This window comes from Amphibalanus amphitrite, unplaced genomic scaffold (genome assembly GCF_019059575.1).
Source record: "Amphibalanus amphitrite isolate SeventyFive unplaced genomic scaffold, NRLGWU_Aamphi_draft 001017F_arrow, whole genome shotgun sequence".
Lineage (NCBI taxonomy): Eukaryota > Metazoa > Arthropoda > Thecostraca > Balanomorpha > Balanidae > Amphibalanus > Amphibalanus amphitrite.
Genome location: NW_024882511.1, coordinates 1,204 through 73,292, shown reverse-complemented (window position 1 = coordinate 73,292; position 72,089 = coordinate 1,204). Strand labels below are relative to the sequence as shown.

The 72,089-nt window shown below is 51.3% G+C and overlaps 1 protein-coding gene across 1 annotated transcript; it reads right to left on the bottom strand.

Annotated features, from left to right (window-relative positions):
* Window positions 1-19,240: 19,240 nt before the first annotated feature.
* Window positions 19,241-63,526, bottom strand: LOC122369223 (neuronal acetylcholine receptor subunit alpha-7-like; the record flags this gene model as incomplete). The annotated part of the gene is made up of 9 exons (XM_043343787.1): window positions 19,241-19,873; window positions 28,283-28,392; window positions 35,709-35,795; window positions 39,538-39,732; window positions 44,200-44,272; window positions 44,544-44,724; window positions 49,557-49,666; window positions 53,587-53,631; window positions 63,338-63,526. Coding segments are annotated over 9 exons (1,470 nt in total), but the record flags the coding sequence as incomplete, so codon positions are not given.
* Window positions 63,527-72,089: the final 8,563 nt, after the last annotated feature.

Genomic DNA, 72,089 nt, shown 5'->3' with positions numbered 1-72,089 from the left:
CCTCTTGAGAGCCCCTTGTTGGTCTCTGAGAGCCCCTGTCGGTCTGTAAAGGGTTCGAGCCAGCAGCTCTAAGGGTCCCACACCCACACCGATATATGAATTGCTATGAGGTATTAATACGATATCTCGGGAGCTAAGATGCTTTATATTGAATGTGAGAACGTATCGTAGACAAGTTGTCGCAGGTACGGTACCTTTAGTACAAGTAAGCTATGAATTTTTCTGGAACATTGGTTTAAAGGGCGGGCACGTGATCTGTTGTAAATACATGTATGTCTACTAACCACTGTATCTGTTGAAATGTTATGCTTTTTTGTTAGTTATTTTTCTTTGAGTATGAATTTTAATGTGAATTTATTTAAACTGTTCATCCAAAACATTCATCTATCATCTATGATTTATTTTTAAAATAGCTTTAAAATCCGATGATTTCTTGTCACAGGTTAAGTGGGTACCTACTGTTTGACCCAAAGTCATCTAATAATTCCAACACATAATATCTTAAATGCGAATTGACAATATTTCACACGTCAAGCTCTCTTTTGACTCTATTGATAAGGGTGAAAAACGCGTGAAAAGACGTGTGTATCATATTTTAATAATCATGTACATATTCATTTTTATTCTCTAAACATAGGTACATTTAGGTGCATCAAGGGAGGTCAAACACGCCCAAAGACGTTCAGGAAAACGAATGACTAACAGCAATGGAAATATCATTTACTCACCTTTCTTTTTCCTTTGAATGCGGAAAAAGAACGCGCTATGACTGGGCGAATTTCGAGACTGCACAGTGGCCCTTTTTCAGAATTAGCACGCATTAATTCCCACATTACCTGAAAGTGGTGCAAGACATCACCACGTGATCAAGGACGTATTCCCTGCCAATGCAAAGAGAAGAAAAGAAACGAACTGCCCAAGGAGATTCGGCCCAACAGCGACAGGCCGCTCGGCCCAAGATTTGGCGCACGTTCGCACGGCTCGCCCGCCGGCCCAGGCCGCTCCGAACGCAAGTGTGGCGAGCCCGCCAGCCGACCGCGCTGCACTGACCGCCAGGACGCCTCAGGGCGTCACGTGACCGCATCTACAGATGTTGCCAGCCACCGTTAGTCGGCCCCGGCCGGGCAGCAACTAAGGTCAGCGCGATGCGAACAATACAAACACATAGGCGCTTTTGACGTTAGATCTTAAGCCGACCACGGGACTTGTGCGGCTTGGACATCAAACGCGACAAGAAATCGGACAGTTTTTCTTGGGCACAGCGTCATGCCTACATGACATTTCAATTAGCACATCTTATGGCAAAAGTCAAGCCACATTTAGGCGCACTCCAGGTGACACCAGCTTCGAGCCAGGTCAATGAGCTTAGTCGTATCGAACAGGAGCCACAGCCGCTCGCGGACTGAACTGGCTCACGTTATCCACCGTAGAAGCAAAATGGCGCAAAATGGCGCGATGCCCTTTGGTGGACATGGTCAGAAGAGACCGGCGATTCGAACGATGTATAATACGACATGTTCCAGAGTGTGCTACTTAACATAAAGCTTCATATGTATGCCGCCATCTCCAGTTAATAATTGTCCTGTTATTGTGTCCACAATATTCGGCAAAAGTGGTCTATTTAAGTTTATACAATGAAAATAGTGGTTTCTAGGGCTTCTACGTAAACTCAGCTTCACAGCCATGCCACTAATTTTTAATATTCTCTCATCGAAAGTCTTACAAATTGACGTTCATCTCACCCTACTTTTTAGGGTCCGCCGGTGGTGTCCGCGCGCCTCTCGACAAACTTCGATTTTGCGGTCAGTTTTACCAAAGATAATTATTTTTTAGGAGGTAAAAATGGCACCATCGGATAGTTTGGAATGTTTTGCACACGATTAGACTGCTTTTTACTCAAAAGAAGAGAAAAAATATTTTGAATTTATGCGTGCTAATTCTGAAAAAGGGCCACTGTGGACTGGCCAAAAGCAATCACAGCCCGCTCCCAATATCCCGCTTACTGTCCCTCCACCGGCACATTACACAATGACACGTGTATCTCACCTGCATTTTATACTATGTATTTCGCTTGCAATGTGGTATGTGCCCTTTCCGATCGAAGCATGTGCCCAATGCCACCTTTGGGACGCAGTAAAAAATCCTTAAAATATGCCCTGGTGGTTCGTGGGTTTTCTCATAATTGCGACTACAGGGGCTCTGCTCTGATTGAACCTTCTTGGGAAAAACCGGGATTAGAGGTTGTGAGAAGCATAGTGGAAGTGTCAGGCACGAGCGTTCCATTAGTATTGCGAAACAACTCTGATCGTTTTGTTACTGTACCCAAGCACGCTGAGCTGGCTCAGTTGGAGGTAGGATTTTCAGAGGAGCCTAAAGTAAAAGAGTCTGAGCTTAAAGAGTCTGTGAACTTGGAAGAATTAGTGAACTTAGAGGGAGTAGATATAACGTCATCACAGAGAGCTGCCCTTTTTCGAGTCCTTAAAAAGTACAAGTCAATGTTCGATGGTCACGTGGGCCACACCACTCTGGTGGAGCACCGTATCGATACGGGTGACAGCCCTCCGATCAGACAGGCCCCACGTAGAATTCCGCCGCACCTCAAGGAGGAGGTGAAGGCTCAGTTAGACGAGTTAGTCAGTCAGGGGATCCTAGAGGAGTCAGAGGGCACGTGGGCGTCGCCCATATGCGTGGTTCGCAAGAAGGACGGGTCGGCGAGGATAGTAGCCGACTTACGCCGATTGAACTCAGTGTCTCGAGTCCCCGCTTATCCGATAGCCAGAATAGATGATACGCTAGACGCGCTGTCGGGATCGTCGCTATTTTGTACTCTTGATATGAACTCGGCTTACCATCAGATGTCAATTGCACCGGAGGATAGAGAAAAGGCAACGATCGTGACACCTTTCTCGTGTCTGCAGTACACACGGGTTTGTTTTGGTCTCGCAGGGGCGCCAGCGAGCTGTGCTCGTCTGCTGAACATAGTACTAGGAGATATTGCACCGGAAAAATGTGTCAGTTACTTTGATGACATCATTGTGCACGGGTCAACCTTTCAGAGTGTTCTGGAGTCACTGGATTGTGTTTTGAGTCGTCTCATGGATGCAGGGTTGACTTTGAACTTGAAAAAGTGTCAGTTTTTCCGGAAAAAGGTCACCTATCTGGGACATGAAGTGTCAGGGGAGGGTATCAAGGCCGATCCTGTCAAGGTGGAGAAGGTGCGTGACTGGCCTGTGCCCAGATCAGCCAAGGAGATGTCCAGTTTTCTTGGGCTAGCTTCGTACTTTAGAAGGTACATTAAGAACTTTGCGGATATTGCAGCGCCGCTGTTCCGCCTCACGATTAAAGATCAGAAGTTCGAATGGTCGGACAGCGCTCAAATTGCTTTTGATTCATTGAAAAAGGCCTTATGCGAGTCACCAGTGCTTGCGTTTCCGCGTTTTGATTCAGAGGCAGGTCCATTCATTTTGGAGACGGATGCCAGTGGTGAGTGTATGGGAGCCGTTTTGCTACAGGTGCAGGATGGTGTCGAGCGTCCAGTCGCTTACGGCAGCCAGACGCTGTCAAAGTCACAGAGAAATTACTCTACCACGAAGCGTGAGCTATTAGCGTGTGTACATTTTGTGCAGCATTTTAACCACTATCTTCAGGGAGCGAGATTTCAATTACGTACTGATCACAGTAGCCTGCAGTGGTTATTGAACTTTAAGAACCCAACCGGCATGCTAGCCAGGTGGTTTGAAGTTTTGGGAAATTATCAATTTGACATTTCTTATCGCCCGGGGGCCACTAATACAGCAGCTGATGGTCTGAGCCGGCGCCCCGAGAGCACAGCTGACGCAGGTGTGCAGACTGAGGAAGCGCAGTGCCATCAGATCAATGCGAGTCTGTGGTCCACCAGTTTCATGAAAGAAGAGCAAGGTAAGGACGCAACAATTTCAGAGATCGTGAAGCATCTTTCCTCGGGACAGCGTCCACATCGCCGCAGTGTCGACAGGTCCTTGCGTCCCCTGCTGAGGCAGTGGTCCAGACTGACCCTTCTTGATGGTGTCCTGTACCGAAAGTACCGCAGGAGGGCGAGAGATGAGTTTCAGCTGCAGCTGGTGATTCCGCGATCTCTTGTGACCGGTGTGCTGACGTCACTGCACAGCGGCCCGACCGCCGGTCACCCCGGACCGGACAGGTTACACGCAGCAGTGACCCGACGCTTTTTCTGGGTAGGGATGTCAGACGTCAAGGAGTTCTGCAAGCGCTGTGAGCGGTGTTCATCCAGAAGTCAGCCGGTGCCGAGACCGAGAGCCGCGCTGGGTGAACTGCATGCTTCCGAGCCGTTCGAGACGGTAGCGATCGATTTTCTGACTAACCTACCAGTGACGCCGAGTGGTCATAAGCATTTGTTGGTGGTGATCGATCACTTCACTCGCTGGTGTGAGGTGTTCCCGCTGAAGGATATGACGGCCACCACAGTAGCGTCCACTCTGGTAAGTGAATTCTTTTCCAGGTACGGGTGCCCGAGAAAGCTCCATTCGGATTGTGCCGCCAATTTCACGGGTCAGGTGATTGCCGAGATGTGTCGTCTTTTCGGCATCGAGAAGACAAAGATAAGTGCCTATCATCCAGAGGGTGACGGTAAGGTCGAGAGGATGATGAGGACTCTGCTCGACATGCTTTCGAAGTATCTCGACGCCAATCACGATCAGTGGGACGAGCACCTCCCATTGTTGATGCTGGGGTACAGATCGCTCGAGCACAGTGCGCTGGGCTACAGTCCGTATTTTCTCATGTTCGGTAAGGAGCCGCGCCTACCTGTGGAGGCTGAGCTCCAGGTTCCAGTCGCGAGCAGATCTCAGACCGTCACAGAATATGTAGATAAACTACGCGAGTCTTTGAGAATTGCACACAAGCATGCGCTACAGGTATCTGACGCTTCACATGGGAAAAACAAACGGTTCTACGAAAAACGAATGAATGAGTTTGAATACAAAGAGGGAGATTTGGTATTTTTGCACAAAGCTGTGGTTCCTAAGGGACAATATTACAAGTTTGTGAGACCGTGGAAGGCTGCGGTGATTGTAGCAAAGGTAGGGGACTTGAACTATCGTATCAAGGTCACGGGCTCCAGGAAAACATTACTGGTTCACCATAATCGTTTGAAGCCGCGAACTGAGCCGATAGTTACCCCACCTGTGCCAGAGGTCACTGAGAGTCAGGATGGGGCTGGTGCTGATGCTGCGTCACCGGTGACACGCGCTCAGACCACGCCGCCAGCAGAGACAGAGTCGGTCTCCGTGGACTGTGGGTCAGCGGATGACCCGGCTGGTGTCACAGCCTGGGCACGATTGCCCATCATCGGCACAGCTGTGCAAGGTAAGGAGCCAGCGATTGAGGAGCAATCGTCCGGCACAGTTCAGATGGCGGTGCCGACACCCGAGTGTCCGCCGGTACCCCCGCGGTCTGAGGTACCGCCGCCGGTGCCAGCCAGACGGTCCGAGCGACGGACTCGACCGCCTGATCGCTTTGTTCCAGGCTTGTAGATAGCCTGATTAACATGAATGCTACAAAAGGCAAGAGGTAAGAGGTGCGCTCAAATTAACGTAAAATCAGTCGCCCTGATTTTCCTTTAAACTAGCTCAGCAGACAATCAGTTGGCTCCTGGCGCCGGAGTGCGATAGATTTGTTTAACTCTTTATGGAAAGAGAGTGTGCGCGTCGAGCTAGATTCGGTCAATCCCTGGGGACGTTTCTGATTGACATGTAAATGTCATTAAACTCAGTTTGAGTAGGAGCCCTCTAGCAGCCTGTTCAGAGCATCATGGCATGGGATGTAAATAGCATGGTCTGGTTAACCTGTGTTTGGGATGGGACCCAGGGTACCCATTGCCATCATTGACGGTTAGCCATACCTGTTCAGCACAAGATAGTTGATAAGTGAGCGATGCTGTGCGATGATGTGTTTGTGTTTTTCGTTGTTGTTGCTGACTGCCAGTCAAAGTCAGCCGGATGCTGCTGCCTGCTAGGCATCATCTAGCGACCACGGTGTTATGGTGTCGCGTGGCGCGTGCTGCAACTGCTGATGTTATCGCATGTGTCAATGAGTGTTTCTAGATGTAAGTGCACGCCTTTCATTCAAAGGAGGGAGAAGTGTAATCGGCAAGCTTTGCGCCGATTAAAGTTTATCTGTTTCACCGGCGAGAGGAGCCCGGTGACCATATGATGTCTGGACAGGAATTTAATTCAACGGTTTTGCGCGTGATCGTCTGCCATTCAATTGTTGCTACAGGTATGAACTCGAAGCTGTCCTAGATACTGCAATTAAATGTGTTTATTTATGTGCGGCATATTATTAGAATGGTAAACACTCTTATTCATGCTTAGAGGTTTTACTGACCAATTAGTATAATGTTTTATATAGCGGATGCCGCGATCGGAGCATCTCATGTGCACTATGTTTTCGCCCATTCAGCTGATCACGGAGGTGTTCGGCTGACTGTGGGCGGGGAGTCTGGATCGAGAGCTGAAGGAGTGAGGTTGCGCTCCTGGCTCTGTTATAATGTAACCTAAGCTAAATACAATGTAATGTTCTTCACTTTTGATTATGTCGATTCACCTTCAGTAAACACGGGTTTACACATATTAAAGTGCAATGTTTGTGACAAGATTATGGAAATTGTAACCTCAATAATGAAATTTCATGCTGTCAAAGCTATGAGATGTTGCCTTGAGTTTGAAATCAGACAAACATGGATTGAAGCTGTTTTCTAAAAAAAACTGCTTTTTAGTAATTTTCACCTCATAATTTGTATTTATTCAATCTCAGAATGGGAGCAAGGCTGAATCACAATTCTCTTTTGGGAAATGCTCTACAAAACTGCATTGTTTTTATTTCTGTGGCATAATTTTGTACCTAATTCAAAGACTTTCTCTGGTGTAGTTTGTAAGATTGTTTGAACTTCTACTTTCTGACCTGTATGGTGCCAATAAATCCTGCAACCTATTTGGCTTATTTACCCATCTCTCTTGCCATTTCTACATATTTCATGTCAGTCTTTTGCATAAATATTGTGTAGTTACACTCAGAAAACACTTTGAGAACATTTTTGAATAAGGGCTCATATGAGTGCCAAAACAGGGCTCAAATCTATATTATGATTTCTGTATGATTTTAAAATCGGGATCAGTTATGCGCCCTTTTCGGGCTCAAAGTACATTAGCCCCGAAAGCGGCATCAGTTCGTCTTCCTTTTCGGGCTCAATTCGAGCTGCGTTTTAGGGCTCCATACGACATTCCGCCATTCCGTCTTTTGCTGTTTTCAGTGCCATGTGTTGGTGTACCTACCGCCGTGATTTCAAAATGAATGGTAAGTTATTAGTTATCAGTTATCGCTATCTTTTAGAAAAAATCAAGATGTTGATGCTCATGCCATTTTAATCCCTTATCAATTAAAATTGTGGTGGCATTTGTTCAGAAAAGGTCTGATCTACAATTGTGGCGCCGTTGATACGAATACGCACGGGTTTGATTATTCGTTTTTCTTGTATTTGCGCCACATGAAAGCATCATATCTGGATTCAGGATGTCAAATAGTGTAAGAATGTGCAAAAATTTTGTCTGGTTCTTCGTGATGATGTGATTGAAGCAATGCTTTCAAGGGTAGGTAAGGATTTTGTTACTTGTTCGTAATGGTTATCTTGATGCTCAACTAAAATTAATCCTAACCTTGCCTTCTAACCTATTAAGTTAAACTTAGTACCAATACCTACCAACCTACAACCTATTTGGATCTTTCATATACTTATAACATGCTGCTGCTTCTGCTAACATGCTGCGGAATGCTGGTTGACATGATGGAATGCTGGTATGACAGTGTTCCATGTTTCAGAATTTTAGGTGAATAACCACACATGATGGGGAAAATGTTTTCATCCTAAAAATATGACAAGTGGCTTTATTTCATCTTTGCTAAAAAAATATGTCAAAAGTTTGATTCAACAGCCAGCTGCCAGGTTACGCATGACTTGACAGTTGATGCATCTACTCTACATCATTTCATTTCAGATCCTGTGAAGGTTCTGACAAAATCTGAGGTAAAAATGGCATTATGCAGTTTTGCGGAGAGACTAAATCTATCTCATTTTGTCTTCAGATTTTTTTTTAATGGGACACCCAATTGAAATCCAATTTTAGAACACTGTGACACCATGCCTGTGTGCCAAGTAAGAGGAAGGGTCTACAAGTATACATCAAGATAACCAATTATGGACAAGTTGAGACTTGAGTCATGAGCTCTTATTTGTGGTTACAATACCTTCAACTGCATGATTTTGCACAACTTCCATACAGGCATCCAGACTGGAAAAGGTTCAAGTCCATACTTATTCTGGTGCTTGAATATGGCAGTTCAAAGATGGAAGGCATATGATGCTACAAAATGAAAAAAATAATTCAACTTACAAAAAATAGGTATTCATATCTATCCTAAACTAAACTAACCTAAACTTACCTAACCTAATCCAACCCAACCCAACCACCCCAACCAGCCCAGCCCAGCCCAGCCCAGCCCAGCCCAGCCCAGCCCAGCCCAGCCCAGCCCAGCCCAACCCAACCCAAAACCTACAGTCTAAAACCTAGAGCTAAAACCTGCAGCCCAAACTGGAAAACATCCATATGGTACGCCGGACGCCCGTGAAGCCGTCATGCGCCGAAGTTCGGCGCAAGCTATTTTGCAATTTGCGCTGAAATTTCTGCATTATTTGCGCCGAAGGTTAGTGCCCTTTTGCGTCAAAATTAAGCCACTTATACAAAAAGCACGTTAACATCTGCTGGCCAAGGTTTTATAAACCAGACAGAACGCTCTGGGCCTTAACCACTCCTGACTCCCATGTTTGAGCGTCCAAATTAGTTGATGTTTCCATGGAAGCTGAATACCACAATACGTGTAGCGCACTGTAGCATCGTGCCGTGAAATAAGGCTCGGGACGGAAGTTCCGGGGTCACAAAAATTGGTGTGGCGGTGTTGTCGCGGCTGGCGGGCTCCAGCAAGGGGTTTAAGTTTACGACACCACTCTTGTTTCAGGAGAGGTGTCAGCGATTCGAGACTACTTGGGCATGCGGGCAGCGGGGTCGGCGTGGCTGCCTGCGGCTGCGGCCACACATCTTGGCGTCCTGGAGGCGGAGATACTGATGGTGGCATGAGTCATCACTGGCTGCCCGATTTCCATGCTCCAAGACTCGCCGTGAGGGCCGAGGCGGGCGTCGTGCCGATGGAGAGATGAGGAGGGATGCGCTGGCATCGCGCCTACTGGCGAAGGCGCTCTCCCTCCCGTCGGAGGACCCGCCGCGTCGTGGCGGAAGCCCCCCCCCCCCAACCGTGACTGAAGTCAGTGACCGGCTGGAGAGAGCGCGGGGGAGCGGTGTGGGACCACTGGAGTGGCGCTGCCCGCCGAGGCGCGCTTATCCACGAGACTGCCCCCGTAGACGCCAACAGACGGCGTCACGGTCCACCTGGACCTGCTGCCGATCGGGGCGTCCGCAACAGCGAGGAGGAGTGCTGCGGAGGCGTGGCTGGGAGCGCTCCCCCAGCGTGCGACGTGGGCCTGGGTCGACGGGTCTGCGACCGGGGGAGTAATAGGAAGGCGGCGCTGGGGTCCTCACCGAGCACCCAGACAGTACAACATTGGTACTGCGGGAGGCGGCGGGGAGGATTTGCTCCATTTACCGATCTGAGATGGTGGCGCCCAAAACGGCAAAGCAACATCTCCTGAAGCACCCGTCCTTCGAGGAAGACCCCATAATCATTTGCTCCGACTCGCAGGCGTCGCTGGCGACGCCACGAGGTGGACAAGTGGCCCAGACACTCCCCCCCCCCTCATCCCCTAGGTGCCGCCATCTGGGAGTATATGATGGCCCTAGTGGCTGTAGGGGGCCGAAGAATCCACCATAGAAGGAGGGCGGCGATAGCCCGATTAAGCTGGGCGTCCAGTGGAGCCTCGGCTCTATCATGGGCATTGGGCAAGGACTCTGCGAGCACCCCCGTCTCCTCCATCTTCGACGGCACTCCAGTCAGAAAGCTGTCCCCACCCGAGTTTCCCAGCAGCATGGGCCACATGAAACCGAACAGCGCCGAGCCGCTCGACGCTGAGGACCAGGCGAGAGTAACAGTGAAAAGGTGAAACGCTCGAAACGGCGCGCGCCGCCGGCCGAGGGCGCCGAGCCGGCCCAGGCCGGCTGCGGGTCAAACAGAAGCCGTCTCCGCGGCGGCCGCCCAGTGACAGCGACTCGGACTGACGTCGAGGCACCGCTGCCGCCTCCGCCGACCAACCCGCCGCCCAGCAAGGGCAGTTTGAAGGCGGCTGCGCCGGTGAAGGTGGCGCGGCCTGGCAGGGGCCGCGGCCGGCCCACTCCCAGCTACCCGTCCCGCGAGGTGCTCAGTACCACCGACTCGTCCGATTCTGAGGCAGCGCCGTCGGCGGGCCGCCGCCAGCAGTGACGACGACCGGCTGGCGGCGTTCGCACGGGACTTGTCCGACTCCTGGTACTCGGACTTGCCGCCCAAACTGGACGCCGGCGGCGTGAGCACCAGCAACGCCAATAAAAAGTCCACCTTCATCCGGCTCTTCTCGCACCGTGTCAAAAGGACTACGCCGCGCGGCCGGCCGGCCAACTCGAATGAGCGCAGCGAAGGGCACACGTCCCCGACGGCGGCACTGGCGCCTCCCGCCGCGCCGCTGCCGGCGTTGCTGGCAACGCCGATCCAGGCCCATCGATTTCTACTGTTTTGTTGCCTACGTGCCGCTGCCGCCGCTCAGCCAGCACAATGGCGTGCCGGTGTTGCGCTGTCGGATCGAAAAGCGGCTCGTGCAGCGGACGGACGGGTGCGGCCCGCGCGATGAGCCGCCGCCGCACACCGAGCTGCGCCGCGCGGACATTAAGGTGGAGCTGGCAGCGGCCTGCTCAGTCCCCTCAACGGCGTCGACCGGCTCTCCGGCGATTTGCGGTCAGAAACGCCGCCGCTTCTGGGACCAAGGTGTCAGAGCGCGGCGCTGCCCGTGAGACGTTAAGTTAGCACAGGCAATGTCGTCTGCACTCCTTGCAGTTCATGTTGAATACACAACCATGTTGCGAAGTAATAGGCGCCGGGTTTTTCAGTTCATAGAACTTTTTCCCTGGCTATTACACCCCACAACCGAACACTGACACCTTGCACAAGTATGACTGTGTGTATGAATGTTAATAAATACATGAACCAATGTTGTGTTTTCGGTTCCAGTACCTTCTTTGGGCACCTCGGCAACAAGTAAGTAATCCGTTAGCTTTGCCACACCTAAGATAGGCTCCCACGTTGTTATTTGCTCCCGGGTTAACATAAACCGGTTTAACGTAACTTTTGCATCCCGGCCAAAATTGCCGGTTAACTGTCCCACCGCTCGAGACTGGCGCTAGGCTGGCCGAGCAAAAAAAAAAAGTTTGTCCGCGGCTTCGTCTTATTCGCAGCTGCTGGACGCGGGGGAGGGGGGAGGAGGGGCTGCATCGGACGAAAAGCGGGCTCTGGTATTAACTAGATTTTTTGCCAGCTGGCGCCGTATGGTGGCGCTAGCAGAGCTTCTTACATATCAATGCTAGATATAAAAGAATGAATATTTACCAATCAATTTTTCATTTAAAGCCATTTGAAATATTTATGTCCATCCTTCTACCGCGCTTAGGTATATCTAAAATTAAATACCTTTCGTGCGTCGCCAGCTGGCCAGCCAGCTGACGCAATCCAGCTTTTACCAAAGCCCCGAAAAGCGATGACGTGAGCCCTAATATTGGCTTCACCACACAATTTGAGCCCTCAAACTGGAATCAGGTGAGCTCGAAAATGGGGATCAGGCTGAAAACTGGTATCATAGTGAGACTAGTTTTAGAGCTTGACACCGATAATGGGTACTGACTGAGCTCTGTTTCTGCGATCAATGATACCGATTTAAGGGATCGTATGAGCCCATGTGGCGCTAGCTCAGAAAGTATTCTCGAAATGTGCTGTCTGTTTTGAATATGGTACATTAGCCCGAAAACTGGTCTCTGAGTCCGAAAATCGGGACACTGTTTTCTCAGTGTAACATACTTCATGATATACAAATGAATGGTACCTATAGAGGCTTGATGTGGGTAAATGAGAACCAATGCACCTATATTTTTTTTTTACAATGGCATCAAGTCCTCTTGTCACGGCCATGGATATCACAGAAGATTTTGCTGAACTGCGCAAGAGAATCCTGTGCAAGGAAATGTTTTGCATGATTAAGCTTAACAGCATAAATTTTATTTTCCCAGTTGCATTGGAGCTCTGCTGGAGTTTGCTGATGACAGGATGCTGAAGGGCTGAAGCTGGTAGCTCTGGCAGGAGTCCAGTGTCCACCAGCTCAAGATCCTACGCCGCGGCGCGTCGCCGCCGCGCGGCACTCCGCGGAGACGGGGACGGCGGTCATGATTGAAGACACCGCATTTCCCGCCTGGACGATCGGAGACTGGTAATCCCTCCGGTGAGCCGCACACCGTGGAGCTACTGCACCGCGCGTGTCCACCCGCAGCGCAGTGCCAGCAACGGTGCCGTGAGCGCGACATCTGCGTGCATATGACGCAGTGCGACTGTCACGACTCGCGGCTCAGTGATCTGTCAGTGTGACAGTGCGGCTCGCGCTCGTTTTAGCGAGGTGCTCTGTTGTATATAACCACCTTGATGGAGATCTATGTGCTGCCGCTTGAGTTTCAATGTACAGTCTTATGCATCAAACTAGCGTAAGTAAATGGCTGTCAGAGGTCAATTTGAAGCGCAATTAGTACCCATAACCCAGCTGGGTTGAGCGAGTCATGTGAGTAGTCCCGATGAACGTACTGTTTCGATGTCGTCGGTCGTAGACTTTTGTAAACCATTCGTTTCGGAGCTCTGTGTTGTGTTGTTCGGGACCGCAGTTGGTTGAGCAGTTTGCTTTATGCGTCGTACGCTGACAGAACGCTGGTCGTACACAAGTCATGTGTTTCCTTTCGCCCCTAATGGGTTACTGCGGTACTTATGCAGTTGGAATGTGTCTCGAGACACTAACTGGTTGCACTTGGTTGTGAAAATGACACTAGCTGGTCGCACTTGGTTCCAAGCTGCGCTTGGAAATCGTGCAATTTTATTTGCATTTTGCAATGCAATTTTATTGCTGTTACCGTATTGGTAGATAGTGTCAGACTCAGAAGTTGGCCATTTGATACGAATTGTCACTTGTCAGACGCTGTTGCCTTAGTACTGACAAATTGATGGGCCGCGTTTGTGTTCCTGTTAATAAACGGATCTCAATATAAGGTGATTCAGAGGTAGGAACCTGAATGCATTCGTTCAGACTTTTCATTTTATGGGGATGCACTGTTTCATGAGGATGAGCAAGAACGAGCATGGCTCTGGTTGAGCGAAGCGCAATCGATATTTGTTATCGTGTTTGTAGACTGTGGCCACATTTACATCACTATTCAACACCACGCACCAGCATTATTTAAACTGCTTGAACCTATACTTCATTTCGCTAAAATTCGGGGTCGTCAACCTACGGTCCGTGGCCGTTACGTTTGGCCAATAACTAGATTTTATACATATTAACTGGTTCATATAATCACAGCATGATGCCCCGGACAATTTTTATTTGATTCACGGATAATGAATGTAGGTATCCCAGTACCGCACAAACTGAGACTGAAACTGGACAACTCGCTTTTCGAGGTTCAAGTATTATCTTCAGATGTTATGGTATGGTAAGCATTTAATGTTCGAAGAAAATGGTCAGCGTTAGCAGTGCTAAGCGGGTATTATGAGCTTTCAATTATTTCAATATTTGTTTAGGCTATTATTCTTGTGGTATCTCCTGTCAATTTCACGCGTAACATATAGTATTACCTATCTTATACAATCGCGGTAACTACATATTTTCTGCCGGTTACTGTTATTATCATTGATTCGTGATGTTTCGCTACGAGCGTGGCTCGATTCACATCGTTATGATATGGGCATTCAAGATTTAAGAATGAAAATCTTCCATCAAAATGTCAATATGCAAAAAAAGTTCTAAAAATTGCAGCAGTTTTGTGAATCAAAAATAGCTGTAAAATAGGCCTATATAACTTAAACAACAGTGCGCCGAGAAACGTCTAAAAACGCGTAAACAAAAACTAAGATGTAAAAAAATAACTGCACCCCAAAAATGGAGCTATCGAGCTCAAATTTGTTATGTCGATAAATGACCTCAACCCTTGCCAGGCGATGAGTAATGCACCCTCGCCCTACATATTTTTAAAAATGGCGGCGCATAGCGGCCATAATTTTGCTCCCTCTGGGCTACCCTTTTGACACGTTCCCTGAAAATGTCAGATCCCAGTCATTTGAAATTGGACAAGTTTTAAGAGACCCTCCCCCCTTAGCCCGCGCCCCGCTGGGCTATTCAGCAATACGCGCCCTGCTGGGGGGGGGGGGGGGGGGGGGGCAGATTCTGCCCCCCCCTCTGTCTAACTTCCGTACCGATGGTCGTAGAAAGACGGGGAAAACGGCAATCGAAAGCTCTCAACAAGGCGGATCTTACGAGCCCAAATATTTTTGCTTAAGTAGGTTAGAGGTTAGGTCAAGGTCAGGTCAAGGGTACAAAAACAAAATGTAAGTTTCTACAGTATCGGCCTTGCACCGTAGTTGCCGAAGAATGGACTGAGACTGATCGCCCAAAACGTGTTCTTAGACTACCAAGACAATATTCGTTGCATACAATGTCATTCAAAGGTCAAGGTCAATGTCAGGCCAGGTCAGGTCAGGTCACCAAAAACAAAGTATAGAAAAGGGCATGTGCGACACATGTTTTATGGGTCATTTTACTCATAGAATTCAATAGGCACACTCAATAAGTGATATGGACCACCTCTGGATGAATTTCAGGTCGAGGTCAGGTCAAGGTCAGGTCAAGTGAGGTCAAATTTTGAAGTTGGTTGTTAAGGCCTAAAAAGGTGTCTGTCTGATGCAGTTTTTCACGGCGAATCGAATGGTGCTACTTTTGTTTCCGTACGATGTCTAGAATTTAAAAAAAAATCATTTTTTTCAAAATTTTTGTGTGTCGTGACGTCATAAAATTTTGAATAACTCCCACATTTTTGAGCCGATTCTTCTAAACATTGGTATGTAGGTGGACATAGACTACTTCTCTTATATGTATTCCGGTTTTTTTCGATACACTAAAAATTTTGGACTTTATAATTATTTTCCAAAAAAAAGTCAGTTTTTTTTTAAGAAAAAAATTTGGGCCATAATCCATAATTTTCACAAAAAAACGAGATAGCCATTTGATAGACAAATTAGAATCACGTATAATCTTTTTGTTACGTCTTCATTTTAGTTTTAATTATATCAATTTGCAACATATAACATGAGCATAAGGTTATTCACTCTATTTACACTATTAATCATGCTCAGAAATACCATAGCTTTCCTCCAAGAGGTCTTGATTCTTTTAAAAATGAAGATGTTAGCGGGTTTGAAATTTTGCCGTTTTTGAGGCGAAAATGGCGAACATGATGTCACTTAAACGTCAATTTCTCAAAAATTATCCCACGGATTTCGTTCAAATTTTCAGGGAACGTGTCAAATTGATGTATGATAAGGTACTGAAAGTTTGACGTCGCTGGCGTGACGTGTTTAGAAGTTATTGGTGAAAAACGGGAGGGGGCAGATTCTGCCCCCCCCCCCCCCCCAGCGGGGCGCGGGTTAAAGTGACCATCCCACCTTAACATTAGTTTTGAGTTGCGATAGCTAAATTGGTGGCTATGGCCTGAAAATACCGGTTTGGGCACTCACAACATCGAAAAATGCTTTAATTCGGAGATATGGAATTTCAAACTTGCAGTTTTCGGATTCTAAGGGGATAATGCATTGGAATGCCCCTTAGAATTTGTGACGTCAGCGCAGATCTAACGATTTTAAATCTTTTACTAAAGCGTTTGGTAGTAGAGTTGCAAAGTTTCCCCCAAAGGCTGCTACCGGCACCGCCCCGCCCCACAATTTTTTGGGGGGATACCGGCATGCTACCACGCCCAAAGCAAAAACACCACCAAATTACCGGCATACTAAAAAACCTGCATTGTTAATTCCAGTTACAAGATGCCACACTTTCCTGAGATGCCACATTTTCCTCTTAGTGTCCAAAGTTTGAATCATATACTAATAATTTTTGTGTGTGCAAAACCAAAAATACCGGCATGCTACCGGCAAGACATGCCAGATACCACAAAAAACCCTGCGGTAGTGAAAAATTACCGGCATGCCGGTAATGCGGTAGGGAAACTTTGCAACTCTATTTGGTAGCACGCGGTGGTATATGCCGCTTTGCGCGCAACAAGTGCCGCACTTTCAAATAAAGTCGCTAGGAACAGCAGAGATCCCAAAAAGTAAACAAAAGTAAAAGTCTAATATCTTAAAAACCGGTGAATATTTTTCGATGAAATTTGGTAGATATTCGTTTTCGCTCTTTCTGAACCGAGCGACATCACTTTCATTGCAATTCATTAACTTTTTTGAAGGTGGGAGAGTCCCTTTAAGAAAGATAGTTTCAAGAAAGTTAATTGAAATGGCATAAAAGTGATGTATCATGGTTAAAAAAGCAAAAATGAATATCTGCAAAGTTTCACCGAAAAATATTCACCAGTTTTTGAAATAACTATTAGGCTTTCATTTTTGCTTCGCTGTTCTTATGACTTCATTTGAAAGCAACAGTTTGGAATCAGTACGACAGATGTTGCGCGCAAGGCAGTATATATCTTTGAATAACTTCATTAGCTATTCAAAGTTGACTTAATCTTGGGTGAAGTTTAAAAGGCTATCTAAACTGGTAAAACAATATAGCATTCCATGCGCAGTGACGTGCTGTGTTCACTGGTGCTTTTGCTTTTGCTCTACCTACTTGTCACCAAAACGTGACGGAACGTGGGGACAAACGTAATGTAGGTACATACCTACATCGTCATCATGCCGATCCATACACACGACGGCATTTTTACTGTTCCGAGATGGTTTATCGTCTCTCCAATTCACGGATCGTGCCGACCAGGAGCTAATCCCTATACGACAGAATTGCCGTATAGGGATACCGATACCGACGGCTTCTGAAATCACCGTTTCTTCCGGCGCCGTCTGACGTCACAGACGATATCGGTACTGTCTGACGTCACAGACGAAACTTGCACCGTCTGACGTCACACACGATACTGGTACTTTCTGACGTCACCGTTACAGTTTTACCTCCCGGTGGACACACAAAATACCTACACTAAAATTGAATCACATATCATTATCACCGATCGCTGTTGCGGACGTTTTACGTTAAAAAAAGGCAAAAACGAAAAAGAACGTATGGGAAGTGGTGCACCAAATAATGGGGGGGGGGGGGCGACGATTAGCCGTCAAGGGACCGGGGCAGGCGGCGTTTTCGCCGCCCGTTCCCTGACCAATATTTGTCATAAGCTTGCGAACTCTGAGAGATATTGACGCCAATCTCTCAGTAGGCAGATACCGTTTTCCCCCTCAACTAGACATCTTCTGGAGACAACAAAGTCAGAAAGAAGATGTTAAAAAGCTAAGAAGTCAAGCTCACATCGTTAAAAGCTAAAAATGGATGAAAATTAGGAACGTCATTGAGACTTTATAATAAGGTCCATTTGCATTTATATTTTGAATAATAATGGATTTAAAGAATGCATTAATATTGCATTTTGAGGCAGGCGCAGCACGTTACGTTTATTTGCAAAGCTTTAGCTGCCTACATAATTCGAACAGAAACCCTCCTTTGTATGGTTCACGCTCAGACGACTCACGTAACATTGTCGTCATTTGTATTGAAAACGGCGTGACGAATATTCAACAAAGCGAGCAATCGTCGAATCATGAAGAATGCTTTAAGAAAGCAAACTATTTACACACGAGGGCTTCGCATTTCCTCCCAATGCGGGAGCCTATTAAAGCTATGGCGATGCTTCGATGTCTCCCCTCAGTCGCGGAGTTGCCTCCCCTCAGTCGCAGAGACGCCTCCCCTCAGTCGCGGAGCTGCCTCCCCTCAGTCACAGAGACGCTCCCCTCAGTCACGGAGATCGAGTGAGCAATAACATACGGTGCGCGGCACGCCTCACGCGCCGACCCACAGACCGATCAGCCGCTCCCACCGTACCAAACAACGCGCCACCTACGCCAGACATGCTTGAACGTATGTCGCGGGCTCGGCAATAACACCATGGTGATGCATCACTTTCTACATATGGTAATGCGTGGCCGGCGCCACTGACCTGTGGGCGGCTCCGGGAGGCCGCCGCTGCCAGCCCCGGCCGGCCAACAGAGCGAGAGGCGCGGGTGACAAATCGGTATCACATGGTGTCGAGAGCCACGGCGGCACCTGCAGCCCCGCAGCACCCGCCGCGAGCGGGGGCCAGGGCGGCGCCTGCAGCCCGGCAGCACCCACCGCGAGCGGGGGCCACGGCGGCACCCATACCTAGGCGTCACCCACCGCGAGCGAGGGCCACGGCGGCACCCACAGGAGTCACCCACCGCACCCACGGCGAGCACACACTCATCAACACACTAACGGCAGATCATAATTCAGGAAGATCATAGTTATTTGCTAGCTACAAGATGTGAAGATATAAGATATCGACTAGTCATAGTGATTAGGCGAGGCTTCATATTGCGTCATCATACGCCGCAACGGCAGCTCGATATGGCGCACTTAACAAGACAACAAGCAAACTTCAGCGTTCACTGGAAGCGTTCATCGAGCTATAGGTATAAGCAATATCGACTGGAATATAGGACTTCTTAAATAAATATCCCTTCATAAATGTGTACCTAAGTTTGTTAATTACTATGGCTTCATTTATTTCATGAGAAACTCCATATTGAGGTGACCTCGTCACCGCGACCGGTGATTGCTGAGGTGACGCCAGCCCCGAACAGGAGGTGTAATGACTAGTGTAGAACCGGATTGGCTGTCTATAAGGAAAAAGAAGACGGACGATCAAATAATCTCTGTGGAGATACAGGTGAGCACAGGTGTCTCTCTGTGAGCATGGGCATAACTAGACCGATATTAAAAACGCAGAAGTCGCCCATTCGCCCTCAAGCCAATGCTCGCTAATCAGGAAGTCAGGAATAGTGGCAATGCTGAGCAGTTAGTACACACGAGTTCTCCTGAAGAGCTGTACACTAAAAACTGGAGACCAAAATGGTCCCTGATTCGCCACCCTCCCGAGGGGCGCGCACAGGCCCCGGTCGGCGGCACTCGGCGGCCAGCGAGGGTCGCGGCAGGTGGCGCTGCGGGCGCAGTCCGTTTGAGCAGGTGGCGCTGCAGTCGGCGGCGTCACGGCACGATGATGTGCGGCGCCGAGAGCAGCACGGCCACCGTGGCCACTATGGTGAACAGCGTGAACACTATGAGACACAGGCGGTCCACCACCATGGCGGCAAACTTCCAGTCGCTGGTCACCTCGCCCTGCTCGTCGTCGCGGCGCATCTTGTCGGTGATGGTGTGCAGCTCCTTCAGTATGAGCTGCAGCTCGCGCGCGCAGCCGGCCAGGCAGCCGCCGCCGCCGCCGCCGCGGCCCGGCTCGTCGCTGGCCGGCAGCCGCAGGCAGCTGGCGCCCGAGCCCGGCAGGCCGCCGGCGCCGCGGAAATCATCGTCCATGTCGAGCACGTTGGCCAGCAGCGACTTGGAGGAGCGCTCCTTCAGCTCCAGCTCCTTCATCTTGTTGTTCATCAGGATTGTTTTCCGCGTGATCTTCTCTCCTGGGCGCGACATGCGCAGCAGCCACGGCATCCATTGCAGGAACAGACTCCGCACCTGTCGACACAAACACAATGTCATCCACTGCAGGAACAGACTCCGCACCTGCCGACACAAACACAATGTCATCCACTGCAGGAACAGACTCCGGACCTGCCGTCACAAACACAATGTCATCCACTGCAGGAACAGACTCCGCACCTGCCGACACAAACACAATGACATCCACTGCAGGAACAGACTCCGCACCTGTCGACACAAACAAAATGTCATCCACTGCAGGAACAGACTGCCGTCACAAACACAATGTCATCCACTGCAGGAACAGACTCCGCACCTGCCGTCACAAACACAATGTCATCCACTGCAGGAACAGACTCCTGCTGACACAAAGAAAATGGCAGCCACTGCAGGAACAGGCTCCGCACCTGCCGTCACAAACACAATGTCATCCACTGCAGGAACAGACTCCGCACCTGCCGTCGCACATACAATGTCATCCACTGCAGGAACAGACTCCGCACCTGTCGACACAAACACAATGTCATCCACTGCAGGAACAGACTGCCGTCACAAACACAATGTCATCCACTGCAGGAACAGACTCCGGACCTGCCGACGCACATACAATGTCATCTACTGCAGGAACAGACTCCGGACCTGTCGACACAAACACAATGTCATCCACTGCAGGAACAGACTCCGCACCTGCCGACGCACATACAATGTCATCCACTGCAGGAACAGACTCCGCACCTGTCGACACAAACACAATGTCATCCACTGCAGGAACAGACTCCGCACCTGCCGACGCACATACAATGTCATCCACTGCAGGAACAGACACCGGACCTGCCGTCACAAACACAATGTCATCCACTGCAGGAACAGACTCCGCACCTGCCGACGCACATACAATGTCCTCCACTGCAGGAACAGACTCCGCACCTGCCGTCACAAACACAATGTCATCCACTGCAGGAACAGACTCCGCACCTGTCGACACAAACACAATGTCATCCACTGCAGGAACAGACTCCGCACCTGCCGACGCACCTACAATGTCATCCACTGCAGGAACAGACTCCGGACCTGTCGACACAAACACAATGTCATCCACTGCAGGAACAGACTCCGCACCTGCCGACGCACATACAATGTCATCCACTGCAGGAACAGACTCCGCACCTGCCGTCACAACTCACAACCACAATGTCATCCACTGCAGGAACAGACTCCGCACCTGTCGACACAAACACAATGTCATCCACTGCAGGAACAGACTCCGCACCTGCCGACGCACATACAATGTCATCCACTGCAGGAACAGACTCCGCACCTGTCGACACAAACACAATGTCATCCACTGCAGGAACAGACACCGGACCTGCCGTCACAAACAGAATGTCATCCACTGCAGGAACAGACTGCCGTCACAAACACAATGTCATCTACTGCAGGAACAGACACCGGACCTGTCGACACAAACACAATGTCATCCACTGCAGGAACAGACACCGGACCTGTCGACGAACATGCAATGTCATCCACTACAGAAACAGACTCCTGCCGTCACAAACACAATGTCATCCACTGCAGGAACAGACTCCGGACCTGTCGACACAAACACAATGTCATCCACTGCAGGAACAGACTCCGCACCTGCCGACGCACATACAATGTCATCCACTGCAGGAACAGACTCCGCACCTGTCGACACAAACACAATGTCATCCACTGCAGGAACAGACTCCGCACCTGCCGACGCACATACAATGTCATCCACTGCAGGAACAGACTCCGGACCTGTCGACACAAACACAATGTCATCCACTGCAGGAACAGACTCCGCACCTGCCGACGCACATACAATGTCATCCACTGCAGGAACAGACACCGGACCTGCCGTCACAAACACAATGTCATCCACTGCAGGAACAGACTGCCGTCACAAACACAATGTCATCCACTGCAGGAACAGACTCCGCACCTGCCGACGCACATACAATGTCATCCACTGCAGGAACAGACTCCGCACCTGTCGACACAAACACAATGTCATCCACTGCAGGAACAGACTCCGCACCTGCCGACGCACATACAATGTCATCCACTGCAGGAACAGACTTCGCACCTGCCGACGCACATACAATGTCATCCACTGCAGGAACAGACTGCCGTCACAAACACAATGTCATCCACTGCAGGAACAGACTCCGCACCTGTCGACACAAACACAATGTCATCCACTGCAGGAACAGACTCCGCACCTGCCGACGCACATACAATGTCATCCACTGCAGGAACAGACTCCGCACCTGCCGTCACAACTCACAACCACAATGTCATCCACTGCAGGAACAGACTCCGCACCTGTCGACACAAACACAATGTCATCCACTGCAGGAACAGACTCCGCACCTGCCGACGCACATACAATGTCATCCACTGCAGGAACAGACTCCGGACCTGCCGTCACAAACACAATGTCATCCACTGCAGGAACAGACTCCGCACCTGCCGACGCACATACAATGTCATCCACTGCAGGAACAGACTCCGCACCTGCCGTCACAACTCACAACCACAATGTCATCCACTGCAGGAACAGACTCCGCACCTGCCGACGCACATACAATGTCATCCACTGCAGGAACAGACTCCGCACCTGTCGACACAAACACAATGTCATCCACTGCAGGAACAGACTCCGGACCTGTCGTCACAAACACAATGTCATCCACTGCAGGAACAGACTCCGCACCTGCCGTCACAAACACAATGTCATCCACTGCAGGAACAGACTCCACACCTGCCGTCACAAACACAATGTCATCCACTGCAGGAACAGACTCCGCACCTGTCGACACAAACACAATGTCATCCACTGTCGTACTGACTTAAAAGTCACCGTCCAGCACAAGAAGAAGATCTATTCTGCTCTCCTCTACACCTTCCAGCCAACTAAACTCACAATCCCCCTCCCGGCACATCCACAGCTCGCAGACACACATCTCACATCATCACCAACCAATCGCGCTGTCATACGTCATATATCTCACATCATAACCAGCCAATCATGCTCCCATACGTCATTCCCGGCCCAGCTACTTGCAGGGTGTAACTCGGCCCTGCCGGCATCAGATGCCGGCGGCTATGACCAACGCTGGGTCACCGGTTCACAGCTCGACGCTGAAGCTGACTCACACTTATACGGCTCACATTCATCCTTGCGTCACGCTACATCACCCCCTGGTTCTGAAGAACCACATTACTCTACATGTTACATGTCATTCAATCAACGCATCAACTACATCCTCTGGCACACCATCGCCATATCTTTCCGGCTCTCTTCGAACACGCGTACCACGCCGCAGCGTCGCAGGCACGAACGTTTCACTCTCGTCTGCGGACACATCGGACCCGGTCGGTGGATCGGGGTCCGGGGACTGAGCGACGCTGGGCGGCCGCGTGTCCGACTCCGTCACATCACTCGGAGCTGGCGACACACACACGCCATCACACTCGCTGTCATCAGACCACTCCACCGTTGGCGCTCGCAGAGCCCCTGGCCTCGGACATTCAGGGACGGTCAACCGATGTCGGAGGTTTCGCACATGTCGTGGGACATTATCGACTTCGATTGTCTGGGCCGAAACGACGCCTGTCACAATACCCTCGTCTGACTTTACAAAACATCGGTCGCCCCGCCGCCGAACCCACACCTTGTCCCCTACCTGGTATACACCGGGTTTCTTCAGCGGCAGGGCGTCACCAGGCTCGTCTGAGGTTCTGCGGGGCGTCACGTCAACGTCTCGGCCAGGGTGTCGAAGCACCCCGTTGATTGGAGCTGTGGCCGGGTCACTGCCATCCTTCGGTGTCACGTTGTATCGATGGACTGCTTCAGCAACGGAGCAGGACTGCCGGGCCACCATCACTTTGATGGTACGATGATGGCGCTCGACGATGCCGTTCCCGCCGGGCTCGTAGGCAGCGCGGAACCGGATGGATACGTCCCAGCGAGCCGCGAACGCTAACATGACCCGGCCACGGAACTCTGTCGCATTGTCCGTGAGTATTTCCGCCGGGGCTCCACGCTCTAGAAACACGTTCTCCAGCTCACTCACAATCTCCAGAGCTCCTGCCCGGCGAAGCCGTCGCCATATGGCGTACCTCGACGGCCCGCAGTCCACCAGCGTCAGGTATGGGTGGCCGTGCACGTGGGTGACATCAATGGCCAGGCGATCCCACGTGCGTTCTGTTCCGAGTGACCCACCGGGCCAGCGCTCCGGCGCCGGGTCAATCGAGGCACACGTCTGGCATCGTCTGACCACGTCTCGCACAGCTGGTTTTGACACCCGCCTCACCCCCAGCTCACGTCGGGCGTACCACAACGTTCTCCTCACTCCTTGGTGACCGATGTTTTCGTGGATGGTGCGGATGTCACTCGCTGAGGCACTTGTGATGGCAGCGACAGCCACCGGTTGTGCTTTGGACGAATCAGTGGTTGGCTGGTCGGCAGTCTGCAGCCAGGCGTTGGGCACCCGCGTCACCTCATCAGCACGGTTGACCGCTGACGCGACCAGCTCGATAGTGACCTCCAGTTCGTACTCGATGACGAGCTGACGGAAAACAGCCACGCGCCGTCGGATAAGCATTTCGGACTGCGCCTTGGTTCGCAGCCTTGCCTTACCCGACAGCGCGTCACTCAGCCAGCGGTGCACCGTCACCGAGTCTGTCCGGAGCGTCAGGCGACGGAAGCCCCATGCTACCGCCAGGTTGACACCGTTGAGAGCGGCATCCAGTTCTGAGATATTGATGTGCACGTCCCTCTCCGATTCGGCACGCAGCCAGGACGCGTCCTCGATGATGGCGCCCGTGTCAGGGTCAGTGAGCACGACACCGCGGGCGATGGAGCTGGCGTCGGTCCACACCACGACGCTCGTCCCTGTCACACACCACTGGCCGCGTGCCGGGTCACATGCTCGAAACCGCCGTGACACCTCATCCACCTCACGTTGTAGTTCCTCGCTGACGATCGGAGTGTCCCAGTCCGGGCTGAGGCGGTTGGCAGTCCGCTTCATCCATGCAGCGGCCGGCCGCAGCCAGCCTGCGACCGGCACATGAGATGTCAGCTGGCCGGCCCACGCGAAGACAGATCGCCGCGTTAGCACGGGTGGAGCCTGCGTTGGTGACTCCCCGTCCCTACTCCACTGGAGTGCCGGCCCGTCGCTCTCGGCGACACGAAGGCCCAGCATACGTGCACCGGTCGCGACCCGCTCCGGCGGCTTGCATGTGAGCCCGAATCGAGCGAAGTGCTCGGCAACCTCATCAGCCGAAACCACCGCTTCGTTGACCAGCAGATCATCGGCGTAAGGCAGCACTGCCTCTGCCAACCCGGGGCTCTGTGCGAGCACCTTCCTGACCACAGCCTTCATGATCAGAGGCGCGATACTGAGCCCAAAGCCGACCCTGGTCAGGCAGTACCGCCGCCCTTGCACGATGACTGTCTGGTACGGCCACAGGGCCGGGTCCACACGAAGCTGAAGAAAAGCTTTCTTCAGATCCAGGACAGCGACCCGGCGTCCGTGACGTCGCCACCTTCGCAGCTCTTCCACGCAGACGTCAGCGTCGGCTGTGTGACGTGTCAGGTGTTGATTGAGTTCCCGATAATCTAACACCGGCCGCACCTTGTCCTTCGCTGCCTGAGTAACCACCATCAACGGGATCAATCCCTGTGCGGGACCGTACATCGTCTCATCGTATTCGCGCAGCCAGCCCTCACTAATCCACAGCGCCAGCTCTGCATTGAATTTTTCACGCGCACAACTCGGCACACCGTACTGAGATATCGAGTTTCCAAGCGGGGGCGGAGCCACGCCACCGGCCCATTTCCAACGGACTGTCCACACATCATCGAACACAGCCGTGAAGTCAGTCTCGTCAATCCTTAGCTCCGGCTCCGTGTCGACCGCTCGACACACCTCCCGCTCCGGCGGGACCTCACGCTGCACCACAGCAGCCGTGTCGACCGCACGACACACCTCCCGCTCCGGCGGGGCCTCACGCTGCACCACAGTAGCCGTGTCGACCGCTCGACACACCTCCCGCTCCGGCGGGACCTCACGCTGCACCACAGCAGCCGTGTCAACCGCTCGACACACCTCCCGCTCCGGCGGGGCCTCACGCTGCACCACAGCAGCCGTGTCGACCGCTCGACACACCTCCCGCTCCGGCGGGGCCTCACGCTGCACCACAGCAGCCGTGTCGACGCTCGCAACTGGGTTGTCGCTCCCGAAGCGAACGGATCCTCCACTTACACTCACGCCCTGCAGGGCGTCAATGCCGGTCATGCCCAGCAACACGTCTACGCCCAGCAACCGGGCCGGTACGACGACCGCCCGCACACTCACTGTCGCCCCGCGCACTCCAAGGCTGACCACAGCCCGCCCACAGCACAGCACCGGGCTGTCGTTGACAGCGACCAAGCTGGCGTCACTCCGCTCCCAGCAGGACACCATGCCCTTCCACACCACTGTCTCGCTGCACCCTGTGTCGACGAGTGCTCGGCACTTGCGCCCATTTACATTGATGTCGATGATGGGGGCTCTTGGGTCACTGCGGCAGCTGGCGACGGCGGAGCCCGTGGCGCTGATGTAGCGCCGTCGCCGTGCCCGTTTGGGCAGAGCCGGGCGATGTGGCCTACCTGGTTACAGGTCCAACACCGCAGTGGTGGACGGCGACCCGTCCCTCTGGCTCCCCGCTGCTGCTGTACATATGATGGCGGCGGCTGGACGACAGCCACCGATGCATTCGCTCTCTCCCTGGCCGCCATCGCCAACGTTGACCTAGCGACGGCGACGGCTCGCTCCAAGGAGAGAGTTTCATCTCCAGCACTGTTACGTACTGTTAGCCGCACCTCCGGCGGCAGACCTTGCAGGAAGTGCGTCGTCATCACTTCGTTGGACACTGAACCTATGAGGGATATCAGCCGCTTGACTGATCCCAGGTAGGCATCCACAGACTCGCCCGGTTGTAGACGTCGGTGATACAGCTCATACATAGCCGCGTCGGGTCCCAATGCAAATGCACGATGCAGTTTTTGGCGGACGATTGCAGCATCCCGCTGCTCGGTGGAGGAGAGGGTGGCCCACACCTCGTACGCCTGGTCCCTCAGGCGTGTGGGTATGACAGCGGCCAGTGACACACGACGCAGGGCACACAGCTGTGTCGCCTGCTCCAGCCATCTGACGACGTCACCGCTGCCGTCGAACTCCGGTATTGCCCGCAGATCGAATGCAGGCGCAGGAAACTCTGGTTCCATGGTATTGGTACCAGCTACCGGTGCACCACTGCCCTCTTCTACGTCAGACATAATCACAACACTTAGTCGAGAAGGCCGAAATAGCTTGTCGTACTGACTTAAAAGTCACCGTCCAGCACAAGAAGAAGATCTATTCTGCTCTCCTCTACACCTTCCAGCCAACTAAACTCACAATCCCCCTCCCGGCACATCCACAGCTCGCAGACACACATCTCACATCATCACCAACCAATCGCGCTGTCATACGTCATATATCTCACATCATAACCAGCCAATCATGCTCCCATACGTCATTCCCGGCCCAGCTACTTGCAGGGTGTAACTCGGCCCTGCCGGCATCAGATGCCGGCGGCTATGACCAACGCTGGGTCACCGGTTCACAGCTCGACGCTGAAGCTGACTCACACTTATACGGCTCACATTCATCCTTGCGTCACGCTACATCCACTGCAGGAACAGACTCCGCACCTGCCGTCACAAACACAATGTCATCCACTGCAGGAACAGACTCCGCACCTGCCGACGCACATACAATGTCATCCACTGCAGGAACAGACTCCGCACCTGTCGTCACAAACACAATGTCATCCACTGCAGGAACAGACTGCCGTCACAAACACAATGTCATCTACTGCAGGAACAGACTCCTGCTGACACAAACACAATGTTATCCACGGCAGAAACAAGCACCTGCCGAAGTGCCGACACAATCACAATGCCATCTACTGAAGGAACAGACACCTGTCGACACAAACATATTGTCATCCACTGCAGGAACAGACTCCTGCTGACACTAGCAGGATGTCATCCAGTGCAGGAACAGACTACTGTCGACAGAAAAACAATGTCATCCAGTGCAGGAACAGACACAGGTCGACAAAGCACACCGTCATCAACTGCAAGTACGTACTCTGCACCTACCCACACGACGCGCAAAATGTCAATCAGGGGCTCACTCACGGACTGAGTGCTCCCTCTGGGGAGAGGGGTGTGTGTTCCCTCTGGGGAGAAGGGAGTGTGCTCCCTCTGGGGAGAGTGGAGTGTGTTCCCTCTGGAGAGAAGGGAGTGTGCTCTCTCTGGAGAGAGGGGAGTGTGTTCCCTCTGGGGAGAGCTCCCTCAAGGGCAGTGTGCTCAGTGCTCACCCAGGGCGCCATCTCGTGCGTCTCGCCGCACCGGTGGTGGTAGTTGAGGATCAGCACGGTGCTCACCACCGACGACGCCACCATGAACATGATGCAGTTGAAGTAGGTGCCTGACAGCGCACGGCCGGGGTCAGCGGGGCTCAGCAGGGGTCACAGACAGGGTCACACGTCACCACCAGACCGGTCTGAATCGGTACTCCCACCGGACGACCTCAGCATGGGCAATGAGAATGATAGGGAAATGGCGGTCAACAGCTCAGCTGCAAAAGCTATGCCTTCCTTCAGAGCTTGGTTCGACGCAACCCAATAGAATATAAATATCTATCAAATCGGATGAAACAAAAGGTATGTTTTAAAAGCCCCCTAAATGATTCATATTATATGGCATCTTGGATTCGTGGCGCCAGTTTAGGATTGTCGCGCCTTAATTGGGCAGAAAAAGACATTTTTGATGCTCGTGACAAGAGAGTGGACAACTGCGGCACATGTGGCCGGCACTTTGGCTCGCATTGTCAGGGCCGTGGTCGTCCGGTTAAACCAGCCACTGCCACTGACCCCCACAGAGGAGCGCCGGGGCGTCACTGGCCGGCCGCGGAGTACCGATTCCGACCCGGCACCTCAGGCAGTCACCCGGTGGAACAGCCATCGGGCCACAAACCGACACAAACGACACCAATGGTCGACAGGCCAGCGATTATGGCCAGCCCTTAATTTAGACGTGTCAAACAACCTATCTATCATAACATGTCAGCTTAGATACAGCCGAATGAATGCTGATTTCGAAACTTATTTAGATTTTTTTAAGTGTTGTCTTTCTATTTCAATGCAAAGTACAAACAAAACCAATTTTTCAGCCATGATTTTCTAAGGTTATCAACATGTTAAGCAAGCAGTTAAAGTGAATCAGCCGCTGAGCCGTCAAAGAAAATATGCATGCATCAAACCAGTGCATTGCACAGCTCATGCAGCATTCGATGATCGTTTAGATTGCTTTTTATTTAAGATGCGAGAAATGTATAAACGAAGTCTGCAAATCGACAGTATCTACATTTAAATGCAAGGCACTCGTGTCTTACTTTCAAATTAAGGATTCAGAAACGCGGCACACATTTCTCACATTTCGAAGTGTTGAAGACATTTATTTATCTAGCGTTGAAGCCAACTATACGTTCTGGTAATGTGAACATCCATTAGTATCTGTTCAGAGCAGCCATTAGAGACATGCTGCGCCGGACCAGTCGTGCACTTCGTTGACACATCTCTCGAGTCTCGTTTGAGTTCAGAGCTGTTTAATGCGTGCATATTTGGTATGTTTATTTCGCTCAGGGTGGAGTCGACACACGGATTACTTTAGTAAGGAACAGAGCTAATTGAAAAACACACAATCCTTAATACCGGTAACAAACAAAGACACATTGATACACGGTAAATTAGATGCACCAGCAAATTAACATGGATTGTAATGAAAATATTGACCCCAGATGCCCGACAGATAAGTGGCCACCATCTCCCAAATGAGCCGCGCCGCTGGTCGACTGAAAAGCCCTGGCCGTGACCTCTGTCGGAGCAGAGGGACCACAGAGCGCGGTGGACCGTTTAGCCCGTATCAGATACTGCTTGGAGCCCTGACACTGGCGCAGCCTGACACCAGACCTGGGGGCGGCTCAGTCGGGAGACGGTGGTAAAAAATCGCCCACAGTCCCACAACCACCCACAGTGACTGCTGGGAGCCGTAGAGGGGAGGCCAGAGTTGATACCGAGACAGGGGGCGGGGGTGAGAGCCAGTTTAATCGTTCGGTTAGAGAGCGTTCAGCGGCCGGCGGGACCTCCAGCTAGATCAGATGCAGTGCCTGGCGGCGGAGAGTGGAATGCGAGCGGGTGCAATGCACAAAACACGGAGCATGCCGGGCGCTATACAGACGCTCTGCGCGGGCACCAGGTCAGTGTGCGGCAGTCGTTTAGGCAGTCAGTTTGTGGCAGTCGTTTAGCGGCGTGCGGCGGGTATCCGTCACCGTTTACGTCCGCCATGGACCGGTTTAATGGTGATTTACGCTGTGCTCAAGGGATGCGGTGGTTTATGGCGGGCCATTGAATACTATGCAGGGCCCGGGGATACTGGGTGACTGGGCCTACCAGAGTCATACATCTAGGAAGATAGGCGCCTGCATTTAACATATGTGCCTTCATAAAAGGGTTGCGCCAAAGTCAGATCCGGTTCACAAATGAGACGGATGACAGGAAACGGTGCCCACCATTGACGTAGGACAACTAACATCCAGGATGATAACACATCACGCTTTTATTTGTCATAACTGCCTTTTTTACTCATCACCATATCCATCCAATGCCGAATGCTGTTCTTGATGCGAGCTACTGACTGGAGTGTGTAAGGTCCGAGGTGATAAAAACAACTACAGTCCTGAGGGAAAATGCGGGTCCGACAGCTATAACCTAATGGAGTGCAACTAGCTATGGCATGAGACCGCTCCATACGATATGGCTGCTGTGTAGTGGACTGTACGATAGTGCTGCTGTACGATATAGTGGACTGGACGTTGTGTCGGTGACGGCTGATGTGGCCCCGCTCTGGCCGGGGCAGTGCGACTCTCGGCGGTAACTGTCCGCCGTCTGGTCCGAACCACGAGACGTCACATTTTCATCGAAATTGGAAACCAACCGGACAGGGCAGTGGTGTCTCTTCTTGTTTGACAAATTCCAGCCGGTCCCCGTTGTGGGTCATAAACTCATCCGCACCTAACGACGAAATAAGTCGCGAGACGCTCCTCCAATATCTGCGGACAGTTTTGCAGTCCCGCTGGGTCGAGTTCAGAAGCCTCAACTCAGCTGGGTCGGCTCAGCCTGCCGGTATTCCTGGGACCCGCTCGGCAGACTACTCGTGGCGCCCCCCCCCCCCCCCCTCCCCCGTCCCTGCTCCGGGGCTAGTGGTGTCAATTTCAGAAAACGTATGTCCAAAGTCCGTCCAATGTCCAATGCTTACGTCGATTGTCCGTCCAAAAATGTCCAAGCCAGCCATTTGTCCAAAGATGTCCGACACCTACGCAATAGTTTACACTCAACACTGCTATTTAATTTGCTTTCCATGTACCATTACAAGCTCAAAAGTGTTAATCATATCGAAAGCTGAGCCTAATAGCCAATCAATTTAAACACGACTACTTTTTAAAAATGTTGAGGTGTAGCAAGCGATTGTCCAAAGTTGTCCAAAGCCTGCAGCCATTGTCCAACTGAATTCCAAATTGGACATTGAACAAAATCGGAATTCCGAATATTCAAATTCCGATTGACACCACTACCCGGGGCGCCCGGCGCCGGACTGCGGAGGTCGGCAGCCTCTCGGCGCGGTGTCGCGGTGCCTGACCGATGTGACCTGACCGGGGCGCGGCCCGTCCGCCGCCACTGGCCGACTCCAGATGAACGGCCGGAAGCCATCTGTTATCGGCCAGCCGGCGCCTGAGCACCATTCCGCCCTGTCATTCCGCCCAGCCGGCTGAGGCAGAGACGCCCGGCCCATTCCGGCCTTTGAGCCCCAGCGAGGTGCCGGAACAGAAGGGGGACGGACGGGACAGTGCAGTTCGCCACATTGCGCCGCGGTAGTCTCCTATTCCTAGCCACCTCCACTCGACAGACGTGAAACAACCGCAAGGAGCGCAAGAAAAAAAAAACTAAATTTGTGTAAAAGAAAGCAGAGGATGAATCACAAACGAATTTGGAGGCCTTGTTAGTTGACATTGCAAAATATCAGTGATTAGTTGAGGCCGCAGTGGTTGAATCATAGCGCTTTTCAGTGCAAAATGTGGCCTACATGATTGATTACTGAACTGCGATTCAGCCGCTAGCAGCCGCCACTCCGTGGCCCAGATTTATGTGTCTGTCTTTTAATTGTTATTGAGATTTGTTAGCCTCTTTTCATCATCTACTGTCACAACTATATCGGCCAAAAACCGGATGTGATGCAATTATATTGAAGCAAGTCTCGCAACAGCCGTTGAGATGAATTGATGGTGGGTGGGGATAGAATTCGGTGACTGCCATAACCCGATGTATATTTTTAATTGTATAATTCATGTGGTTTTTTAAAGAAGTTATGCTAAGAAGCCCAAACAACGTGTTACCTGTCTGTAATTTTCTTGGCTTTCCCGAGAAGACAGGAAAGCGCGAGCAAAATGCACTGTATTCGCTTCGCTGAGACGAAGAGTTTACATTACAAGTTTGTGTTTTTGTAATGTCTTTTCCTTTCCCTACCCTACATCACCTCCGTAACAAACAAAGAGCGGCCCATTCCTGTGAGCACATTAACGCCATCGATGAGGTGAGGTGAGAGTGGCGCTACCAGCGAGGTGCCGCTAGCTGCTACCGAAAGAGGGTCGAGAAGGGAGAGAAGGAGACTGGAGAGGCAGCACAGCCCGGGTGGCTGGTCAGATTATCGGCGCTCGATTAGGTGGCGGTGGCCCGGCTACGTTCGGGTGGTGGCCGCCGGAGCAAGAGAACAGAGCATGCCAATCTCGACTATAGAACGCGGCGATCCCCGGCGAGGTCTCGGTGCCGGTCGCGGTGGCGGCATTCGGCGGCCTGCGGCTCGACAGCGGCGCCACAGCTGCTCTAAGCGGCCGGCTGGGCGGGCTCGGCCTATACGAGGCTGCCGTAACGGCCGCAGAGTCTCGCAGCTGACAGCAGTTACAGCTGACAGCGGTCACAGCTGACAGCAGTCACAGCTGATAGCGGTCAGAGCTGACAGCAGTCGCAGCTGACAGCAGTCGCAGCTGACAGCAGTCACAGCTGACAGCAGTCACAGCAGTCGCAGCTGACAGCTGACAGCAGTCACAGCTGACAGTGGTCACAGCTGACAGCAGTAGCAGCAGCTGACAGCAGCTGACAGCTGACAGCGGCGGCAGGCGCGGGCACGGTGCGGCGGCGGACCGCGGCGGGGCGGCGGCGGAAAGTGACGGAGCTGGTGGACAGTCAAACAGCAGGACTGCTGTCTGGCTAAAGGACAGGTTACATGGCTCGGGCTCCCTCACAAACGGCAGACGGCAGGGTAACAGCTGATTCCGTCCAGAGTGGAAATGTTACCTTCCCAACATAATATTCTAACCTTACTTCTTTTAATAAAATAAAAATAATTTATGAGCACAGACATTTTAATTTTAATTTAGTATTAAGCTGTGGTGAGACAGTTGCCAAAATCCTTTGAATGGACGTGTTTCTTATATCAGAAGCTGCGATAAGCGGGGACTGTACTGTTGTGGAGGTGGTGATTTCTATGGCCCAATTGGTAAGGTCTGCGTTGGAAGTAGACGGTACCTATGAGGTGAGCGCTGGCGCCGTCCTGACTCGTCACATTCACCAACTTTATGCCCTGATACAGTGAGGGCAGGGGGCGATAGACGTCTGTCTATTGACCGACTGTCAGCACTCAGCACCCGGTCCACCTCGGGATGGCCCTGATTTCCAGTATCCTCGTCATCCTAGCAATATTTTGCAACTGACCTTTCAGGAACAGATTTATAGTCCCACTCAACCACTTTGTTATGTGATAAGGCTGTAAGTTCTCAGACTCGAAAATAAAACAATTTATTGGACATAGAAGTCTTCGCCATAAAACTTCAGAAGGTTCCATGCTGTAATTAAACTGTAACTAACTATTATGCCAGGTTTAAACTTTGCATGGAGATAGCAAATGTTTGCCTCTATCTAGAAAGATTTCACATACTGCAGGTGCATAATTACGGGTGACTGTCCCTGGGACTCATCGGATTGCCATGGTGCCCAACGTTTTCTAACCACATTGTATCCTGACTTTTGTGTCTCGAAACGACTACAAACTTCTAACGGCGTCGCCGCTAAAGTCACCCGGACAAACTGTTCTCCCACGTCTTTGCACTCTCCTCCCGGGACCACTGTATTGTCCTCCCGGGATAGTGTACTGTCCTCTCGGGACAGTGTATTGTCCTTCCGGGGCAGTGTACTGTCCTCTCGGGGCCACTGTATTGTCATTACGGGACAGTTCACTGTTCTCCCGGGACTGTCCTCCCGGGACAGTGTTCTATCCTTCCGGGACAGTGTACTGTTCTCCCGGGATTTCAGACTCTCACTGTTCTCGCAGCCCTCTGGACTCTACACTGTTCTACTAAGAATCTGTAGACTGCACTTCCCAGTTCCCACCAAGTACTCTGCACTACACGCCTAGAATCTCGATTGTCTCAGGACCCTGCCCGCACGACACTCTGCCCTCCCGGGTGCTCTGCCCTCCCGGTGCTCTGCCCTCCCGGGTGCTCTGCCCTCCCGGCTCTCTTCCCTCCTGGGTGCTCTGCCCTCCCGGCTCTCTGCTCTGCCCGAGCGGTGCTCTGACCAGGCGCTCTCAGCCAGGCTGCCGTTCCCGGTTGGCAGGCACTGTGACGGCTGGCCCGCGACCCCGGCGACAAGGTGTGAGCCTGCACTGCACCCCCCCCCCCCCGGCCACGTCTGGGGGCGCCGGCCGCTCCCCCACATCAGGGCGCCCTCCCCGTGCGGCGCTAGAGGAGCCAACTCCCATACCGCGATGGAAACTCTGATGAGACTGGCATCGGTTTGTCTGCCGGTGGCCGCCGTTTGGAGTTAGTCCGAGCGTGCAGACAGGGATTGTGACGTGCCCCGGTCGTCCCCGCGCCGCCGCCGCTCCCGCCGCCGCCCGGCCGCAGGCCAACAGGCGCGACATGCACGACGCCTCACTGGCTGACCTATGAGCGGGACCGCGTCCGACGTCTCCGGCAAAGCGTCGCTTATCATCAGAGAGAACACGGTCAGCGATAGGAGGATAGTGACGCCTGCAACACAGGGACCGGTCGGGCGGGCGCAGGGACCGATCAGCCGCTCTGCTCGCTGTTCCGCACTCGGCGGCTAACGACCACACTGAAGCGGCCGGCCGGCGGTCACCACACGGGCCGGCCAACAACCATGCGACCTCGGATACTGGAGCGCTAGGGTGGGCTGCGAGAACAGACAGACACAGACAGATAGACAGACAGACAGACAGACGGACGGACGGACGGACGGACGGACGGACGGACGGACGGCAGTCAGCGCCGGTGGTGCAGAGGCTGCGCGCCGCCGTCCGTTCTGTACATACAGAGTACACAGAGGGCGGCCGGCGGAGGGTGGCGGAGGGAGAGCGAGGGTCGACTGGACTACTCGGCGGCACGGCGCCGGCCGTCCCCTGCAGGAGCGTGCTCTGTGGCTGGGGGGGGGGGCTCTCACCACAGCGCGTGCCTCTATCTGCCGCAGGCACTGCATCTGGTGCCGGCCGGCAGACCGGGCGGCGCCCACTCCCAGAGGATTCGGGAGCCCGGGCCGGCACAGAGAGACCCTGGGGCGGGGGATTTCGGCAGGGCCCCGGGTGCCCGCTCCCCTGCCGCCCCTCCCTGTTTACCTATGAGTGGTACTGCGTCCGAGGTAGTTGGCATACTGTCGCTCACCATGTTTAGAAAGACAGTGAGTGATAGCAAAATTGTGACACCTAAAACGGGAAGGAAGACGGCGGGCTTTAGTTAACAGTGCTGCGAATACACGCCCGGGCCGCAGTGCGCTGAGACACGGCTGGTATGGCACAGGTGCTGGTGCTTTCGGAAATGAATGGTCACAAGGTATGGAGCATACATACATGATACGGCTGCGGTACCCAATGCCCGAGGACATTCAGAATCAGGACTAGGCTGAGAAGAAGGCTCGTCAGTGTTGCATGCTTTAAAAAAAAGAAACAAACAGAAAACACGGCATGCAGAGTTGTTTCGCTGTCTATAAAACAGTAGTTGTACAGGCATTATTGGACTTGACGTCAGCGCTGGCGCCGGTTACGAGAACACACGGGCTCTAGTTGTGATTTACGCGGCCGCAGTCACAACATCGAGGCGGGCAATTTAGACTGGGCGGCCACCCCCCGGGCGTCCCAGAGCAGCGGGCCGGCGGCGAGCGTTACCTAGCAGCGGCACCGCCTCTGAGGTCTCTGGCATATTGGCAGCCACTTGGTTGAGGAAAACGGTCAGGGAGAGAAGCACTGTGACGCCTGGTGACAGAACACACGGTTAACGGGCCGGCCGTGACCTGACCCCGGAGCCGTCTCCGCCGCCGGGGTCACAGCAGGGTCAGGGGTCTCTGAACTGAGGGGCACACACGGCGGCTGGCCAACACCAAACGACACTGGCAGGAGATCACCATTGGAAACGAGAACAAGGAGGAAACAAAGTGCACGGAAAGGGACGAACAAAAGACAACTGAATAGAAAATAACCATTCGATAACTAATAAAACGTCGAGATAGACAGATAGATAGACAAACAGATATATGGATAGATAGATAGATAGATGGATAGATAGATAGATAGATAGATAGATAGATAGATAGATAGATAGATAGATAGATAGATAGATAGATAGATAGATAGATAGATAGATAGATAGATAGATAGATAGATAGATAGACAGACAGATAGATAAACTGATGGAATGCTTGTCACTTGTCAATGAGAATGATAAAATTTGGGCACCTATAATACAATCACAACGGTCCATTCCATATGTAAGACAATAGGGATGCGAACGTCCTAAAATGGCCGTTTTTTTCATCATAGACCAATATGGCAGAAAACACAGAAGGATCACAAGCTTATGGCAAAAATAAGTTTATCCACATGGGACATTTTCAGGTATGGGGGGGGGGGGCACATTGCACAAATGCAGCAGTCTGCAGATCCATCATCCGCCCTGCACGGGGGTAATGGGAAGAGACTGAGCACCACACACTCGGGTTCGCTGATGGACAGAAAAAGGAAAGCGCAGTAAAATCAAAAAGGGTATCTTGCTGCCAAGGGCACGTATCAAAAAAGGAAAAAGAAAAGAAAATTAAATTCGAACAAAACTTATAGAAATTAAAAAGCTGCAAACACATGCTGGGACTGAAAAGGCGTATGGCGGGCCTGTTTACGGGGATAGCATGTATGAGTACTGAGTAGTACACAGTTAACAGCATACAGGTGTGTTTAACTATGCATTCATTTACGTACAGTTTTGTTTAACCATGTATTCATTTACGTCTTTCTTCGGAATGAAATGTCTTTGAGAAAGCACGGAAAGTCGATCGGAGTCGAAACCGGTCTGGCCTGATTTGACCGACTAGTTAAAAGATAATCCGGTGTGAAAAGTCTCCACAATGTCTTTTTGCGGAGAACAATCTGGATAACTAATGTGAAGGGCATCGACATACGACAGTAAGCCTGAAACATACATACATAGATTAAACTGGCACATCAACGGAGCAGATGACAGTATTTGGCGTATACGACATATAGCGGCAGGGTGGCGACAGCCAGAGAGAGAGAGAGAGAGAGAGAGAGAGAGAGAGAGAGAGAGAGAGAGAGAGAGAGAGAGAGAGAGAGAGAGAGAGAGAGGGAGGGAGAGAGAGAGAGGGAGAGAGAGGGAGAGAGAGAGAGAGAGAGAGAGAGAGAGAGAGAGAGAGAGAGAGAGAGAGAGAGAGAGAGAGAGAGAGAGAGAGAGAGAGAGAGAGAGAGAGAGAGAGAGAGAGAGAGAGAGAGAGAGAGAGAGAGAGAGAAGAGGAACGTAGCGGGATCGAGATAGGGCTGAGGGCACGGCGAGTCGATGTTTCAGTAGGCCTGCAGAGGCGGTGATAGAACCACAGAAACACACAACCCAGGGGCACTGTGAGAACCAAAGAGCGACACCACGCAGAGGCAGATGAGAACCACAGAAACCAGGGACAGAGAAAGAACCGCAGAGTCATACATCCAGGAGGAGAGTAATAACTAATGAGCCGTATTAACCCTGGACAGTGAGAGCCACACAATCATGATGCTCGGGCACAACGCAAGGACCACAGGACTTCATTACCTGAGGTAGAGTGAGAACTATATGTAGGACCACACCAGCCAGGATTAGGATGAAATTCACGGAAACCAGGAAAAAAAACTATGGAATCACACAACCCAGGGGTAGAGTGTGGCACAAGACAGCAGTGCGTGAGGATCAGAAGGCCAGACAGAGTGGCGGGGGTCACAGACAGTCAGAGAGGCGGGGGTCACAGACAGTGAGAGAGGCGGGGGTCACAGACAGACAGAGAGGCGGGGTCACAGACAGTCAGAGTGGAGTGGGTCACAGATAGTCAGAGAGGCGGGGGTCACAGACAGAGACGCACGGGTCACAGATAGTCGAAGAGTTTTGGACACAGCTGTACCACGGTCTGCCTACCTAGACTAAGTTTCTCGCCCGACGCCGGTGGCAGGGTAAAGACGAGCAGCACCATGCCCGATATGAGGATGCCGGGAAGGACCAGGTTATGCACGTAGTAGAAGGTGCGCCGCTGCAGCTTCACCGTGTACGTGATGCTGCTGTACGGCTCGGAACAACAGGCGTACAGGATCTGGTGGCGCACGCCGGGCAGCCCTGCCGAACAGGTGTACACGTGACGTCATTGGCGATCAGCCGACAGACCCGAGGTGAGCCCGAGCTGAGCCCGAGCCGAGCCCGAGCTGAGCCCGAGCTGAGCCCGAGCTGAGCCCGAGCCGAGACCGAGTCGGGCCCGAGCCGAGCGCAGCCCGAGCTGAGCCCGAGCCGAGACCGAGCGCAGCCCGAGCCCGAGCTGAGCCCGAGCAGAGCGCAACCCAAGCCCGATCCGAACCCGAGCTGAACCCGAGCTGAACCCGAGCTGAGCCCAACCCGAGCCCGAATCAAGCCCGAGCCCGAGCCCGAGCTGAACCCGAAAAGAGCCCAGTCCGAGCCTGAGCTGAGCCCGAGCTGAGTCCAATCCGAGCCCGAGTCAAGCCCGAGCTGAGCCCGAGCTGAGCTGAGGTGAGCTGAGGTGAGGTGCCGCGCCTGGGGTTGCTCGGGGCTGGCCGCCACACAGAGGGGACGGGGAGCAGCGGCGCTACACGGGTTCTACGGCAGGGATTGGGGGAAGCCGTGCAAATTCAAGCGGCGTCAGCGGCCAGACCCATGATTTTGCCCTTTAGGATAGGCATGGCTGAAATTAGTGAGAAGCAAAATTATTCAAAAGCAGTTCTTCATGAACTGAATTTACTTCTGAATCGTAGACTATCTACTTCAATGAACTCAGGGAAGTGAAGCCTGCGACAGTAGCTCCATAAGATAGTTGTTGGGGCACGGCACCTCACCTCCAATGTACGGAGAACAAAAGACGGGTCACGCTAACAGACGACTGTGGAGGCGGCGGCGCGCGGCGCGCCCGTTTACCTAGGCTGAGTTTCTCGCCGCTGTCGGGCGGCAGCGTGAAGCCCAGCACGGCCATGGAGGCGATCAGCACGCACGGTACTATCAGGTTGGAGAAATAGTACAGCGTGCGCCGCCGGATCAGTATCTGGTACGTTATATCAATGTACGGTTGTGGACAACAGGCATACGTGAGCTCGTTTCGAATCCCCGGTACACCTAAAACACAGAGGAGAGAGAAAGCAGGTAGAACACAAAACATGGAGGCACAAAACACCCAGTTAAACAATATTTTAGACACATTTCCAAGTAAGTATGAAGTGGCTTGGAATGATGCTCTTTTAGACACTTTAAGCCATCTTACAAATCTGTGCCCACGCCTTGCTGGGGAGGAGACCGAACTCTCTTTGTTTACTTTTCAGAGAAAGTTGTTAAAATCTGGCACCCAGGCGCCCAATCGTTTCCTCAATTTAACACACACATAATACCGTTTTCGACATGAGCTCCCAATGTCAACATATTTTACTGTGGGAAAACTGACATCAGGCCTTGTAAACGCCAAAAGAGGTATGTTTTTGTCGCTTTGCGTCTATTCATTCAGGAAATGAGGTGCTTTCGTTTGTTCAGAAAATGAGGTTTTATTTGTAAACATTGAAATTTTGAAGAAATGGACATTTGGTGACCTCAAGTTGTCTAATTTCACGTATTTCAGATTACGTTAGGATTCATTTTTGACAGTGTTTGGACTGCCACCTGTTGTTTTTACTCCACAGCCCAGGAGCCGAGTCATACCCTGCCCAATCATTCCGCAGCAAGGCGTGGGAGGACCTTGCTGCCCAGCCCAGCGAGGCGCCGGCTAAGAAAGCCCAGTGACAAACTCACCGATCTATCCACGCCACTTGTGTACAGCAAGTCGTGCTCTTATCGTTCAGCCTCCCATAGCCCTCGGTGGTCCTTCACGGTTAGTTACATGCACTTTAAATGAAACTATGTACATGCAGTATTTATTGCACCACTTTATTCATTATTCTGCTTAGATTTGTATTTTCTTCTTATTTATGTGTTTGAAGAGGATTTTCTATTTATGTGCTACAATTGCTTGACTGTGACATAAAAAATTGAATATTTATTACCATACCATAGATCTCTGAACACTTTTACAGATTTCTATAACCAGGCATGCTAATGTGAATCTCAGCTGCTATTGTTCTGATGTTTGACCTCTCGGCCAAATTGGGAAGCTTTGCTTCAAGTCAAATCTTTGTCCATTGCATTTTCGATTACTAAAGTCACTGGCCATAGGTCGTAAGTTAACTGCTGCATGGTCAAAAATATTGAAAATTTGCAACGCTCTCAGTGTCCATAAATATCTCACAAAAGGACGACACTTTCATTAAGCTTCCAGCCGTTACATCTTTATCTCAAGATATTTTTTGTAATAGAAAACTGAGCTGCCGTCCATTGGCCTTATCCACAATTATACATAAATGGGAAAATATGGAACCTCCTTATTTAGCGCCGGTCGTAACCGAAAACAATCTCGAGCTCGTATTTTTCGTGATTCGACACCCTTCTCGCGATGCTCAATGCTTAATTTTGCATATGCTTAATTTTGCATGGCGCCATATATGTACATATGAGTATGACGCCACTAAGGTCGTTGGAATCATTGGAGGCTTTCTTTTATAAAGAACTCTTAAATCTTAATTGAACTGAGGCAGCGAATTGCAAAAGACACCAAAGGACTCGAATCGAATGATAGGTATGGAGCATGGTCTCCGTCCACCAGCTTACTGACCTCATCGGTTTTGACCTGACCTGACCCAGGGCTGATATTCAAGTTAACCTTCCCAACAAATGGTATGTCAATCGACGCGGAAGTAGTTACATACATGACCAGCGCAATAGCGCTAAAATAATTGTTCCGTGACCAGCTTAAGCGACACTATTTCTCAGTAAATCGGACCATCACTTTTACGCTTTTGACATGACCTCAGAGGTCACCGGTAGACCTGTGACCTTAAAGTGGCAATATTTGCTGTCCTGTATCGATCAGTATGATCCTTTTTGTACAGATCTCGCTAACTCAATAGCGAGACGGAGGGGAGGGGCAGGAAACCGATAGGCCCGGCATGAGTGTCAACAACCTATCGCCATCAAAATGCAATTTCATGCATGGGGTTAATGCGAAAATACTCTCTTGTTATGGTCTAAGGATAAAGTACATTAACGCCGGCTAGGGAAGCGTATCTTTGCTAAAAAAAAAAAACTGTAAACCTTCCTTTATGTATCTATGGTGTGAACTGAATTTTTGACGCCGATTTTAATGTAATCAGCAAATGTATGCATTCTGCCATAGGCGACCGCATTCATGTGAACTACCATCAACTACTTCATACTATGTGTGCTCTAACTAGTCGTCTATGGTGATGCATATAGACTATAGAGGTCTGTGATTCTGTATTATAATGCATTTCCTACCGTGCTAGGTTAGGTTCCTGCTAAAAGGCTCTGCATTCTACATATGTAAGCTTCATCCATTTAGGTTTAAAGCTGATGCGTTTTGTTTGGTTTATTTGATTTTGTGGGTTAAAGTCATATACCTGCATTCACCAAAAAAAATATTTTTTATACACTACAAACATACACATAAAAGAAGAGAGCTTGTGACCGTATAAGAGCACGACTTGTGTACGAACATGTAGACAAGCAGCAGCGCACATTATTCAGCGACATTATTTAATTTTTAATTTATGTGCAACGAAAGGCGAGTAGAGCGCTGCGGCAGCTGAGCAGAGATGTCAATCAGAAACCAAATGTTTGACAGACCGATACTTAAACAATATTGTTTTTGTATTCGTTTCTCCAAGTCTTTAATTTTGCTATAACTTTACCTATCAATGGATACATTAGTTTTTCCCTCGTAGTGGGAATATTTCGTAACTCAAATGTTAATATTCAGTTCTTTTTCATTTTCCCTGTACATTATTTAACTTTTTGTATCTACCATATTTTTAGCTGGTATCGGTTCGGATTTGGTTTGAAATTGGCATCTCTATATAGAACGGAGCGACCCAATCCTCAGTTATTCAATTCAGTCGTCCTAATAGCCGGGGCCACCGTCGGCAGTGTGCCGATAGTGGACACACAGCCGACAGTGTGCCGACAGTGGACACACAGCCGACAGTGTGCCGACAGTGGACACACAGCCGACAGTGTGCCGACAGTGTGAAACACAGTCGACAGTAAGCCGACAGTGCGAAACACAGCCGACAGTGTGCCGACAGTGGACACACAGCCGACAGTGTGTCACTGATGACACACAGCTGACAGTGTGCCGACAGTGGACATACAGCTGACAGTGTGCCGCTGGTGACACACAGCCGACAGTGTGCCGACAGTGTGACACTGGTGACACACAGCCAACAGTGTGCCACCGCTGACAGTGAACACACAGCCGACAGTGTGCCGACAGTGTGACACACAGCCGACAGTGTGCCGACAGTGTGACACACAGCCGACAGTGTGCCCCTGATGACACACAGCCGACAGTGGACACACAGCCGACAGTGTGCCCCTGATGACACACAGCCGGCAGTGGACACACAGCCGACAGTGTGCCGCTGGTGACACACAGCCGATAGTGGACACACAGCCGACAGTAGTCGTGTTTACATAGGGTTCCCTTAATCTTCCCCTATTTCTCCCCTATTTTCAGATCGAATTTTAGGCATCATAGCGCTCGCGTGTAACCTTGCTATGGACGCTATTGTTGTTAGAAGCATACTAAGCATCGTTTATGCTGTAAACAATATAAATTGGGCTTATTTAATACTCGAAATTCAACAATTCATATTTTGAAGTAATTTTATCCTGCCCTTCAATTCCCTCTTTAAGCGACAAATAGGGGAGGATTTGGTAGCGTAGCGCCTTTCCAAAAGCTGCTACGCTACCATATCCAGTGGTTCTCAAACTATCACATCACAAAAGCGGCGTGCTGATTGGCCGGCAGTTCCGAATCGTCCGAATGGTGGTCCCCGACTCGACAAGCGCACGTGCGCTGACTGAGGATTTTTAAGTGGCATTAACGCATAAACGGCAGAAAGTCAAGGCGGAAATTCGACAGGTGCGGTGTTCTGATATTGCCGTGGATGTGATTATACCTACTTGAATAATAGCTTAGCCCTTTTAAGTATGTTAAATGCCAGATAGTTTTCTGATTTTTCTTGCTTTGAGCTTTCATGTGCTATCACTTTTACCTCAGTGTCTGGTCTGGAAGCTATTTGGGAGAGCCCTAAAGGTAAGTAACAATTGCAAACTGCTTCTAGAATGACTTAGTTGCGCCATATTTGTAGTGAAGCGAGGTAAAGGAGACAGAGGATTCCTTTATAAGGGACATTTAAGAGACAAATAGGGGAAGATTAAGGGAACCCTATGTAAACACGGTTAGTGTGCCCCTGATGACACACAGCCGGCAGTGGACACACAGCCGACAGTGTGCCGCTGGTGACACACAGCCGACAGTGGACACACAGCCGACAGTGTGCCCCTGATGACACACAGTCGACACTGTGCCGCTGCTGACACACAGCCGACAGTGTGCCACTGCTGACCGGCCCGGACCGTCCCCGCGTGCCGGCGCTCGGCCCGGGGTGGCCAGCCCGGGCGGCGCGGCGGAACACATACCCAGCAGCGTCCACTCGCCGTTCGGTAGAAAACTGCTGGCGTCGCCCTCCTCAGACGGCAGGATCAGATCCAGCTGAAACACGTGACAGCCGAAACGGAGACGATGGTCAGAGGCTGAGACAACACGTCGAAACAATTGCTGGTCAGAGGCTGGGAAACACATAGCAATCACAACGGAGGCGCTGCTTAGAGCCTACTGTGAATGCTGAAGTTAGTTCACACCTCCGTAAGTGGGAGGTAACGATGCAATAGATGCTGCTAGAGGGCACATTACCTGCATATGGACCATGTAATAACATTTACATAAGCCAGCATGAAGCGAAGGGGAGCGCTGGGCCTCGTACCTGCCATCCGTCGTAAGTCCAGGAGCCGAACTTGAGGTTGCACTCCTGGTCGTCGAACGGGAACCAGGTGATGTCGATCTTGCAGGTGGACTTGAAGATGCCCGGCGGCACGTACAGACAGCTGCCGTTGTTTTTCACCACCACGTTTGTGTGGTACGTGCCGTCAAACTTCTCGTCGGCGCTGCAACACAGAGTGCGGTGTCGGCTGGGACCAGGACGAGCAAACTACTCGTACTGGCGTGGGAGGGTTCGGTGCACGTGTGCGGGGTTTGTTGTGCGTTTGTATGTGAGGTGTTTGCTAGGCGTGCTCAAAGTCACTCAGAGTCACTCAGAGCTCGGGAGAGTCGGCACTACGGTGCAGAGAGCGGGGAGCGGTCCGGTGCAGAGCGGGGAGCGATCCGGCACAGAGCGGGGAGGGGTCGGTACAGAGCGGGGAGGGGTCCGATGCAGAGCGGGGAGGGGTCGGTACAGAGCGGGGAGGGGTCGGTACAGAGCGGGGAGGGGTCCGGTACAGAGCGGGGAGGGGTCCGGTGCAGAGCGGGGAGGGGTCGGTACAGAGCGGGGAGGGGTCCGATGCAGAGCGGGGAGGGGTCGGTACAGAGCGGGGAGGGGTTCGGTGCAGAGCGGGGAGCGGTACGGCCCGGAGCGGGAGGGGCGGAACGGTGCCCTCAGATATCTGCCCAGCCAATAACTGACTCTTAACAGCTACGCGGAACGACAGCGAACGGCCCAAAGTGCAAATGAAATGGCCACCACACCTCTCGGTTTAATGGTCTCCGCTGACACGGCTCCGATGCGATTCGAACCGAGACCAGTGCAGGGCCTCGTCTAAGGAATTTTCACTGGGGGGGCAGAGACTGAAGGAGCCAAACCTAGGGTACCCCCAAATCCTGTTTTCTCACCGGATTTAGGCCACTTGTTTTTCGTCACAGCCCTGAGAACATGATTTTTTTAACAAAAGAAAACAAAACAAAAATCAAAATAGGCGATCTGCGCCATACGGTAACCCTCGCCCGTATGCATAGCAGAAGGGTGCGGGGGGGGGGGGGGGAGGGTCGAACGGACTCCTCTCGGTTTTTCGCAAATAAGTCGCGCAAAAAGCGACCGATCGCGACACAACTTTCAGTACCCTCGCGTTTATCAATTTCACACCAACTCTGAAACTTTCATGACCCTGACCCAAATGACCTTTGACCTGTGAGTTACTTTTCGAGACCAGGTTTATCCGGAATCGCAATTCGGCCTACGTCGGCTCGCATTAGCCGAGCGTTTGCAGTCTTTTCGTGGTTTCAAGCGTTTAAACATGGAATATGATGTTGCTCCCATGCATTAGGGTGGGTGTCAAGGTCTCCGAAAGGTCAGGTCAGGTCATTGACCTTTGATGACCTCGGTTCACTTTTTCGAGTTTAACACGCTTTTAGACTAGTTTTTGGAGCTGATTTCGAATTTAGCAGCCATTTGAACAATTACGTAGAAGTTTTGGTGCCTTCGCAACATGTTACGAAGCTGTCAGAGGTGTTTGCCACCTACTACGAATAACCGGCAAAATCCTTACTGGTTGATCTGACCTGATCTGACCCGACCTGGCCTTAATGCATGGAGACATTATCTATTATCATAACTAACATGGTATCCGTGATCAGCACCCCGAAAAAACCATAACAGCCACCCTTTACGACGTTCTAACAGGTCCCGATTTCCCCGACTTTTAGGTCATTGACCTGACCTGGAAGGTCAGTTGATGACTAAGGATCTTGAAATTGGGTATCATCGTTTTCCTCTCGTCACGGGCAACACGGTCGTTTGTTCCGCGAAGTTCTAGCTCGATCAGGGGCGAAACAGCAAGGGGGTCCAACGCCCCCCCCCCCCCCTTATACGTTCGCGACTGGAAAAACGCCAATACCGGCGAGGGTTAACATTAGTGTGCTACCCCTTCACATTGACCCACCAGACAGTGATAAACATAGGTACTATCCGTGTTGGGCGTTTCATTGAGTTTGTATGTTTGTGGGGGGGGGGGAGGGGAGGCAAACACGAGCTGGGTTGCTGGCCAGCTGACATTTTATGATTTACTACTCGGCGCTCTCTGGGCCCTGTTTCACGGCACGCCCCTTCACTTCGCTTCAGCGCGCTTCACTGAAGCGGTGAGGTAGTAAACGGAACCTCCGTCCTCCGATGCTAAGGTATGACCTCATCACAAAACAACAGCGTGTTGTATTATATTGCTTGCAGTATTGCTTCGCATTGAGATATGTCGCGGAATACAAACATAAAATGTAACAGCCATATTTCTGATTTCAATGCGAAACAATACCTACTGCAAGCAATATAATACAGCGTGCTGGCGTTTAGTGATGACGTCTTACCTTAGCATCGGAAGTTCCGTTTAACTCGCCGCTTCAGTGAAGCGCGCTGAAGCGGAGTGAACGGCGTGCCGTGAAACAGGGCACAGCTCTGAAAATCACAAAACCCTATCTTTTCCCGTAGCCATGAACACTGAACAGTTATTGAACAAAACATTTAATGTTTCTCGTTAAATCCATGTAAGATTCCTAACAAAAACGTATTGCGGAGAAGGTAATTTTGTGAGAAGTTAACGTTTTGACTGGGGGGGCAAATGTTGGCCACTGGGGGGGCAATCCGCTCCACTGGGGAGGCAATTGCCCCCCCAGTTAACATGTTAGACGAGGCCCTGGACCAGTGGCCGCAGTGCTCGTTCTGGCGAATATTGTGGCACAGGCTAATTCAAAACTTGTGTATAGGTGAACGCCAATTTCAAGAACAATGGGAAACAGATACCAAACCGATACTACCGAAGAATACTGAAAACTGCTAAAGATCAAACCACTTTATTTTAAACATTACGCTCCAGATCTGCCATTTAAGTCAAGGTACTTTACCACTCCGTTCTTTGATCATTTTTTCTGTGATGAGACGGGCGATATTTTACAATATAATGGCCATTCGAACTGTGTTATCAGCAGAGCGGTGTCGAGTGTCGACTTTCCAACAGCGACCTGCAGTATGCTGCGCAATTCGCATGGACCTTCGTCGTGCATCGCACAATGCACAAAACAAACTGTGCTCCGCCGTCCGGCGGTATCGGAATACCCGCGCCGGAGGCCCCATAGCCGAGGGCGTCCCGAGCCGAGCTGCAGCCGACCGGCAGCCGTCATCGGCGACCGATCGGCGTCGGCTCACTGGGTCCGGGCGCTCCGTTTGCTCGGAACAAACAGCCGCTGGGCGAGATACAGTCAATGGTGGCTGGCCAGAGGCGCCGGCGGTGGCAGGCCAGCGGTAGCGGTGGCCCGCCGGGCGAGATACAGTCGATGGTGGCCGGTAGCGCTGGCGGCCGAGCAGGCGCGCCGTCGGCAGCCTCACTGCACCGGTAAGGAGCGCGGCCTGACTGCAGACCGACGCAGCCCGACTGGTGGTCAGGTCCCGGCCGCTGCGCTGGCTTCTTTGTCGACTCGACACAGGGACAGATTGTGCTGTGTCTTTTGTGCGACTTGGTGACGGCTGGGCGCCGGGCGAGGGGGACTCCATACCGGCCGGCGCTGAGCGAGAGGGGTGCGGGGGAACTCCATACAGACCAGCGCTGGGCTCATTAGTTTGTGTTTGCCACCGGTTGGTAGCACACTGCCTTTGCTTTGGTCCCGGGCGCGTAGCCACTATGAACAGACAGCACGGGGCCATGAGCAGTGAGGTACGAGCCCTGTCAGAAACGCGGCATTGAACGCTACGAAAGGGACACCCTCCCCTTCACAGTCCTTGAGTCTACTTTACAGTCCCCTTTCAAGTCCTTTACATGCCGGGGTGCTTCGAATTTCGCCTCGGTAGGTAGTGTTTTGCAGTACTTCGTTTCTGACAAGATTGTAAGCGGTAGAAGCAGCCTTAATTAACGGCGAAAGGTATTTGTATTTGTCCCTGCTGCCCACTGGATTGGCTTGAGGCCACATACACATTGCAGGGCGTAATGACAAATACCGACACATAGCGGAGGGGTGGGCTGTTAGCTAGCTGGCCAGCGGATGGTTGGACTGCTAGCTAACTGGCCAGCGGAGTGTTGGACTGCTAGCTAACGGGCCAGAAGGGGGTGGATTGATAACTAGCGGGTCAGCAGAAGGTGGACTGCTAACTATCGGACCAGCGAGCTGCTAACTAGCGGATCGGCCGCTGCACGGGGAGGTGAGTGGTGGCTGGAATCGATCCGTTTACTGAGCACACTGGTTTGGTTTCAGTGCCGTCTCTATCACTATTGCCACTGATGGTCGTTGTAAATGGCCGGAGGGGACGGACTGATGGACCAGAAAACCAGCGCAATACTTTGCCCCCAGGCCACCTACCGAGGGACGGGAGCTGGGGGTTTGACGCCCCTCTACTTCGACCCCCGAGGGCCACCTAAGGAGGCGCGGGAGAGGGTCATTCACGCCCCTCTCTTCAATTCAACCCCCCTCCCCCACCACCACCACCGCGCACCACCTACTAAGGAGCGAAGAAGCTGCTACATTACCACCCTTTCCTTTCTCGAGTAATTGGAATACGGCTGCCCAAAGGACAGTTGAGTTTATTCAATTGGCTAAAAATGGGAAGGGTCACAAAATGTACCCGTCTGTGGGTACTTACAATCGGGTGATGAAATATAACAAGACAGATCCAACAGTTACCGGTGCCTCAGCACTGGCAGCAGCCGCCAGGCACCGGTAGACTGTGCCGCCTGGCATAAGTGTTCAGCGGCACAGTCTATCCACGCAGTGTGACAGCGGCCCTGGTCGGCGATTAGAGTGACGCTGCGCGAGCCGGGCCTACACTGCCGGTGGCCCGGTTGGGTAGCAGATGGGTAGGTAATTCAATAGAGGCAAAGGCCGTATGGCTACTGGGTAGTGCTACGCCTATCATCTGCGGAGGTTCTGCGGGCGGCGGGCGGCGGGCGGCGGGCGGCGGGCGGCGGCGGACAGCGCCGAGATGAGGTTCTGCGGGCGGCGGACAGCGCCGGGCGACGCTGGGGCTCACCTGTTGTAGAGTAGCACATCGGGCTTCCAGATCCGGTGCGGGGGTATCCGCAGGTCCTGTACGTTCCCGAACTCGGACTTGTTCCACCTGAGGTTAACGTCATTCCACTCCTGAAGTAGCCGGACACCGAACGTCAGCTGATGTGGGCCGATCCAGCCGGGACCACCTGGCTCCCAGCTTACTGCATGACTGTCATATGCTGCCGATTGCCGCATTGCATTGGCAAACTATGACTGTTAGGCAATGACTTCACAAATTAATGCTCTCTTTTAGAATATTTGTCCTTTTTGCTCACCTAATCGTAAGGACTGAGCCATGGATAGCACACAGTCAAATATAATGAGCTGGGTGCTGTATCTAACTGGGTAAGCACCCGATCATCTTGAAGCTTTGAAAGCACATAACATATGATCGCAAGAAATTATACTGCCCCGAAGAAGTCATCCTCATGCTGAGATCCCGCCCTTATAGTGAGACGCTATTCCAAAGATTTGTTGGGAAATAACTTTTGCAACTATGCTGTGTTTGGCGAAAAGGCAGCTCTTTGCACCGATGCCGAATAAATTTACATTTGTTCGATCAAATATCATAAGGCCACTAAATAACACATGTTCTCTAGCGACAGAATGCAAGAGACACAACCATGCAGCAAGCAGTCTGAGTGGAAAAAAACAGTGATCAGATGGGCCTCACTGCCCTCATACGCTTCACTCTGTCAGTTAAATGCTTATTGTGTGAGCATTGATAATAAAACTCTGCAGACGAAAAAGGCATGTATACGCTGCATTGTTGCCTCTGCTACAAAATACCCATAGTGAGACATCAAAATAATTGGCACGTCAGTACCGTTGAATACTTTAATGAAACCGCGAGGAATGAAACTGCCACCATTTGATGATTGTGGGGACCTTGTACCTACTCGTAATTTCAAAAGTCAGTCATCAACCAGTCTAAATGTTAACGATGATATCGAACTTATAGGTGTAGCACTGCTGTTCTATTGAGCGTACTTATATTAGTAAGGCACTTTGTACGGTTTCCAGAGCAGAAGGTGATTCGCTACTTTGACCGGGTCCCTCAACTGGCCAACCCAAAAGCGTCCGTGATCAGCCGGAGCGGCACAGAAGTCCAGAACAGGCGCTACCGAAACATGGATCAGCTGGCGTGCACACTGCACAGTGATTCTCGTCGACAAGGACTACAGAGAACTAAGGGGCCAAAGCAGACACAGGCAGGCTTGCAAACTTTCCGATACACACTGCATGCCGCGAGCTCCCCCCCCCCCCCGTGCCTGTCTATGTGAGCGTTATCGTTAGAAGGTCGCGCCATAAGGTCTCCCCCGGTAGAGCCAGCGGCAGTGGAATGCTGCAGTTTTTTTCGCTAATGAAAACTGATTCTGAAGTCTGAATGAAGCGTTTGATCAAGCTTATTTGTCACAAAATATTGACAAATAAGTGTCAAACATCTATACTAGGCCTTTCGCCCACCAGAGGAGTATGGCCCCGACCTTGTCTATTTAGATTCATGCATCAACTTACCAAGTTTAACCAAATATTCGTAATTAGAAGTTGGTTCTTCTCATCCTACGGTCAGAGACAGCCAGTGTCAATGCAAGATAAACACCCGCACACTATATCGGCCTGTCAGGGGCAGGAGGTCGGTGACAGGTCGCTGGGCTGTGGAAAACGGCCAGTTTAGGGCGCTGGGCTGCCGAAAACGGCCAGTTTAGGGCGCTGGGCTGTGGAAAAGGGCCAGTTTAGGGCGCTGGGCTGCGGAAAACGGCCAGTTTAGGGCGCTGGGCTGCGGAAAAGGGCCAGGTTAGGGCGCTGGACTGCGGAAAACGGCCAGTTTAGGGCGCTGGGCTGCCGAAAACGGCCAGTTTAGGGCGCTGGGCTGCGGAAAAGGGCCAGTTTAGGGCGCTGGGCTACCGAAAACGGCCAGTTTAGGGAGCTGGGCTGCGGAAAAGGGCCAGTTTAGGGCGTTGGCTGCGGAAAACGGCCAGTTTAGGGCGCTGGGCTGCCGAAAACGGCCAGTTTAGGGCGCTGGGCTGCGGAAAAGGGCCAGTTTAGGGCGCTGGGCTGCAGAAAAGGGCCAGCTTAGGGCGATGGGCTGCGGAAAAGGGCCAGCATGGGAGTTGGGCTAATGTAAAGTAAGACCTGTTAGAGGTGCTGGCCTATGATGCGGTAAAGAATGACTAGCGCTTACGGGATGGGGTTTGGAGGTTGGGTGACTTGTATATGGCAAGCGGCCGCTGATTGGCGGAAGGAGCCCCGCCCCGGCGCTGCGGGGTTCGGCCGTGGCCGCTGCTGTCCCGCCGGACAGCGCCGGATAGCACCACTTGCTGCTGCAGTCGCCGACCGCTGCAGATCCAACATCTCCGGTATAATCCGCAGCGGCCGGCACGGAGCAGCTCCCAGCGCGCCCCCGTGCCGGCGCCCAGGGGCGGCACGCGGGCATCCGGGGCACTCCTCCGGCGCCCCGGTGCGGACAGCGGTGCGGAAGTTTCCGCCTGCCGGGCGGAGTGGCGCGCGCGCTCAGCTCAGTCCGCACGCCCAGATTGTCTCCCAAATCCGCCGGCCTTTCTCGGTCGTCATGAATAAATACTGATCGGAATCTCCACTGAGCAGCGGACCGAAGGAGGCCGCGGCACACTGATTGGATTCCGTTCAGAGAACAGCGACCTGGCATCACGAGCTCCTCCGTAAATTTTGCAGGGATATGTGGATCTGGAAAATACTGAGATTTCTGCCCCACTGTGCAGGTGGCAGGATTTCGATTCACCCGTCTCACGGCATGTCATATTTCGATGCTACTGAGGAACATGTTGTTTCAAGCGCAGTTCATGGACTGGGAACCTTTCAAGCAAACTCTTGTGAGCTTGATATTTTTGATCAGAAGACATAGTTAATTTCGTAATTCATTTCACATTTAATCCGTGATTTCTTAGCCTAAGTAGCTTTTTTTCTCCAGAAATATTGTGTGGTTTAGATAAGGATTTTAAAACTATCTACAAAAACTGCCACGTGACCAATGACGAGCGTGCCGGACGGCTCAGTCCATCTGGCCGGGCGGAGCTGGGAGTGACAAGCAGCGGGGAAGGGCCGAGCTGCAGAAATGTCGGCCGGCCGCCGCCTCTGCGGAGATCGATCACAGACGCCGCCGGCCGCCAAAGGTCGACCATCATCTGCGGCCGGCGGGCCGGGGTGTGGGCGTGCAGCAGACCGGCTCTGGTGGGCAGTCGCTGCTGTCGCCAGAGACTCGGCAGTCGCCAGAAGCTGCCCCGCGGCCGGCCGAGACGGTCGACACGGCCAGAAGAGAGCGATGGACGGCGGTATAGCGGACACGTGATGACGGTGGCGACAGGCCGACGGGACCGACACCACGGCCGAGGATGGATGGATGACTCAGAGATCAGCGGGTAGCTGAACGCCGGCTGTCAGCGCCAGGGGAGGAGGGCTGATCGGAGCTGGTAGCTGACCCGGGGGCTGTCGAATCAGGATGGCTATGAGTTCCCGAGTATGAAACCATTTTATGGCAATGCGGTACACCCCGGGGCGTTGGAGGATATTGAGGATAGCGGGAGATAGCGGTCCAAGCCGCTGAGGATAATGGTCTGAGGACATTGCAGGATGGCGGTCCAAGCCGCTGAGGATAGGTAACGGGGGAAAGCGGTCCAACCCGCTGAGGATAGCGGGAGATAGCGGTCTGCGTCCCTGAGAATAGCGGGGGATAGCGGTCCGAGCCGCTGAGGATAATGGTCTGAGGACATTGCAAGATAGCGGTCCGAGCCGCCGAGGATAGCGTGGGATAGCGGTCCAAGCCGCTGAGGATAGCGGGGGATAGCGGGAGATGGCGGAGATAGCGGTCCGAGGAGCCAGTGAGGACAGGGATAGATCGTCGACAAACGCTCTCAGTGAGCGGCGACTGAGCACAATCGGCCCGCGCCGGTCAGTACGGCGCGGGGAGGCGTGCGGTGCTGGAGGTGAGCGTGGCCAGTGCGGGAGGCACCGCCCCTCCGCCGCGCACTTACCATGTTCAGCCACACATTGGAGGTCAGAATCTGGTTTCTTTCATCCTAAAACGCATTTGGTGGCACGTCAGACATTGGTGGAGATGTGGCGGTGAGATGAAGGGCTTGTTTAAAGGTGCTGAACTTGACTATGGATGGGGAGAGAGAGAGAGAGAGAGAGACAGAGAGAGAGAGAGAGAGAGAGAGAGAGAGAGAGAGAGAGAGAGAGAGGGAGGGAGAGAGAGAGAAGGAAAGAAAAAAGGGAAAGAGAGAACAGGTGGAAGAAAAGAGCTTTCGTAGATTACGTACATGTTATTGGGGTTGGTTTGATTGAAATAATGCTCGAGGAAAATTATGAAGTATATTTGTTACAGGCAATGTGTGGAATCAGGCATTCCATAGAATGCCTAGGCATTCTATAGAATGGCTGACCGACCAGGCATTCTATAGAATCCCTAGGTATTCTATAGAATCCCTGACTGCTTAGGCATTCTATAGAATGCCTGGCTTAAGCTCCCAGGCATTCTATAGAATGCCTAAGTATTTTGATTGTCCGAAACACACTTCGAAAATTAGGGGTCAGTGGCAGTAATGCTATTTGTTTACCTAATTTTCATTGTTGGCCTAGGCCGGTCGTCACCTCACACCATTTCAGGGCAATGAGCTGAGAGGAAGCAAGGGAGGTATTGGGCTATGCCGACCACCAAATGGTGCGCCGCAAGCAGCAGCTGATCCAATTCCGTTGGCACGGGAGAGCCACGGCGCAAGGCATGCGGGAGAGTCACAGGCCAACCAGTCGCTTAAACGGTTACCCTCGGAGGATTATGCTGCTACAGATACGAAGCTGCATTAGAAGAGTGTTGGCTGGGAGGGTGGACCGTAGGCTTGAATCGAAAGTGATTGCGAATGACGATGGTTTTGTTCTGATGTTAGAAATGAAGGTGAAAAATACACCAAAGGTCACATTTTATGTCGTCATAAGCACTTCGTGTAACGACTCTCAATATACATACATGGACAGCTCAACATACACCGTAATGTCAGGGAATAACCTGAATAAATGGTTCATTATTCCACGTCTGGGCGGTGGCCCGGCCGTAACGAGAGCCGGATTAGGTGTTGTTCGATCTCCCCTTCCAGCTTGACTTCTGGGCCATGCGGTATTCGAAAGGTCGTCAAAGACTCAAAATTATGAAATTGTACTTCAGTTCTTCTTTGGCAATGTTCGAAAGGGTGCCATTTCTAAAACAAATAGCTAAGCCATTTTTTTAGGTCAGCCCAATTTTTGTCCATTTTTGGCTCGTAGCCGTTTTCTTCAGTTTGACCTTAAATCAATTCCTTAGAAGGCAAACACCTCCAAAAATGGACAATTTGTCTTTTTTTTTTCTGTGTAATTTTTTCTTTACCAAAGGCGTTTCCGATATTGACATTACCACCATCGTCTTTCTAGCGTTAAGATAAATACTCTGTACTCTCAGAATGAAATCCTGATACAATCCATATTACTATTTGAGGAGGGTGCGTCTGTCCGTTACCGAGGTCCCGACTTGGTGGTGCTTTGCGTGGACTACAGGCCAGACCGTTGCACCTAGCGCGCTGAAATTTGCACAACTTATAGATCAAGGATGCGCGACGTGCCTTTGAGGGGTCTCAGCTCGATCGGGTCGACAGTGAGCGCGTGGCGCGTGCTCAAAAAGTGCAAATTCGCGTCATAGACTTTACGTGTATAAATCGGCGTGCGAAATCAGGCGAAAACGGCTAATTTTGGCCGACACGGGTCCGGTCCCGGCGCAATATCTTGGTGACCAGGGGTCCGGCCGGCACGGGGAAAACAGCATCGTGTAGATAATTGAATCGGCAATTGAATGGTGTGCGATACAGAGTATAGCACGCGCCACGTGCACCGGGGAGGGCACTTTTTTTTGGAAAAATTGCGGTTTTTGACGGATTTTGGAATTGATTTTATCTTTAGGTGACCGTTAAATGGAGCGAGTTGAAACAACGCCTGTTGGCAAGAGAAATGTACCGCCTTTCATGGGAAGATTGTGAATAGCTAATTTATCGACGCCAAGGTGGTACAAATCGCTGGAGAAAATGTTGTTTGTCGATGTTTCGCTACTTTATTATTCACACGGATTTTGCTCAATGATCTGATATCTCTGGCAATTAAAAATGGCACCGTTGGAAAGAGCATTCAATTCTGTCCAAGGTTCAGTCTTCATTTTTGCATGATGATCAAAAGTATTCTTAAAAATGTAAATGTTCCAAACCATTACATTGTCATTTTTAGCGAAATTCATCGATGGCCCTCAAAAGACTTCACGCCAGTTTTCGACTTATTCTAAAGTGAACGCATGATAATACGACACGGGCACCTCGATGCGATGTATCATTTTTGTTTTATTACAAAATGCTTGGCCGTCAAAAAGCAATCGAAGGAAATGGATACCAACCAAATCGACACAGACCAACCCAATACCCACGGGTAAAACATAACCCTTCTTCGCGTTGCGGAGCACGCGGGTAACCCTAGTTTGACCTAATAAGGTCAGATTGAATACCTGACCGGAAAATTTGACTGAATGAACATTTGTGATTTGACTGAATGAACATAAATAGCTGAACGCAAGGTAGCCTGGCAGAAAATAATAATGTTATATGTCGGTCTGTGCTCATAATCTTATACAACATACACTTATATGTTGGAAAGATTCGTGTATTTCCTAGGCATTCTATAGAATGCCTGAAAATCAGGCATTCTTTAGAATGCCTAGGGATTCTATAGAATCCCTGGTGGGTCAGGCATTCTATAGAATACCTAGGGATTCTATAGAATGCCTGGTCGGTCAGGCATTCTATAGAATGCCTAGGCATTCTATAGAATGCCTGATTCCACACATTGCCTGTAACATATTCATTGTTTCTTTTATTCACTAGTTAATTGTAATAAGCATAGAAAAATCAGAGTGACCTACATACACGGCTGATAGTTGAAAATTGATGAATGCGACGTTTCGAAGTTTCATTCGGCTCTCATTATCCGCAGATTTGATGTATACAATCTACATGTCTTCTATTACCAAACTTATAAATGGAGTCCCTTTTTTATAAACACGTAAACGTTCAAGTAGGCAGCAGCAGATACAAATTATACAGAAACATGCGATGCTGGATAATAAAATACCTACCTATGCTAATTAAGATTTATGAAGATCGATATCACAGTAGGTATACTTGATCGAAATCAAATCGAATGATTTCGGAACCATGTGTTTAATGTTGTTGAGCGCTTGTGCGAGGAACATTAGTAAAAGCAGTTTTAGTATCATATGACCTTTCCTCGTAAAATATAAATTAGCAAAAAGTTCTGTCTTTTGTTAACAATTCCGACGAAGATCTGTGATCGAAATATCAATATCAATATATCCTTTTTGCTAATTTATATTTTACGAGGAAAGGTCATATGATACTAAAACTGATTTCGGAACCAGATCGAAATCATTAAAAGTGAATCGCACAATGATTTACAACATAATCTTTTTCAGGCACGAACAAAATCAAATGTTTTGCAAAAATAGTGGTCGTAGGTAATCGTCACATTTGGACTTCACGGCTACGTGCAGTGAATGACGATGGCTGAAAGATGGTTTACTGTGGCTTGTTGTGGGGATCAGTCGATTTAACGCGCACGAGTAAAGTTATCACTGCACGAGAGCAGTGAATAAAATCAATGGTTTGGGAGATTGGGAGCAGCGAGTGCGAGGGTTGAGTGGATTGGTAGCTGGATTGGTTGTCATTTTTATTGGTGAGCAATATAGCACTTTTTATATACTTCCACACCTTTTATCTCACAAGCTATTTCGGCCCTATTTTCAGTTTAATTATGTCGGATCTTGATTTGCGCTTAATACCAGAGTTTAGTGGTGATTCTAAAACATCTGTAACTGAGTGGATAGAAAAAGTGGAGCTAGTATGCAGGCTGAGAGGGATTCACGAGCTTGAGGAAGTTATACCTCTTCGACTGACGGGGGGAGCATTTGCAGTGTATCAGCAGATCCCTGAAGGAGATAAAGAAGATGTCGTTAAAATAAAGGAGGCACTCACAGCAGCATTTGCGCACGATTCGTTCGTGGCCTACGAGAAGTTCGTCTCGCGGAAGCTTTTACCATCGGAGACACCGGATGTCTTTCTTGCTGAGCTGAAACGTCTGTCCGCATTATTTGGCGGAATCAGTGAGCGCGGGTTAGTATGTGCGTTCATCTCTGGTCTCCCGGCATCGGTGCGACAGGTTCTACGTACCGGCTGTCGCATAGAGTCTATGCGAATTGATGATCTGCTGGTGCGTGCTCGTGCTGTCTTGGCGGACACGAATGCGTTCGCTGTCAAGGCGCAGTCCTATGCAGCAATCACATCACCGCCACCAGTCGTAGCCGACGAATGCTGCGGTGGAGTTGGAGCGCGATATGAGAGACGCTGCTTCAACTGCAATGGAGCAAACCATCTCGCCAGAGACTGTCTCCTCAAGAGGACGGGCACAGAGAAGCGCACCGATGTCAAGTGCTTCAGGTGTGGTGGTCCGCACTTCCGCCGCCAGTGTCCGGAAAACGCCGTGGGAGAGCAGTCAGCGCCAGCCTTCTCTCCGACTGTCCAAAAATAGAGGCGCTGCCTTGCACAGAAGTGTCGGTTGATGGTACTCGAGTTCTTGCACTGGTTGATTCTGGGTGCAGTCTGTGCATCTGTCACGAGTCTGTTTGTCGGCAGTGGCGGAGAAGAAACATATACCTGAAGGCAATAAATGGTCAGATGATGCGGTGTGCTGGAGAAGGCACGGTGCGGATTCGAGCGCCCGAGGTAACCGAGGTCGAAGTTCATGCTCTCGTAGTAAAGGATAAGCCTCTGGGATTTCATTTCATTTTGGGCATGAACGCGATCACTGCAATGGGAGGGGTGCAGATCAGCAGTTCAGACGCTGTCAGGTTTGGACCAGCAGCGGTGGTGGATGATGCTGTGGGTGCAGCAGTAAGTGAGGAGACAAGTTCAGATTCTGTCAGGTTTGAATCAGCAGCTGTGGTGGGTGACACCTACTCGTTGTCTGTGGGTGCAACAGCGAGTGAAGAGAAGAGATCTGAGTCAGAACAAAAGGAACAACAGTCTGAGCCAGCCGCAGGAAAGGATCTTGCTGCTCCGTCAGGCGTGATGCCGGTTGTTTTTCACGAAAGAACCGTATACTCACCTGAGTCATTGTGTATCGACGAGAAAGACTACAGGATTGTTTTTGATTCGGGCACAAAGACTTGGATGGTTGAGTGGAAGTGGACGGAGCGAGGAGAGCCAGACACACTGAAAAACAGAGTCGCGTCTTATACTGTGCCGGAAGATCGTCGGGCTGAGTATGAAGAGGAGCTACAAAGATGGGTGGATAAAGACTGGCTCATTCCGTACGATCAGACAGAGCACGGGCAACCAGAGGGACTGATACCGCTGATGGCGGTGCTGCAGGAGCGCAAGAAAAAAGTGAGGCCCGTATTGGATTATCGAGAGCTGAATGAACATCTAGATACTCACACGGCTGATGCAGACGTATGCACTGAGAAAATGAGACAATGGCGGAAAATGGGAGTCAATGTCGCGGCTGTGGATTTGAAATCAGCCTATCTGCAAATTCATGTTCATCCGTCCCTGTGGAAGTATCAGACCGTGATATTCAGGGGCAAGAGATGGGCTCTATCGCGACTCGGGTTTGGAATGAACATATCACCGTCAGTGATGAAGTCGGTGCTGAGCACGGTCCTGTCACTCGATCCAGAGGTGAAGAAGGGGACCAGCAGCTACGTGGACAACATTCTCGTGAATGAGGATGTTGTGTCGGCAGACAGCGTCCGTGAACATCTTTCAAAGTTCGGCCTCGTGGCAAAGGAGCCAGAGCGCGCGCGTGATGGAGCCAAGCTCCTGGGTCTGTCTATCCACGGAGAAGGCGGCGAGCTACAGTGGAGGAGAGGAGATGACAGCCATGACGTCCCCGACGAGCTAACGCGGCGCTCTGTGTTCTCCCTGTGTGGAAAGCTCGTGGGACACTTCCCGGTCTGCAGCTGGCTGAGACCAGCGGTGGCGTTCATCAAGCGCCGAGCGAACTCAGTGACGGAGAGCTGGGATGATCAGGTTCGCTGTGAGCACGTGCGAAACTTCCTGGTGGAGGTCACAGAGAGAGTGCGGCAATCGGATCCGGTTCGTGGCCGCTGGGACGTTTGCGGCGATGATGAAGCCCATCTATGGGTGGATGCCAGCTCAGTAGCCATCGGTGTGGCGCTGGAAGTTGGCGGTTCAGTCATTGAAGATGGTGCGTGGCTTCGTACCAGTGACGTGACGCACATCAATATGGCGGAACTTGATGCGGTCGTGAAAGGCCTTAACTTGGCACTGGCTTGGGGCTTTCAAAAGATCACCCTCTACACGGATTCTGCAACTGTGCATCGGTGGATTTCGGACGGCCTCAGTGGTAAAACAAGACTCCGAACGAAGGCAGCAAGCGAAATGCTGATTCGACGCCGAGTGGAGATAGTTACGTCGCTTGTGAAGGAATACCAGTTGCAGCTGTCAGTTGAACTGGTGCAATCTGAAGCGAACAAAGCTGATGTCCTGACGCGCGTACCACACCGCTGGCTTCGAGCCCTGGCAGAAGGAGAAGATGAGGCGCCTCCTGCATGCGGACTGGCTGTCGAGACCGGTACGGATGCCATAGGCTACCTGATCGCTCGTGTGCATCACGAATGGGGCCATCCAGGCATTCGTCGCACGCATTACTTTGCACGCCTTGAAAATTCGAACGTCACCAGAAAAGAGGTGCAGAAGGTCGTCGCAGACTGTCAAATTTGTCGGTCTATCGACCCCGCCCCCGTAAAGTGGAGGTCAGGCAAACTTGAGGTGGACACAACGTGGTCAAGATTGGCGATTGACGTAACGCACGTCCGCGGGCGACCCTATCTCACGGCGGTGGACTGTGGACCAAGCCGGTTCGCAATATGGCAGCCACTGAGTGCAGAGACGGCTGAGGCTGTTGCAGAGCAGCTTGATGTGCTGTTTGTGGATCGAGGCCCACCGGCTGAGGTGCTGGTAGACAATGCGACAACCTTTCGCAGTCGATGCTTCGCCCAGTTCGCATCACAATGGGGCGTCACAGTGCGATACCGCTGTGCATATGTTCCATCTGGAAATGGAATAGTGGAAAGAAACCATCGCACGGTCAAAGTCATCGCTGCTAGAAAAGGATGCAGTGTTTTGGAGGCGGTTGACATTTATAACGCAACCCCACGGCACCTGAACGACGCCCAGTCCACTCCTGCGGGTATCTTGAGCAGCTGCGTCCAGTGGGATGTGGGCATGATGGCACCACGGACACCAAACACAGCAGAGAGCCCATACGAAGTTGGTGAGTGTGTGTGGGTCAAGCCACCGCAGGTCCGCTGTGACACGCGCTATGAACAGGGCGTTGTGACAAACATCATATCTGAGCAGGCGGTAGAAGTGGATGGTATACCTCGACACATCAGAGACCTGAGACCACGAGTGGCAGAAGGGGCTCCCGGAAACCTTCAGAACACCAGTCAGGTTACAGCCCGGCACGTGCAAGATTCCAGTGAAGATGAAGAGCCATTAGTTCTCCGGTTCGGTTGTCCAAGCCAGACCGACGGCTCTGTTGCAGTAGAACCAACTGGAGATGGGGTACAGACAGGTCAACCACTGAGACGCTCTGCGCGATTACGAAGGGAACCCCAACGACTGATGTACTCGTGACAGCGTGTTGTGAACGAGAGTGCGATGTTGAAACTGACTGTGTCACTGTAACTTATTGATCTCGCTTGTGTCTTTGAGATCAGGGGGGAGTAAGGGGAGGTCAGTTGTGACTTTGATGTCAGGGGGGAGTGTGGGGATCAGTCGATTTAACGCGCACGAGTAAAGTTATCACTGCACGAGAGCAGTGAATAAAATCAATGGTTTGGGAGATTGGGAGCAGCGAGTGCGAGGGTTGAGTGGATTGGTAGCTGGATTGGTTGTCATTTTTATTGGTGAGCAATATAGCACTTTTTATATACTTCCACACCTTTTATCTCACACTTGTTTAACAATGCCTGTCTAATACAAACATTCCATCGGCGATTCATTCTCAACTGAGCTGTAGTAGAAACCAACGACACTGTGAGACGGAAGCTTTTTGTCCAACGGAGCTTACACGAAATTTAGACCTCACGACTGAATGTGCTGAAGCCTAATAAGAAATTTCCGGGACATTGCAAATTGGGCGCTGGGCCGTTCCGGTGAACATATGGCGGTAGTCGTCTCCAGTGGCGCTCTCACCGCGACGTCGTTCCCCCGGCAGACAGCAGCGTCTCATATTGCGACCGTTTTTCATTTTGATGGCAGCGAGCCAAACGACTTTCAACCACTCAGCGTGCGGTGAGCACCGCGTCGCGCCTCGAGCACCATCGATCACGGCGCACGCGACGGCCGGACCGAGCTCGGGGGGCTGGAACAGACACCCGGCCGCCCTCCTCGGGCTGACCCGCCACCCAGTACCCACCGCGGGCTGACCTGACACCCGGAGCCGACCTGTGCGGGATGGACCCGACACCCGGGGCCGATCTGTGCGGGATGGACCCAACACTCAGGGTCGATCCCCGCGGGCTGGACTCGACACTCATCGGCTGACCGGCCTCCGAGGGATGGCCCCAACACCAGGGGCCGACCGACCACCCCGGCATGGACCAGAGAGTCGGCGACCCGTCGCCGACCCATTTTTAAAGTTATTCCTGTACTTGAGGGATCTTTTTATTGTATGATGTGGTGACGATTGATCGGTTGTATCGGTTCCAAACCCACCACCACTCCGGCAGTGGCGCCTTTGGTGCTGTGTGTCCCGGCGGCCAGTTGGCGGGATCTGCCCTCACTATAACGTCACCCCATGGGCTCGCTATCGTTACCCCATGTCCCCGCTGTGGCCACCCCATGTCCCCGCTGTGGCCCGCCGTGTTATTGGCTGCGCGGTGCGCGGCCGGCCGCGGCCTGTCGTGCCGCGCCCGGCCGATCCTCCCACTCGGCGCCCATCTCCGTAAGTCCATTAGGCAGCGGCGGCGCGCCGGTACCGTCGGCGGCCCGACGGGGGGGGGGGGAGCGTCCGATGAGCGATCTGCCCCGACAGTGCCCACCGTCCTGTCCGCCCCGACAGAGCAGACGCTACACGAGTCGCCAAGCGACGCGAGAGGTGAAACTGCAGCGAGTGGCCGAACGGGGGACTGAAGCTGTATTGATCGGACGTAACGGGTCGGCTCGGCCGCATCCGCCGCCGCTCGACCCCAGCCTGCGGGCGGCCGGAGGCGGCGGGTCGGGTCGGGTCGGGGCCGGTCAGCCGGGTCAGGCTGGGTCGGGTCAGGCTGGGTCGAGTCACGTCGGGTCGCGTTGGGCCCTGTCAGTCGGATCAGAATGGATCGGGTCGGGCTGGGTCGGGTTGGTCCGGGTCAGGTCGGATTGGGCCGGGTCAGGTCGGGTTGAAGCCAGCTGTCACAGGCCCCGGAGATGGGCCGGATCTGATCGATCACCTGCCGGGCAGAGGTGCCGCGGAGAAATGCCGCCGTGAAATGGAGGCCCGCAGCTCTGGCGGCTCGGCCCGTGCCGAGGAGGTCGTGTTCGGTGCCGCGGAGGTCGTGTGAGGGGCGGAGGACTCACGGTCGGTGCCGCGGAGGTCGCGCGAAGGGCGGAGGGCAGAGGACGGAGGACTCACCACGTCGATGATCTGCTGCAGGGAGATGCCGAAGCTGATGACGATGGGCTCCGACTCGTTGGCTACCGGCCGCTCCAGCACGTTGTAGTCGGACAGCAGCTTGTCCAACACCCGCTTCTCGTGTGGACCCTGCACGGAGCCTGCAATCACACACAAACGAGAACTCTGACTCCGCTTCTCGTGGGGACCCTACACAGAGCGCCCCACACAAGAGCGTCCTGTAATGGAACCGTAAGGTCCCTGCCTTCTCGTGTGGACCCTGCACGGAGCCTGCAATCACACACAAACGAGAACTTTAACCCCGCGTCTCGTGGGGGCCCTGCACGGAGCCTGCAACCACACACAGACGAGAACTGTAACCCTGCTTCTCGTGTGGACCCTGCACAAAGCCTGCAATCACACACAAACGCGTCCTGTAATGGAGCCGTAAGGTCCCTGCCTTCTCGTGGGGATCCTGCACAGAGCCTGCAACCACACACACACGCGTTCTGTAATGGAGCCGTAAGGGTTCCCACTTCTCGTGGGGACCCAGCACGGGGCCTGCAGCCACACACAGACACGAGCTGTAATGCCGGCTGACACAGACGTCGGGCGTTCACTGGTGCATATTTTTTTTTTTTTTGTTGGGTTAGGCCCTTTCGGTCCAATTAGACCATTTCAGAGCCGGAAGGATGATAGAAATTAGGGGAGGGTCCACGTCAAAACAGCTAGTGACTATTGAGCTAGTGACTTTTGAGCTAGTACAAAAGAGCTAGTGCTTTAAAACAGATAGCGCCAAAATAGCTAGGAATGCAAAACAGCTAGTACCTCAAATCAGCTAGAGACAAAAAAGCTAGCGTCAATATAGCTAGTAGAGCAAAATAGCTAGTGCTTCATTATAGCTAGTGACAAAATCGCTAGCGTCGAAATAACTAATGAAGCTGTAGCTTATTCGTACGAAGTACGGGCAGCTATTATAGATTCTTTCCCGACGAGCCCTCTGTGAAGATTTTGCTCGTTTTCTTAATTTTTGCGCGTGTTTTTGTTGTCTTCAAGTTAAATTCGCGTGTTTATTTTTCCGTTCAGTTATTATTGTCGTTTTTTGGAGTGAGTTGATATTTCCAAATTTTTAATTCTTTCAAAATTGCCACTTTTTCATTACCCAAAAGTTAAATTTGTTGCAATGGAAATAATAAAATCAAACAGGGGAGCAGACAAGATTATTTACAATGGATACATTTACCGCAAAAACACAACAAATGTTACAACACAGAGCTGGCGCTGCGAAATAGCAAGATGCAAGGGCTCTGCTTCCACACCTGTTACTTACATTAATGGTGGCGAAATTATCGAGAAACAACCACATAATCATCCTCCCGATTCAGTGCGTACCGAAATTGCCTCCTCACTACATCAAGCTTTAAATTCCGCAAGTACATCTCAGTTACCTCCCCGACGCATCATAAGTGATATTAACATTAGTGTGGAGGCACAAGCCATGGCTCCGAAACGAAAGAACATTACATTAACCCTCGCCCGTAAACGGTGTTTTGCCACCTTCGCCCATGCAGGGGGGGGGTTGGTGCGACCCCCCCTGGCGTTTGAAAACGGAGCGTCGTAGAGCTTAGCGGAAAAGACCAACGGCTTGCTCTCAACGAGATCTCGCGATTGGTGGTATATTTTTTGGTCCTAGGTCAACATTTGACCTACTTATGACCGGTCAAAGGTCAAATTTTCGGAAAAATCTAACTTTTTCAGATTTCCGCGCCGATTGCGGCAAAACGGTAAGAGATATCGACTTGAAACATTCACTATCGTGATCCTTGATCAATTCTCTATCGTTTGGTGTATATTTCGATGTCATAACTCTAAAAATGATGCGTTGGGAGCATCGGAAATCTGCAAGGTCATTTGTGCATTGGGTCACGTCAGGCGTGTGACGTCACTGACCTGACCCTGACCCAAAATGAACTACAAGAAACAACCGACGATGCCTGAAATGGATAGCAAATTCGAATTCAGGGCATCAAAATACCCCGAAAAGGCATAAAAGTGCAAGAAGTCATTACAGGTCAACCGAGGTCACTGACCTGACCTTGACCTTAAGTAACCTTCAAAATGTCAACGGACATTGTGCCAATGTCAAATCAGCCAGTTGTGATTCTAAAACAATCCATCAGTGTGTCAGGTCAGTCGGCATTTATACCAATGTGAAGCAATCTCCAATTTAGCGTAAATCTGGCCGGAGGTTGTTCCCTTTATGACGTCATATGACGTGACCTGACATGACCTTGACAAATTTTTTTTACCAAAAGTTGCGCAAAGGATGCCCCAAAAGGTACTGAAAATTTGAGCAGGCTATCTGAAACGGTTCGGCGTGTAGCTAAGAAAAACCTCAGGGGGGGGGGGGGGTTGCACCAACCCCCCCCCCCCCTACATGGGCGAGGGTTAAGGCTGCAAAGAAAAAGAAGAAGGCTGGTAGGATATGCCCCGGAGCCATCGACGAGGGCAGAAATTCAAATTCCCGAAAAATTTAAATTTGTTAAGCAAGGGGAAGAAGACGTACGCTTTTTATTATACGACAACGCCGAAAACGAAGACGATTACAACGAACGACCGAACGACCGAATCATAGTTTTTGCGACCGACCAAATGCTTGACGAACTGGCGGCGAACGATACATGGATGCTCGACGGAACTTTCAAAATTTCACCAGTACTTTTTAGTCAGTTATACACCATTCATGTGGTTGTAGGTGACTCAGGCCATGTTTTCCCTTGCGTTTATGCACTTCTTCCGGACAAAACTTTCGCAACATACCGAAAATTCTTCGAAATTTTAAAGTCATTTAGAGATCTGCAACCGCGTACGTGTGTTATTGATTTCGAATTGTCGGCCAAAAGGGCCCTCCGCGATGCCTTCCCTGACGTCTCAGTAGAGGGATGTTTTTTTTTCATTTGACTCAAGCTGTTTGGCGTAAGGTTCAGGCCAGCGGTCTTGTCCCGCAGTATCGGGACAAGCCATCAGTCCGAGAAGCCATCAAATCACTATGTGCGCTAGCATTCTTCGAAACGTCGCAAATTGTTGAAACTTTTGAGGAATTACAAGAGGAAGTGGAACGGCTGGGGGAAGAAGGATTACATCAATTATACGATTACTTTGAAGATACATATATAGGAAGGCTGGGTAGAAGAAGCAGAAGAGCACCGTTGTTTGACAAAATTATTTGGAATGTTAGAAGGAGGACAGAGGAAGGGATCCCTAGGACAAACAACAAATTAGAAGCGTGGCACCGGGGAATACAAGGCATGTTTGACTCATCACACCCATCATTAATGAGATTTTTCACCGCCATCCAAAAAGAACAAAATCTTCAAACATCTGATCTTGTGAAATTCAAAAGTGGCCAGGATGTTCAAAAACAAAAGAAAACATACAGAGACATGAATGCCAGATTGGTCACTCTACTGAGACGCTACAGGGAAGGCATTATTAGCAAAAAAGAATTCATTCGGGGAGTAGGCTTCAACATCACTTTGAATGTTTGAGATGGCATGACGCGGGAAATACATGAGTCATAGATACCTTGCATTTTCGAAGCGAAGTGATTGGGAAGGGAACAGAGGTCCAACGAAAGAGCTATTTTGACGCTAGCTGTTTTGTCACTAGCTGTTTTTAAGCACTAGCTATTTAGCTTCACTAGCTATTTTGACGCTAGCGATTTTGTCACTAGCTATAATGAAGCACTAGCTATTTTGCTCTACTAGCTATATTGACGCTAGCTGTTTTGTCACTAGCTGTTTTGAGGCACTAGCTGTTTTGTACTAGCTCAAAAGTCACTAGCTCAAATGTCACTAGCTATTCTGACGTGCACCCTTAGGGGAAGACATTGGTCTGGGCAGGCACCCTAGTGAGTCACCGGGGCTGAGCCCATCCCGAAGGACAGGCCGATCAGCCCCAAGGTACTCACTGCACCCGGCTACGGGGTGCGCTCCCTCGGGAGCAGCGGTGCCGCTCCAAGGGAGCAGCCCGCATGAGATAAAAGTTGCCTGTCCAGCCCGGAGGGGGGTTGCGGCGTGGAGAAGGATTTCCGTATCCTGAGGATAGAAGCATGGAACGGTGTGACTGGTGCATACCTATACCAGAGCCATTATATACAGCTCCAACCAATCACACATTGCAGTGGGAATTCGGATGGCCGAACTAATGATATATTGCTGTTTATACGCAGCATAAACAGCACTGACAAACGATAATTGAATCTGTCACCGAAGCTGTCGATAAGAGCCGCGGACGCCAGACCGCGAATGGCCTCCCCGGCTGAGCTGCGGGGCTGTGAGCCGCCATACCGGGCTAAAAATACCGCACAGTTGTGCAGCAGACGGCCGCGCCAAGTGTCCCGCTGGAAACCATCGGACGGCTAGCGGCCGAGTCGGGCGGCGACTGCTGATAGCCTCCCGGCGGCCCGAAATCCGCCCGCGCCGCCAGCAGCGGTCGCCACTGCCGCTGCCCGTGCTCAGAGACCGTTTATGTAGCGTAACGACAGAGTCCGGTCGGAGGCAGCCAGCCGGTCTGTGCTAGAGATGTCAATCGGATACCAACTTTTTGGTATACCGATACCAAACCGATACCAACTTGGTATTTGGTATTTCAATCATAATGTGTTTGGTATTTTGTTGGTATTATGAACCCTCACTAATGTGTAAGAGACTAGGAAATTGGTAAAAAGTTGGTATTTCCCTCATGTTCCCATGTTGGTTCGGTTTCGGTATTTCCACACGGTTTTGGTTGGTATTTGGTTTGGTATCGGTATTCAGATTTTCTGTAATTGACATCACTAGTCTGTGCGCTGGCCGAGCCGGTCTGTGCTGGCCGAGCCGGTCTGCGCTGGCCGAGCCGGTCTGTGCTGGCCGAGTCGGTCTGTGCTGACCGAGCCGGTCTGCGCTGGCCGAGCCGGTCTGTGCCGGCCGGACATACGGTCAAATAATACACAGCAGCTTTGTATTATTTTCAATGAGCGGATTTTCAAAGGAGTTTACGACAGGGATGAGTGAGTATGTAGGTACAGTCTGTCTTAAAAGTACCGCGCAAAGTGACGGTGGATCCATCAAGCCTGGCCGAGAAAGGGCCTGTTTTAATTTAAAAGCCACCGACCAATTGACCTAGGGAATGGACAAGGATGCATGCCAATTGCTTCGGTGACCCAAATTTAGCATGGGCCCTTGCTCACTCAGGCTCGATGGATCCACCGTCACTTTGCGCGGTACTTTTAAGGGTGCGTTAACTTCGGAGGTGGCTCCGCTCAGCGTTGGTGTCCGAGCACTACTACTCCGATTCTCAGCCAGTAGATGTCACCAGGGTAGAACGCTTTTTTCCCACGTTAATGACCTTCTCCCCCTCCTCATTTCACGGCCCTTACGATAACGACGTTTGGTTACTGCGCCGGCGCGGCGGGCGGCGCCGACTGAGGGAGATCATGGTGTGTAAACACCGCGCGGAAGGAACATGTCTCTCGACAGGCCTTCCCGGCGCCGTCCTTAGCCTGGTGTAGGTACGTCCTACCCAGTTAGAACGAAACTGATTATTTGATATGGATACATGTTATCGAATATTGAGTCTGCCGCAGCTCTAGTCACAAGAATGCGTCTGATATCCTCACATGATTGACCTGACGGCATTGTTTTAGTGAAATGCAGTGCTAGATTCCCATTGCTACACATACTACCAGTAAAACGCCTTATAGGACGACAAACGGAGCGAGCGAGAGGGTGGGCCTTGCACGTGGGAAATTGTGAGGGGGTACATACCTCCAACTGACTTGTGCACGGTACCCTACTAACCGGTCTCTAGCAATGTGCCATATTTGAGCGCAATCGACCCAGCCGTTCTCGAGATCTAGAAGCGGCACCCTGCACGTGCGCACGTGCAAAATGGGTCCCAACTGACTTTTGCACGGCACCCTACTAACGGATCCCTGACCGCTAACCAAATCTGAGCGCAATCGGTCCAGCCGTTCTCGAGATCTGGAATCGACCCCTGCACGTGCGCACGTGCAGCAGCACCCCACATGAACTGTGGGACATGCAAATGCATTGCCTAGTGGGTGCCTACTGCCTACCTACATGGTATATAGGGCCTTGCCTACATGCAAAGTTTCAGCGCAATCGGCCCAGTAAGTACCGAGATATTACAATTGTTACAAAAATGACTCCTCTTCGTTTTGCACGTGGCACGTGCATAGGGGGTCACCCACATGCATCGAAAGAAGTCAAATACTTGGTAGAAGGAATCAAGCTACCCTACAAAAATTACCGCAAGTAAATCGGCCCATCGGTTGCTGAGTTTTTTTTTAGCCTTTCAAAAGCGTTACAGCCCGGGCCTGGTCGGGCCGGGCCGCTCTTACTGAGATTTATCCGTTATATTGAAATAACTTCGCTTGCTTCGCTCGCTCCGTAACAACGGGAAGTTCAGCATCTATTTTCTCATTTGAAGCTAAGCCCCATGCGCACAATCTTATTTTGATGGAGCAGACTATGAGCTGGAAGATTCGTATTCCATTTCTCATCTATTTCTCATTTGAAAGCATGTCGTTTGAAGCTAAGCCCCATGCGCATATCAAGTAGACTCTGGACTGGAAGTAGGTACAAACTACCTACAAATATTACAAAATATCAATTTTACCTATAGGTAAACGAGGCATTGGTATGCTTGCTTGCTTTTATAGCAAGCTGTATTTTATTGACTGCTAGCAACCATGTAATATGTTCCTTGGGAACTTCACAGATGGAGCAACTATCTATACCTACCAACCATCCACCTTTTTTCAAACGGCTGCTATACTTATGGAAGGGATGATTATTTAACTTGCTTCTCCGGTGCCACTGCCAGTGCTCTACCTCCTCCCCCTCCCCTCCCGGACGCCATCCACTCCGTCCATTCCATAACTGACTACCTCCAACTGGTCAAGCAGTCAATGGATCCTATCGTCAATATTTGGAGTCGGCTTACGCCGCCCGTGACCTCAGTCACAGAGTGCACAACAGCATAGTGTCCTAAATACCAGGGTTTCGGGGCTGGAATCATCAGGGGTCGTGGCAACAACTGAGAAGTCAAAGTCGGAGTCGTCCAAACTCTATCGACGTCGACTCTGGAACATGTAGTACGTATGTATTCTATGTAGTCTAAGAGCATGATTTGCCCATGCAGTCGATAATCAACACTTCCGTCTTGGAAATAAATGTTGCATATGACTTACCTTTGTCCTATCTGGTTTGCATGACAATTTGGTACCCAGCCCTGTGCAACAAAAGTATAGAAGTCTTGTCGTTTACAACGCTACCAGCAACCTAGCCGAAAACTTGATGTCGCAGGCGGCAAAAACCCTCGGCGGTAAACGGGTAAACCACTACCAGAAACGTGGGTACCATGACCGCTGTGCCGCAGCAGCTTTAGCCTTCCAGTCCGGCAGCCAGATGCACATCGATGTTTTCAAACAAAAATATCAAAAAAGTCCAACAAAGATCATGAAAAATATGTCAATGTCGCTCAAAAGAAACGTCTCCAACGTCCCAACGATCCGGCCAAAAGGGTTAGCAGATACGTCCGGCGTTCTCTCGCGGGGACAGATGGGGACTACGGATCCGGCTGTGCAGCACCCGACTTAGAGGACCGCGATATTCAGCAATATCAGCTCAAAACAAAGGAGTTCTTAGACAACCTTGGAAGCACTGCTGTGGAGCGTGCCCAAATCGCTGAGAACACTGCTGATGACAAGGAAGAGTGGCACCACGAGCGACGCAAACGCGTCACTGCGACAACCTTTCACCAAATAGCGAATATGCGAGACTCAACGTCAAACAAAAACATCATGAACAGACTTCTTTACGATACAACAAAAGATTTAGATACACCTGCTCTGCAGTATGGCCGCGTCAACGAGGAGCTAGCTATACAAGCATATGAAAAGCAAACAAACACTGAAGTGAAAAGACCAATTGGGCTGGTAGTGCACCCGAAGCATCCATTTTTGGCCGCCACTCCTGATGGAATCGTTTCTAATGACATCATAGTAGAAGTGAAATTCCCAAAAGTGCAGAGAACACTTCACTGGAAAGACTGGCTGCGTCTTCTAGTGGACTAACTAGTTTTTTTCTTGACGACAAACTTGAGCTAAAAAAGAGTCACCAATATTACACCCAAGTTCAGTGCCAGTTGGCTTGCACTGGTGCAAAGTTCTGTGACTTTTTTGTCTGGACACCAAACGAAACGTCATGTCAGCGCATAGCTGCTGACGAAACGTTCATCGCAAACAAACAGACTGGAAAAAAGTGAAGGCATTTTATGATGAGTGCATCGTGCCTGAAATGATAGATCCCCGCAAAGCACGATAGGTACATGCCGTTCCGTGAGCGGTCAAGGTATAGGGAGCCCAAGGGCAAAGACGTGAAGAAAAAAAAACATACAGGATGAGGCGACTAGCCCTGCCACACATCTAACAAGCTGAAACTGTTTTGTCACTCATCCCATCATGGCAAAAAGGGTAAAAAAGGGAGCGACTCACAACAGTGCATGAGACTTCGATGTAACATATCATTGGCTCAGATGTCGACCACGCATCAGCTAAGGTAATTTCAGCAATCGTGTCAAAACTGAAGCATTCGCTCAGCATCATGCCGATCTCATTTTGTGCTCCTTGTTCTGTGTCAGTTTCGTGTCATGTACGAATGCAATATGTCAATGCATGCCATGGATGCAATATTATGTACCGGTTATA